The sequence below is a fragment of the Bubalus bubalis genome, chromosome 4 (genome assembly GCF_019923935.1).
Source record: "Bubalus bubalis isolate 160015118507 breed Murrah chromosome 4, NDDB_SH_1, whole genome shotgun sequence".
NCBI lineage: Eukaryota > Metazoa > Chordata > Mammalia > Artiodactyla > Bovidae > Bubalus > Bubalus bubalis.
In genome coordinates, this window is record NC_059160.1 from 126,731,538 (window position 1) to 126,803,626 (window position 72,089).

Consider the following 72,089-nt stretch of genomic DNA (forward strand, 5'->3'; position numbering starts at 1 on the left):
GCAGATGGAGCCAGGTTTCTGCCATGCGCCTGCCCCCGCCGATGCCAGGGGGGGATTTATGGGGCTGAGCGGGAACCAGGTACAATTCCATAGCCTCAGCAGAGCCATGTCCCAGGCACGGGCGGCCTGGGGTGACACCGCAGGCCAGGAGCCTCTGCAAATCACAGCTGCTGCAGTTTCTCTCCACTCCAGCTGCGGAGAGAGAGAAAAGGAGGGAATGATTTAGGAGGTGTGCATATTCATTTGCAAACAAAGTTATGGAAGTTGCTAGTGAGATTTATATTGGTAATTAAGTGATAATGGCTGTGTAAAGCTGCTTGAGTTGGATTCCTGGAAAATACTGGAGGGGCTGAGGCTCTTTTGAGAAATGTCTTATTGTTTAGCATTTTCAGAAACAATTTAGGTTTCTATGTACTTAAAAAAAAATTATTGAACCTTGCTTTACAATGTTGTGTTAGCTTCTGCTGTACAGCACAGTGAATTACGTGTACATATGCATATATCCCCTCTCTTTTGGACTTCCTTCCCATTCAGGTCATCACAGAGCATTCAGTAGAGTTGCCTGTGCTATACCGTAGATGCTCATTAGTTATCTATTCTATGCATGCATGCTTAGTCCCTCAGCCGTGTTCAACTCTTTGAGACCGCATGGACTATATCCTGCCAGGCTCCTCTGTCCGTGGGATTCTCCAGGCAAGAATACTGGAAGGGGTAGCCATTCCCCTCTCCAGGGGATCTTCCTCACCCAGATATCAAACCCAGGTCTCCTGCATTACAGGCGGATTCTTTACCACTGAACCACCAGGAAAGCCCATCTATCTTACACGTAGCATCAACTATGTGTATATGTCAATCCCAATCTCCTAATTCAACCCACCCTACCTCTTGCCCCTTGGTCTCCATATGTTTGTTTTTTATGTCTGTGTCTCTATTTCTGCTTTGTAAATAAGATCATCTATATCATTTTTACAGATTCCACATATATATATATATTAATATGCAGTATTTGTTTTTCTCTTTCTGACTTCTTCACTTTGTATGACAGTCTCCATCTGTGTCGCTACAAATGACCCAATTTCATTCCTTTTTATGGCTGAATAATGTTTCATTGTTTATTTGTACCATATCTTCTTCATCCCTTCCTCTGTTGATGGATGTTTAGGATGTTTCCGTGTCTTGGTTATTGTAAATAATTGTGCAGTAAACACTGGGGTGCAAGTGTAATCTCACTACTTGGGGGTATATTATACTCATATAGCATTTTATATCCACTAACGAGTAACTCCTCAAAACACCCTTGTGAGGCAGGCCACTGGGCCAGCCTATATTGGCAGATCCCAGGGATGGGCTATCTGTACATGAGGCCTGGATTAGTTCCACCTACTCCTGTCCCAGGCCAGGGAAGGAAGGTCAAGAAGATGTCCTTCAAGTGACGTGGCCAAGTAGGGAACATCTTGTTTTGGTTTAAACCACGAAGACCCTCCATACAACCAACTTGAAATTATCCAGTTTAATTGAGGGAATTAGGAGAACTCTGAAGAAACCAGGTTCCAAGACCATCCAGAGACCTTGCAAGAATTCAAGTTCAAACGACTATGGAAGACAGAAATGGTTCTCTTCCCTTCCTGGCTGTCAATGGTGGCCTGAATATCCATGAGGCTGGGGAAGGAGAGTAAAGGAAAGTATTCTCTAAATATTCTCCAAAATATTAAATATATTATCAAATATGTATAAACACATATGACATACACTTTTATATAATTATGTTTTAATTATATATTATGAGATATATGATATGCATTATAAATTTGTGTATATAATTTATGCCAATATAAATTATATGTAGAGAGATGTTCACTTGTGAGAACACATGTGTGCTCTGTAATGAGTTAGATCTCTTTCAGAAAACTAGACTGAGGTGTTCTTATTTTTCTCCTTTCCCTTAATGGTGGAAGTCTAAATAAATATTCAGTTCCAGGACTAAGAGTGGAAGAAACAGTCCCCTACTTATGCTGGTTTAACTTAGTGATTTTCCAACTTCGTGACAGTTCAAAAGCAACATGCAGGACTTCCTTGGTGGTCCAGTGGTTAAGACCCCACAGTTCTACTGCAGGGAGCACGGGTTCAATACGTGCTCGGGGAACTAAGATCCTGAAAGCTGAGCAGTGCAGAAAAAAAAAAACAACAACAACAACAAACCAATAGGCATTCAGTAGAAAAAGAAGTTCAGATTTTGAATTGTGATCTCTCCCCAGGCTAGCGATTTGGGTCGCGTCTCTCCATCCTCACTGGTGATGCTGGGCAACGAGCAGCAGCTCCCGATCAGCCTCGTTGTCATTCGTGTTCACAGTTAAGACATTTACAACCATTGAGTCCCCAGATAACTATTTTGTTTTTCGCTCTCAGTACAGTATCCAACCAATTGCATGAGCTATTCAACACTTTATCATGAAATAGGTTTCGTGTTAGATGATTTTGCTCAACTGCAGGCTCATGTAAGTGTTCTGAGCACCCTGAAGGTGGGCTGGGCTAAGATATGATGTTTGGCAGGTTAGGTGTGTAAATATAGTTTCTACTTAGAGCATTTTCAATTCCCGATGGGTTTAAAGGGGCGTGACCCCATCATGAGTCAAGGAGTACCTTTTGAATATTCAAGGTGAAGCTTGCTTATAGGAAATACTGAAAACCCCATCTTGTCACAGGTTTGTCCCCTTTCAGGGTTTTAAAATGCTCCTTCAATTCTTGCGGCCATACGAGCAGGCTTGCAGGTATATATGTTTGTAAGCTGAGGACAGGGACTTCCAAGGACTGGTTTTATTAGAGTGCACCTTAATTAAGTGAAGGAGGGTCAGTGTGACTCTTCCCATCCCATCTCTGGGGTATGTATCTCTTGCTAGCATCTCTGAACAAACCCCATAGTGCAAGACTGAAGAGGGACTTCTTTTGGAGGCTGCGACAATTGGAGGAACGTTCAGTGGAAAGAAGAGGTGGTCTTGCTGGATCCTGAGGCAAACCTAGAACTAAGGTCATGGGAGAGAGGGAAAGGAGTCCAAGAATCAGAACTCAAATGAGCAGGCTGATGCCCTATCGATTTGCCCATTCAACACTTGGTGAATGCCAACATGCTGAATTGACTCAAGATGATACTCATTGTTCTCAAAATATGAAGTGAAAATTATCTAAACTAATAACTGTTTCATCACACGTCTGAAAGTGTGACATGCTAATGTCCCAACCGTGACTGCCCTCAGCTCTTATGTCGTCATCCGTCAGGGTGGAAGGTGGGAGCTTTGAACATGCTTGATATAAGCTGGGGAGGGGGTCTGGGGTCCATGAGGGCACCATACAGCCCTGGGCTGGTAGAGAGGATGACTGAGAGGATAAAGACATTTGTGTCAAGGTGTTAGGAAGGATGACTGAGGTGATGAGCTGTAAAGAGAGAGAAAATTGGGGAACTGGGAAGTTATTTTGTTTTAAACAACTACTTCCTGAAGATTCATGCTCGGTTCAGAATGTTACTGCAGTACACCTTCTATTTTCGGGGCCCCCTAGATTCTGTCCTCTACAAATATAGGTCTCCTACACCCAGATGATTTAGTCCATGTTCTCATGGACTTTCCTCTGCCATTTCCTGGTTGTCCTATTGTTTTCTTGGGACTAAAGCTGGAGCCCCTGGTTCTATTCCTGAGTTGGAGAGATCCTCTGGAGAAGAAATAGGCTACCCACGCTAGTATTCTTGGGCTTCTCTGGTGGCTCTGTAAAGAATCTATAAAGAATCCGCCTGCAATGTGGGAGACCTGGGTTTGATCCCTAGGTTGGGAAGATCCCCTGGAGGAGGGCATGGCAATGCACTCCAGTATTCTTGCCTGGAGAAGCCCCACGGACAGAGGAGCCTGGCAGGCTGCAGTCCATAGGGTCACAAAGAGTCGGACACGACTAAAAGACAGGACTGAGCAACTAAGCACAGACCAGCACAGCAAAGACATTGGAAAGCTTGAGGGTGATGGAGATGTAACCAAGGCCCGTTGGTTAGGATGTGAAGCATAATTTGGACATGACTACTTCCTAGGAATTTCCAGAGGTGACCTGAATTATCATATTATGTTTAGTATAATTAGTTACATTTTTTCCTATACATTTTTCCTTCCCTTGATAACGTCCTGGTTCTTCCCAAAGGAGGTTAATCTGAAAAAATCGATGACCAATGTTCCAAAGAAACAGGTCAAATCTTGGTTTCTGAAAGACTGTACAGCAAAGTTATCTTTCAGGATTATCCAAAGACATATGACAGAAGACGGGAGACAAGGATGTCAACTGACCATATAAACTCACTCTGACAATGGCGGCCACTCAGTGGAAATTTACCAAGTGAGTGACCCTTCAACTATACTGACTGCACACGTGCCTGTGTTTAATAATAAATGAATAAATGAACAATCACCCAGGTGACTTGCAGTGATTTGATTGCTGGCTCCTTTTTTCTCCCTCACCCCTGGCCCCTACTGACTGCTTTATGCTTTATGTTAGCAAACATGTCAAAGAATCAGTATCAGGTTTTTCCCAACCCCTCCCAAATTTCATTATTGTCTATATGATTTCTCCTGTGTCTACAGGGTAGGTTTACCCAATCCATTCATAATGTGAAAAAAGAAAGAGCCCTTTTCCCGCCAGAGGGCTTGGTAGCCTGGGTACATCGCTGCATCTCCTGCCTTCGGTTCCCGGATCAGTTGGATTTCATTCTCAGGGTTACATTGTGTCCCCCACCAAAAGATACAGTGCAGTGCCAACCCCCTGTGAATGTGAACTTTTTTGGAGATAGGGTCCGAGCAGATGTGGTCAAGGTAAGATGAGGTCATGAGGTGGTAGGTGTGCCCTTGATCCAGTGTGACTGGTGTCCTCGTAAGGGCAAAAGAAACAGCCACCAAGACAGACACAGTGACTGAAGACCACGTGATGACAGAGAGCGATGAAACGTTGCAGCTACAAGGTGAAGACTGCCCCACCAGAATCTAGACGAGGCAGGCAAGAGTTCTCCATAAGCCTTGCCTGATCTTGACCTCAGACTTTGAGTTTCTAGCTATTCCTGTCGTCTAAGCCCCCCAGGGTGGGGTACTTTGTTAGGCCAACCCTTGCAGACTAATATGGGTGAGAGTGCTATGGGAAAGCAGTTGAAGACACTGTAGTTTGAAATCAACTCTGAACTTGAGTCAAGGTTCAGTTACTTACTAGGTGGTGGTTTGGGGCACATTTCTCATTAAGCCTAATCCTCTTCTGAGACCTAAGTGGCCCAAGAAAGGGGAATAATAAGACTAATCTTGCAGGATTGCTGGGACAATTAAATGAGATACATAAGTATGCCAGAAAAGTTGTTTTAAAATTTATTTTATTAAAATGTAGTTGAGTTGCAATGTTGTGCTAATTTCTGCTGTACAGCAAAGTGATTCAGTTTCAGTTCAGTTCAGTCACTCAGTCATGTCCAACTCTGTGACCCCATGAACTGCAGCACACCAGGCCTCCCTGTCCATCTCCAACTCCCGGAGTTTACCCAAACTCATGAGTCGGTGATGCCATCCAACCATCTCATCCTCTGTCGTCCCCTTCTCCTCCTGCTCTCAATCTTTCCAGTGAGGGTCTTGTCCAGTGAGTCAGCTCTTCGCATCAGGTGGCCAAAGTATTGGAATTTCAGCTTCAACATCAGTCCTTCCAATGAACACCCAGGACTGATCTCCTTTAGGATGGACTGGTTGGATCTCCTCACAGTCCAAGGGACTCTCAAGAGTCTTCTCCAACACCACAGTTCAAAAGCATCAATTCTTCTGTGCTCAGCTTTCTTCACAGTCCAACTCTCACATCCATACATGACCACTGGAAAAACCATAGCCTTGACTAAATGGACCTTTGTTGACAAAGTAGTGTTTCTGCTTTTTAATATGCTGTCTGCTGCTGCTGCTCCTGCTGCTAAGTCACTTCAGTCATGTCCGACTCTGTCCAACCCCATAGACGGCAGCCCACCAGGCTCCGCCGTCCCTGGGATTCTCCAGGCAAGAACACTGGAGTGGGTTGCCATTTCCTTCTCCAATGCATGAAAGTGAAAAGTGAAAGTGAAGTCATTCAGTCGTGTCCGACTCTTTTCGACCCCATGGACTGCAGCCTACCAGCTCCTCCATCCATGGGATTTTCCAGACAGGAGTACTGGAGTGTGTTGCCATTGCCTTCTCCATAATATGCTGTCTAGGTTGGTCATAACTTTCCTTCCAAGGAGTAAGTGTCTTTTAATTTCATGGCTGCAGTCACCATCTGCAGTGATTCAGTTTACTATATATATATATATACTTTTTCATATTATTTTCCACTATGGTTTATCACAGGGTATTGAATATAGTTCCCTGAGGTGGTGCCGGTGGTAAAGAACCTGAGACATGGGTTGGATTTTTGGGTCGGGAAGATCCCCCAGAGTAGGAAAAGGCAGGCAAACCATTCCTGTATTCTTGCCTAGAGAATCCCGTGGACAGAGGAGCCTGGTGGGCTACAGTCCATGGGGTCGCAAAGAGTTGGACATGACTGACATGACTTTGCACACATGCATGCAACCTTACAGTTACTTTCACATACCTTAGCCCTAAACTCTTCTGATTGGACCCAAGTCTAGACACTAAGCAACCTGAGGGCAGGAGGCCAGCCTTATTGGTCTCTTAGATTCCCTCTGTTATTTAGAATGCTTCCAAGTGTTAGGAACTGCTGGGCAGTGGCCCTGAACCTGTCCCATCCTTGTCAGCTCTTTGGGGGGTAGCAGGGTGCTGTCTGCAGGCTGCCCCTCCCTCCATCCACCTGGAACTTCAGAGAGGCTCATGATGAACAGAGCGATATTTCTATATAGCAAACAATGAAAATTATTAGGGAAAAATACGAATATACATAAAAACAGAGTAGTATAATGACTTTTTCCTTTTTTTTTAATTTAATTTTATTTTTAAACTTTACATAATTGTATTAGTTTTGCCAAACATCAAAATGAATCCGCCACAGGTACACATGTGTTCCCCATCCTGAACCCTCCTCCCTCCTCCCTCCCCATACCATCCCTCTGGGTCGTCCCAGTGCACCAGCCCCAAGCATCCAGTATCGTGCATCGAACCTGGACTGGCAACTCGTTTCATACATGATATTTTACATGTTTCAATGCCATTCTCCCAAATCTTCCCACCCTCTCCCTCTCCCACAGAGTCCATAAGACTGTTCTATACATCAATGTCTCTTTTGCTGTCTCGTACACAGGGTTATCGTTACCATCTTTCTAAATTCCATATATATGCGTTAGTATACTGTATTGGTGTTTTTCTTTCTGGCTTACTTCACTCTGTATTATAGGCTCCAGTTTCATCCACCTCATTAGAACTGATTCAAATGTATTCTTTTTAATGGCTGAGTAATATTCCATTGTGTATATGCACCGCAGCTTTCTTATCCATTCATCTGCTGATGGACATCTAGGTTGCTTCCATGTCCTGGCTATTATAAACAGTGCTGCGATGAACATTGGGGTACACGTGTCTCTTTCCCTTCTGGTTTCCTCAGTGTGTATGCCCAGCAGTGGGATTCCTGGATCATAAGGCAGTTCTATTTCCAGTTTTTTAAGGAATCTCCACACTGTTCTCCATAGTGGCTGTACTAGTTTGCATTCCCACCAACAGTGTAAGAGGGTTCCCTTTTCTCCACACCCTCTCCAGCATTTATTACTTGTAGACTTTTGGATCGCAGCCATTCTGACTGGTGTGAAATGGTACCTCATAGTGGTTTTGATTTGCATTTCTCTGATAATGAGTGATGTTGAGCATCTTTTCATGTGTTTGTTAGCCATCTGTATGTCTTCTTTGGAGAAATGTCTATTTAGTTCTTTGGCCCATTTTTTGACTGGGTCATTTATTTTTCTGGAGTTGAGCTGTAGGAGTTGCTTGTATATTCTCGAGATTAGTTGTTTGTCAGTTGCTTCATTTGCTATTATCTTCTCCCATTCTGAAGGCTGTCTTTTCACCTTGCTAATAGTTTCCTTTGATGTGCAGAAGCTTTTAAGGTTAATTAGGTCCCATTTGTTTATTTTTGCTTTTATTTCCAATATTCTGGGAGGTGGGTCATAGAGGAGACTTTTTCCTTTTATTTTTTTTCTTTTATGGATCATGCTAACAGTTCTCCTAAATGTTTTATAGTTTTACACTTTAACTTTAAGTCCATCTGTTTTTGAATTGGGTTTCCCAGGTGACTCAGTGGTAAAGAAACTGCCTGCCAAGCAGGAGACCAGGGTTCGATCCCTGAGTCTGACCCCTGGGTTGGAAAAATCCCCTGGAGAAGGAAGTGGCAACCCACTCCAGTATTCTTGCCTGGAGAATCCTAAAGACAGAGGAGCTTGTTGGGCTGCAGTCCATGGAGATGCAAGGAGTCAGATATGTCTTAGTGAGTAAACAGCAGCAGTGCTTTTGAGTTAATTTTTTGTGTAAGATATAAAGTTTAGAGCAAGATTATTTTTCTTTCTTTTTTGCCTATGGATAGTTGTAGAAACCAGGATATTTAGACAGAGTCATTACTCTTCTAGTTCTGAGAGTTGTCTCGCCCCAAATAACCTCAGGAAGTAACCAAAGTCACGTATGTGTGACCCGTTTCAACTCCAGTCTGTTGGAATTTCTGTCTTCCTGAGGTCTGGGAATCCATCAGCCCTTCCCTAAGCCGGTTGGGGGTGCCTGAAGCATGTTTTCTGCCATCTCCCTAGTTTAGTCTTGCTCAGGAAGCCTGGGCAGGCCAAATGGATGCCTCACCCCTGGGCTGATACTGATATGGATGGTTCAAATGGGGCATGCGATGGAGAAGCTTCATTATGAGGACGGCAAATTAGGACCTTTAACAAGAGGAAAAATAGATGCTTTTGAGCTGTGGTGTTGGGGAAGACTCTTGAGAGCCCCTTGGACTTCAAGGAGATCAAACCAGTCAATCCTGAAGGAAATCAATCTTGACTATTCATTAGAAGGACTGGTGCTGAAGCTGAAGCTCCAATCCTTTGGCCACCTGATGTGAAGAGTCAACTCATTAGTAAAAACTCTGGTGCTGGGAAAGATTGAAGGCAGAAAGAGAAGGGGATGACAGATGGTTGGATGGCATCACCGACTCAATGGACATGAGTTTGAGCAAGCTCTGGGAGATGATGAAGGCCAGGAGAGCCTGGTGTGCTGCAGTCCATGGTATCACAAAGTGTCAGACACGACTGAGTGGCTGAACAACAAGAGGAAGCAAAATCTCGCCTGGGAAAAAAAGAGCACATCTTTGAGGGCAGAGGCCAGGCCACAGCCTGGCAGACCAGGCCTTTGGAGACCTTCAACTGGAGAAGGCAGGTGGGCCCATCTCCAAATGTAACTTCATATAAGACAACATTAGGGACTTCTCTGGTGGTCCAGTGGCTAAGACTGTGCCCTCCCAATGCAGGGGGCCTGGGGTTCGATTCCTGGTCACTGAACTCGATCCCTCATGCTGCATCCCTGCATGCCATACCTAAGACCTGGAAGAAGAAGAACACTAAACCTAAAATACAAGGTGTTCAGGTACGCTGAAATTAAAGTAGCTTCTTGCTAGGTTTTCCTGTCAATTAAACGCTGAATACATTCATTGAAGTTAAACTTTTGTTTTCTCTCTGCCTCTTTTTCATTTATCCTTTCTTCCCTCTTCCCATCTTCTTTCTTTTTGTCTGTGTTTGTTATTTCCCTAAGTGAGAGCATGAGCAACTTATGGAGAATGTTAGAAAAGGATTTCTTGCATTTTTTTCAGAGGGTTCATCAACTTGACCTTCAAAGCCCTCGCAACTGGGAGATTCTATAAGTCTGTGAAATGCCTTGGTGGGGAAAACAAATCCCGGCTTTGAATCCAGACAGACCTGGGTTCATCTCCTAGCTCCCACCTGTGCTGGCTGTGTGACTTCAGGAAAGTGACTTAACCTCTCTGAGCCTCAGCTGCTCGTCTGAAAACCTGGGCCAATGTCAACCACCAAATCATGGCTTTAAGGATTAAATAAAAATTTGTTTATAAAACATACAGCAAGGATAGAAATGAAAGGATGAGTCAGAAACTGCTGGTGGCGATGCTGGGAAGCACCTACCTCAGGAGAAAAGCTGGGGGCGGCAGGGTGTGGCCCATATGTGGACAGAGAGAGAACAAGTTTCCTAGGCCGGTGCCCAGAGGGTTCAACACCACTGCTCAGAGGAGCTCCTGGGCTCCATTCATTTCCCAGGGCCTGGCTGCACTTCTGTCTTCCTGTCCGTCTGTCCCCTAGAACCCAGGATGGGAGCCGAGATGACTACAGTAAGTCCCCTGCGTGTGAACCCGCTTGTTGTGAACTTTCAAAGATGCGAACATGCGCTCCCATGCCACCATCGGGCTCTCCCTTTGAGGCTTCACACCCTGGCATGTGGCCATTTCTCCTGGGCTTTGCCACCTCTGACTTGACTGGATTTCTCTCTCCACTCCATTTGGACCTTCCTTCTTCTTCTTTTTTAATTCATTTATCCATCTATTCCATAAATATGTTGTGGCGTCTACAGGGTGCCAGGCTCTGTGCCAGGGCTCTGAGAATCCCCAGCACTTGTATCATCTATCTGCCCCGGGGATCCTGCTGCTTTCTGTCATCTTGGGAATAGCCCCCACCCTCGGAATTGCCCCTCGCTTTCCAGAGGCTGCCTGCTGCGCTGCAGGGGGCCGACCCCCTGCCAGGAGCAAACCCTGACATTCAGTTATTTGTTGATTAAATGAACACATAGACAAGAATTTTTTTTTTTTTAATTACCACCCCTTCCAGCTCCACAGCCCCCTTCCCAACTGATGTCACCCAAATTGATCTGCATCATGATGAGTTAAATGCTGGCGGCTTGGGGATGGTGAAGAAGCTGGTTCCCCAGCTCTCAGGCAGCCATTACCAGCAGCTCTGAGAGTATCTGATTTTCAAGTGTCCCCAGGGCTTAAAAATGCTAATGCAGGCTCTTCCTCTATTACTATAATAATACTTAGCAGTCATGTCCTGCTACAGATAATCAGTTCAAGGGTGCCCACAGTCCCTGAAGAGTTGGGTCCGCTTTTAGCACCATGTTGTAGATGGGCAGCTAGGGGGTGATGGGGTTTAGCTAAGGCACCTCGGCTCTTGTGTGAAATACATGAAGTCCCTTACGTATGGACTGGTTCCATTCCAAGAGCTCATTCTGAAGTCCAGTTTGTTCGTAGTTAGCCTAGGTACCCAACTAACACAATCGACTATATAGTAGTGTACTGTAATAGAGTTATAATACTTTTCACACACAAAAATACATTTAAAAAAGCATAAAAAATTAAGGGAACATTTTTCATCTTACAGTCCAGTACCTTGAAAAGTACAGTGGTATGGTACAATAGCTGGTGCTTCTTACCACTATCAGCCATATCACCGCTGCTTTTAAGCCTGCATTCGGACATCCTGGGCTTGAAATAAGGATACTACCCTACTGTACTCTACGCAGTACTGTAAAGTACCCAAAAGCACAACCACTTATAGACAATGCAAGTGCATGTACACCAGACATGTGAACTAACTTATGTGATTGGACATGGAAACACATGTTCGCATCTTTGAAAGTTCACAAAGAGAAGGTTCACGTGTAGGGGACTTACTTTAGTCATCTTGGCTCCTGCCCCGGAGGTATGCCCGGTGGAGGTTTGTCCCCTCAGAGAGCGAACATGCAGCATCTCCCCAGGGCCTTAGCCTACAGTGGTCTGGCAGGAGGTGACTTTCCAGAGGCAAAAACAAAATCCTGACAGTGATGAGATAGAACAATCCACTGTACGTGAAATTAACCAGGTAAATGGTGAAATACTCTGTTATGGTTTTATGGACTCAAAATAGTAAAATTTTCAACCACGTTGAAAAAAGTTGATGAACATTGCAAGGTTGGGGGGTGGGTCTCAGATTAGGAGAAGCAATCTGCTCTAAGCAGGGATGTGTCTAAATCACCAAGAATGGTCCAGAGCACCTGAAAAGCTACGTCTCTCACCTGGTGGCCCCAGGAGGGAATTGAGAAACCCCATGTGCCCCAAAGCATCCCCCATACTGTTCCCCTCCTTACGCATAGGCTGAAAGACAGATTAGTTTCAGAGAGAGAGGAGAGGCAGGAGGCACAGAGAGGCAGAGTGTCTGGAGTGACATCCAAGAAGCCCTTGGTTATGTTCTCATCAATCTGTGAATGGTTCTGCCCCAAGCCCACCTAGGTCCTTCAGAACTGTAGTGTGTAGACATTGAAACAACTAAAAATATTCTAACCTAATCCGGAAACTGATGTGCAAAGCATTTAAATGCCTTGTGGGAGGTTATCCACCTAATTAGTACCAGAGCTATATTTTTTGTATTAATATTATCAAGATTATTAATAAAGTTGCAGTGGATATCAGCATGGCTGCTGAATCAGCCAGTGTTCTTTGGCTAAAGAAATACAGATATGGGAGTATAGTGGCAAGAAAGGATAAAATTAGTGGAAAAGCAAAAACATGAGAAGTATAGGAAGGAAAAAGAGGGGGAGCATTCTGACCCAGAAAGCAAATATTTTTCTTGTCCCCACATGTGTTTGTAGGATTCTGGGCAATTCAACATAGTGTGAGCTCTGAGTGTGTTTTGACCAAATGGGACTTAGGATTCCTGTATAGTCCTTGAAAACTTTTGGCACCGTCTTATGTAAAAACAGCAAAAAGAAATCTTTATACCCCTTGAATTTGCACTGCCTGACTTATTTGCTTAGAAAGTGGAAACTTCATCTCATTGTAAAGTTGCTGGTCATGGCCACAAAATGCCAAAACCAGTGTGTGGATCAGGCGATGCTGGAGAGTCTCCTAGAGAATGGGGCAGGGCTCTCCCCAAAGCCAAGGCTGATTTCCGGGGGTCTTCAGGGTAAAAGGACGAAAGTGCTTCTCCAGGAATCCACATGCCCTGTTCTAACTGGGAGCTGCTCTGAAGATGCTCTATGGCTACCTCCGTGTCTGTCGAAAATCCTCAAATGGCAAAAACTAAGTGCTCAGTTTGAGAAAAATAAAAGTTCCCCCGCTGAAACTGCCTGTTAGTTTTTCCGGGGACATTCTTCCTGTCAATCTTTTATTAATTATTCAGGGGAAGTGATTCTGTAAAGCAACACACAGGGAAATGATTCATCTGACATAACTCCCTCCGTTTTCCATCCAACTGAAACAATTCCAAAAGCTTCAACTAACCATCAAGTTGGGAGAAAATGAAATTGAATGTCTTCCAAACACACCACCACTTCCTGAGTTGAGCTCCCCAGCAGGAGCACTGGCCTGAGTGCAGGCCCTGGGTATATTCTGTGTCCCTTCCCCTCCCCTGGTGTTTATAGTAAGCATGGATTCTATAAATACATTCTAATACATGACTGAATCCATTTTAATAACCAGTGACTCAGGTTATGAGTAAGAATATCCCAGAGTCTTAAGTATTTATTTGAAAGATTTAAAATGCTGTAAATTATAGATGTTTGAAGTGTAAACCATGATTACATAAAAAACTTAAAATATTAACAAAAATTGGCTATCATGAAATTACACAATTATTATAAATTCATGTCATCTTGCTACAATCTATGCCTACTATAGATTACCTATTACATGTTACCTTAACTATAGATATAGATTATCTTACTCTTTCTTTTTTTGTGTGACCATGCTGTGTGGCATGTGGGATCTTAGTTTCCGGACTGGGGATCGAATCCATACCCCCTGATGTGAATTCACACAGTCTTAACTACTGGACCGCCAGGGAAGTCCCCGTACTCATTTATACCTGAGGGGTTGTGCCCTGTTACTAACCTCTCCCCATTTCCCTCCCCCCAGTCCTGACAATCACCATTCTACTCTGTTTCTATATAATCAGTGTTTTTTTTTTTTTTTTTTCTCTCTTTAGGTCCCGTATATAAGTGATCTTATGCAGCATTTGTCTCCCTCTGTCTGACTTATTCCACTTACCATAACGCCCTCAAGATCCATCCATGCTGTTTCAAATGGCAGATTTTCTTTTTTGAAGCTGAATAATATTCCATGGTGTGTGTGTATACCACATTTTCTTTATCCATTCATCCAAGCACATAGGTTGTTTATATACTTTGGCTATTCTGAATAATGTTATTGGCTATTATGAAAATGGGTGTACAGATATCTCTTTGAAATAATGATTCTGCTTTCTTTGGATGTATATCCAGAAGTGGGATTGATGGATCAGATGGTAAGTCTATTTTTAATTTCTTGAGAAATCTCCATACTGTTTTTGATAGCAGCTGGTCCAGTCTCCACCAACTGTGTATGAGGGTCCCCTTTACTCCACATTCTCACCAGCATTTGTTATCACCTGTTTTTTTGCTAACAGAAAACAAATGTGAAGTGATACCTCTCTGTGGTTTTGATTTGTGACGATTAGTGATTTGAGCATCTTTTCATGCACCTGCTGGCCATGAGACTATCTTCTCTGGAAAGACGTCTAATCACGTCCCTTTCCCATTTTAAAAATTGGGTTATTTGGCTTCTTGCTATTGAGTTGTGTGAGTTCTTTGTATAATTTGGATGTTATTATTTTTTGGGTATATGGTTATTGGATATATGGTTTGCAAATATTTTCTTATTGGATATATGGTTTGCTAATAGTTTCTTCCATTCCACAGATGACTTTTCATTTTGTTGGTGGTTTCCTTTGCTGTGCAAGAGCTTTTTAGTTGGATATAGTCCCACTTGTTTATTTTTTCTTTTGTTGCCTTTACTTTCGGTGTAAAAAAAAAAAAAATCATACCCAAGACAAAGGTTAACAGCTTTTTCTATAAAATTTTATTCTATAAGTTTTATGGTTTTGCATCTGATACTTAAGTGTTTAATCCCTTTTGAGGTGATTTTTGTGTATGATGTAAGATAGGAGTTCAGTGACATTCTTTTGCATGAAGAAATCTAGTTTTTAGAGCACCATTTTTTGAAGAGGTTATCTTTTCCCTGGGTTTCCATGGTGGCTCAAATGGTACAGAATCTGCCTGCAACTCTGGAGACATGGGTTCGATCTCTGGGTTGGGAAGATCCCCTGGAGAAGGGAATGGTTACCCATTTCAGTATTCTTGAAAAGTCCATGGACAGGGGAGCCTGGCAGACTACAGTCCACGGGGTCGCAAAGAGTCAGACATGACTGAGCGACTCAGCACAGCACAGCATAGGTTTATTTCTGAGCTGTCTATGCTGTTTCTTTGATCTATATGTCTGTTCTTAATGCCAATACCATGCTGTTTTGATTCTAATAGCTTTGTAATATACTGGTGGCCCTTGAACAACAGGAGTCTGAATTACATGAGTCAACTTAAACACAGATGTTTTTCAATAGATATGAATTGCAGTAGAATGCAATCTGATCCCTGATTGGTAGACTCCAAAGCTACTGAACTCTGGATGAAGAGGAAGGCTGACTGTAAAGCGACATGCAGCTTTGCAATTGTGTAAAGGGCTGGCACCTTGTGTGTTGTTCAAGGTCAACTGTAGTTTGAAATCAGGATGGATGGTGCCTCCAGATTTGCTCTTCTTTCTCAAGATTGCTTTGGCTATTCAGGATCTTTTGTGGTTCCACAGAAATTTTCGGATTGTTTGTTCTAGTTCTGTGAAAAATGCCATCAGTATTTTGATAGGGATTGCACAGAATCTGTAGATTGCTAGGTTTAAAAATAAAGTTTAAATAAATTTTAAACAATATTAATTCTTCTAATTCATTTATTTGTTTCTCCCTTAATTTCTTTCATCAATGTTTTATAGTTTTCAGTAGACAGTTCTTTCACTTCCTTGGTATTTTATGTTTTCTGATGCTATTGTCAAGGTAATTGTTTTCTTAATTTCTCTGAAAGATTGTTGGTGTAGAGAAATTGAACTGATTTTTGTATATTGATTTTATATCCTGCAACTTTACTGAATTTGTTTATTGGTTCTAACAATTTTTGCTGGAGTCTTTAGGGTTTTCTATATATAATATAATTTCATCTGCAAACAGAGACAATTTTACTTCTTCCTCTTGGACAAAAGTATTCTTTAAATGCGCAGGCTGAATTCAAGGAAAGCACAGGGGTGAAAGAGCATGGCACCATACCCATGTTACAAGACTAAAAACTTACTGCCACTTCTTCCCAGTTGGTTGCTTGGCATACTGAGTTTTAGGAGCATTTGAAAGAGAAGATTTCATCAGTCATTCAAAGGCATGGATTTTAAATGCAATTACTGTATATAATTAGCTGTTTCATCTTCGGGTGCCAGTGAATTTGGAATTTAATCTCTGATTGCACAAAATAGAATACTAAGCAGCTTACTCTATCTAAGGGCTGGTAGAGTTGTTTATTGGCGTATGGACAATGCAGCCAAATTCCTTACAGCTACCATAGACAAACATCACAGAGAAAAGGACAGTGTGGGACTTCCCTGGTGGTCCAGTGGTTAAGACTCTGTGCTTTCAGTGGAGAGGGTGTGGGTTTAATCTCTGTTTGGGAGACTAAGACACCACATGCCATGCAGCAAACAAACTAACAAAAAAAGACAAGGATGCAGAAAAGGTACCAGATCTTAAAAGAAGCATCTTTAAACTTGTGCTGAAGACACTGTTCAGATGTCTTCTTTTGATGACCCTCCCACTGCCTTGCTCATGCAGGGGTGGACTCCATCCCCACTCTCACCTCAACATAGCACCTACTAGATTGCTTCCATGTCTGCTTTTCTTACAGGATTATAAGCTTCAGGAGGACAGAGACCATGTCTTATTATAAACTTCGTGTCTCTGTCATAAAGCACAGTGCCTTGGTATACAATAAATGAATACATGGATGAGCTGCCAATTAAAATCAGCAGATTTACAAAATCAGCAGTCTATTTAAATAGTTGTTTTCTATGTCTCTAAAGAAAAACGAAGTGTTTAAATGGTATTTACTTCTAAGTCCTTTTCCAAGATAAAGCTTCAGCAAAACCCATTTTTTCCCCCCACAGGTTGGGTGGTCCCTTTTCAACCTTGCACCTAAGCCTTTGTCATCACTGTAGGAGAATTCACAGAGTCCAAAATTTTCAGTGACACAGCCCCCTCTCCCCCCAACGTTCGGGGGATGCCTGTTGTATATCTATGTACACTAGTAGGTAGGTACCTTTAGTCCCTAAGTCGTGTCCAACTCTTTCCGACCCCATGGGCTGTATGCCGCCAAGCTCCTCTGTCCACGGGATTTCCCAGGCAAGAATACGTGAAGTGGGTTGCCATTTTCTTCTCCGGGGGATCTTCCCGACCCAGGCATGGAACTTGGTCTCTTGTATTGCCGGCAGACGCTTTGCCAACTGAGCCACCAGGTAAGCCCCTGTGTACACTAACAACGACTTGAGAACAATAGTTACATATATATTAATAAAGGTAGGCCATTAAGTTTAAGTGGGTCTTTATCTGGCCTTGATTCTAGTTTCAGTTCATAGCATATCTGTGAAGGTTTTTTAGTTATTACTGTGATGTAAGCTTCCTGAAACCAAGAAATGTATCAGTGTTGTTCAAAGCTATATACTCAGCAAATTCAGGCAATGCTCAAAAATACTTCCTGAGTGACTGAATTTGTATACGTGGCAGCCACTGGGATAGACGGTGGCTATTGAAAAATCGTGAGCTATTTTGTTTCAAAAAAAATTTCAGTGGACTAACGGCCAAAAGCGGAGAAGGCAATGGCACCCCACTCCAGTACTCTTGCTTGGAAAATCCCATGGATGGAGGAGCCTGGTAGGCTGCAGTCCATGGGGTCGCTCAGAGTCGGACACGACTGAGTGACTTCACTTCCACTTTTCACTTTCATGCATTGGAGAAGGAAATGGCAACCCACTCCAGTGTTCTTGCCCGGAGAGTTCCAGGGACGGGGGAGCCTGGTGGGCTGCCGTCTATGGGGTTGCACAGAGTTGGACACGACTGAAGTGACTTAGCAGCAGCAGCAGCAACAGCCAAAAGAGCACAAATACCACAGGCGTCAAAAGTTTTGTGGGTTTTTCTTGTAATGATTTTTATCCCCAAGGGGGTAAAAGAAACCCTTAAAATCTGTGTAGGGAACACAAAGCAAGAAAATTCCCCCTTAAAACATGCCCATAGTAAAAGCTTTCTCCTGGCCCCACAGGAAAGGCCCTTCAGAGGACCGTAGCAGCACCCACCCCCCATCTTGGGTGTGGCCTGGACAAATTAGTACAACAGAGACCCAAGAGGCAACACACAAAATAAACTGTAATGGCAGATGGAAGGGAACATCCGGGGTCCTCCAGGCCGAAGGCAGTGTATCCATCCGCAGGTGGGTGCATGTGCGCGGTCGGTGTGCGGTTTGTGATTCGCCTGTATCCCTGCCGCTGCGGAAGTGGGCTCAACAGCAAAACAAAACAAAACAAAACAAAACACCCAAAACAAACAGAAACCTTGCTGTGGTTTCTGAAGACTGGGGTTTCCATAGGTGACCCGAGAGGTTTTGTAACTTCCACATGAAGCTATTTGCCAAATGACTCATTTCAGAGCCGGAGAAAGATTGATCCACCCCCGTCAGCCCCCTCTCTGTTGTCATGACTGCCAGAGAGACACTGGGGAAGGAAAATGGGGACATTCCAGTTTTTCCTGTGTTCCAGTCTTTCCGCCCCAGTCCCTCTGCAGGGAAAGGAAAACTCTGGGTACCAGGTTCATTTAGCTGATCCTTGGTGCAGTGAGGCCAGTCCTCGCCTCTTCTGTCACTTCTCCAGGTACTAAGGACCCCAGGGAGCTCTGACCAGCATAGTATAGACCCACAAATGCTGGGTCCCCCTGCCCCTCGGTCAGGCACCCTGTATGCACGTCTGTGTCCGTGAGTGTGTGCACGAGAAATGTTCGAGGAAGTCCAGGCGTGACTCTAAACAGTTTCTCAGTCTTCAATTGGTAGACCAATCCTTTAGGGACTATTCTCCTGCCTGAGAATATGTTTGCATCTGGAATATAGTGATAGTGAAAAACACTAGGTCCTCTTCTCAGAGATCAGTCAAACCCTCTCTGCACCGCAGCCATGAGAATGCCACCATTCCTTTTTTTTTTTTTTTTGGCTGTGCTGGGTCTTAGTTGCGGCATGCAGGCTTTTCTCTAGTTGCAGCGCCTGAGGTTCTCTTCTTGTGGAGCATGGGCTCAGTGGTTGTGGCTCCGGGGCTTAGTTGCCTCCCGCCGTGAGGAATCTTAGTTCCCTGACCAGGGATGGAATCCACGTCCCCTGCATTGGAAGGTGGATTCGAACCATTGGATCACCAGGGAAGTCCCCCATTCTTTTGTGCTGCTTCTCTCTTTTCCCTGCAGTCATGTCCTATGGTTGGACTACTTGCTAGACCTAGGTACCCCCAGCTAGGGCTGTAGGTCACTGAAAGCAGAATTTGGGGTTCCCCAGCTAGGACAGCCTGGCTCCTACCCTCTATAAGGGATCAATGTTGATATGTAGCCCCATCAAGGTGTAGGTCCGGAGAAGGCAATGGCACCCCACTCCAGTACTCTTGCCTGGAAAGTCCCATGGACAGAGGAGCCCGGTAGGCTGCGGTCCATGGGGTGGCTAAGAGTCAGGCACGACTGAGCGACTACACTTTCACTTTTCACTTTCGTGCATTGGAGAAGGAAATGGTAACCCACTCCAGTGTTCTTGCCTGGAGAATCCCAGGGACAGAGGAGCCTGGTGGGCTGCCGTCTATGGGGTTGCACAGAGTCGGACACGACTGAAGCGACTTAGCAGCAGCAGCAGCAGCAAGGTGTAGGTCATCTATTGTTTCCACCAGTCGGTCTCCTTGTCTGCAGCTGCCCTTCCTTTTCACCAAGACCAGATGTTGATGACTGATGCAGTCTCACTTGCTAACTGCAAAGGTTTGTCCTTCTAAATTGTCTCCTGGGACTTCCCTGGTGATCTAGTGGTTAAGATTTCACCTCCCATTGCAGTGGGGGCAGGTTCAATTCCTAGTCGTGGAGCTGAGATCCCACATGCCTCTTGGCCAAGAAAACAAAACATAAAAACAGAAACAACATTGCAACAATTTCAATAAAGACTTTACAAATGGTCCACATTGAAGAAAACTCTTTAAAAAGCAATAAAGTAAATTCTCTTATGAATTCTGTCTGGTGAAGTTCTCTACATGCTAACAGCAACAGCAGTTAAGGTGTACCCATCACTTTCATGCCATGCACTTAGCCAAATCCACTGCAAACTTCCTCTTATTTAAGCCTTAGGGTATTTCTTAAACTATCTGGCATGGTGCCCATTTTCCAGATGAGGAAACTGAGGCTTCCAGAAAATAAAATCCTGCTCGAAATCACACAGCGCTCAAGTGGCAGAGGCTAGGTGGATACTCCGGAGGTTGGACCCCAAAATCCTTGCTCTGAATCGTAGCCACCAGGCTTGGCCAGCTTCACAGCATCTCGGCCCATGGGGGATGTATGGAGTTTGGCAAAAGGAAAGAAAAGGATGAGAAAACTGATTCTGGATGTACAAGCTCTGGGTAAGGGTTAACACATCCTTTTTCCACTGCCTTATACACAGTTATGCTATTTTCCCGCTTGGCTCCCAAGGGAAAGAGAGTGAGAGTCTAGTTCAAGGCGGTCTCAGCACCACCCAGGTTCTCTGTCTCTGGCCCTGTGGTGACTGCTGGGCTCCCTTGCTGCCTCTCCAGTCCTGCCAGGGGACAAGTGCAGTCTGGGGACCATGGGCTCCTGCTGATCCAAGTGGAGTGCAGACCAGAGAGCTCTTCTGTGGGCACCCAGTGAAGCAAGGAGAAGAGAGATGAGGGTCCAGTTGACCCCCGCCCTGACCCCACCTGGAGTTGAACTTCATCCTTACTGCTCACATCCACACTGCCCGTAGCCTCAATGGTCCTTGAGCTTCACATTCCACTGGACAGAGCACTGCACTTGGCAAAAAGGACCATGGTCTAACCCCTGGACTGACCCCGGAGGAGAGAAGGCAGCCATGCTGAGAAAGACACAGACCTGGACAGTGAGACCAGTTCTTAGCCCTGACACCAACTTGGCTGTACCAGCAAAGTCATTCAACTTCTCTGGATTTCGTATTTCTCATTCTCAAAATGAATGAGGAGCTTGGGTTTCACTCAGTCTCTAAAAATTCCTTTCAATGCTAAGACCCAGTGATTCTAAATGTCTCCCCTCCTGGGCAGACCCATTTCCATTCTCTTCCTGTGAACCAGTGGACCTTCTTCAGTGGGGATGATGGCTGGGTTCCCAGGAGGCTGTGCACCAAGGGCACAGGGATTACAGAACAGAAGGGGGATTGTTCCATCCACTGGCAGGAGGAAGTGGCATCCTCCACAGCCCTGCTCAGAGGCAGATTTCAGAGCCACAAAACTCTCAGGGTTCTCAGTGCATTTCCAGAGGATGAGACCTACGACCTCCCCCAGGAGCTGGTGATGAAAGGCGCCCCTCCACGGTGGAGACTGATGCTCACACAAGCAGCAGTGGCTTTTCCCCCAAATCCTCCATCATCGTCACTCATGATTAAGTGAACTTAATAACAATGCCCCCTCCCCACCAACCAAATGACTTCTGTCCAAATTTACGATGTTCCAACTATTGACCGTGATTAACTGCTATAGCCACTGCATAACAATCTGGAGGGCTATTGTGCAGGGGAAGCTCCTTGAACTTCAAGGAGCTCTGCTCACTTTTCAGAAAGAGAGAAGGCACGGGTGTTAGCTGGAGGCTCTCTTATCCACTTGGCTATTTGTTGTTGTTGTTCAGTCGCTCAGTTGTGTCTGACTCTTCGCAAACCCATGGACTGCAACATGCCAGGCTTCCCTGTCCTTCACTAGCTCCTGGAGCTTGCTCAAACTCATGTTCATTGAGTCGGTAATGACATCCAACTATCTCACCCTCTGTTGCCCCCTTTTCCTCTTGCCTTCAATCTTTCCCAGCACCAGGGTCTTGGCTATGGTATTCTTCAAAGTAAAATATTCCAGGATGAAAGTGGAGGTCAAGTTACCAGATCAGCAAATAATGACGTGGGGAAAATGAGGAAATAGGTATCACGTGGGCAGTGGTTGACACATCTTTCTTATCTGTGGCTCTCAGCATGCAGGGGCTGCTCAAGGTCACTGCCCACAAGGTCTGGCGGACTTTCTTAAAGCAAGATCAGAGAGCAAATCACAAATGGAGGCAAATTTCAGCTGGGTCTTTCAACCAGCCATTTTGCTCTATGAAAGGTCACAAGGTCACAGGGTAATTGGAGGGTTTGGATAAGCTGGTGAGGGAATAAAGGCTTTTCCCAGGGATGATAAAAGCAGAGAAACAGCTCTCTGCCCTAAACTGGCTGCCCTGTTCCTTCAAAAATAGGTTCTCTAACGTGGAGAAGCAGAAATCGAAACCTTCCTAAATCCGCCTCGAATGTTTGGAACGGAACAAAAACACCTATTTCATGAAAAAAAAATTACATTTTGAAAGATTCCAGCAACAGGAGGCACCAGCTGCTGGGTCATCTAAGTGTTTTTGGAAAAGGAAAAGAACTATTCGGCATGAAAGATTCAGGAATGTCTGTTGACATATTAAGGAAACAACCTCAGGGGACAGCTGACAAGGCTCCAAGAAGCATTACCAAGGGAACAGTGACGCAAACGCGTTCCGTTTTTACAGGCGGGCGGGCTGCCAGGCTCCCTCGCCTGGCGGCTGATGTAATGCTAATCCCTCTCTGGGTTAGCGTTGCTTGGATATCAACTCAAGCGGCTCAGTCAGCTGCAATCAATAGCAAGCTCCTTTTATAGAAGATAGTAAAGGAAAAAATATGTATACAGAGAGTGAGAGAGAACCCCAGATTCTGGTGTGCTGAAAACCTATACATTGTGTCGAAAACGAGGGAGGCAAAGGAAGGAAAGACCAACACAAAGCTAAGCAGCACCTAAAAATGCATTCAGGTGTCTTTCCATAGAATAAGGCCAGTTGTCGACAAAAGATACTATTATTTCATACTATTAGTTTTTTTAAAGCATAACTAAGAAATATGCCTAATTCCCAGTTGAGCTAAATGAAGATGGAAGAAAACAGAAGACATTAGGTGGGAATGTGAAAATAATTATTTTTTTCATTATCAAATAAATGGGCTGATTCCTTTTAAAACCTCTGCGTAAAATACTGCTTTTGAAAAATTCTATCTTCAAGACCACTGCTTTTCAATTATTTTAGAATAAATAATAAGATGAATTATGCAAATTTTAATCAGCCTTGGATTGAATGCTTATGTCAAGTGTCCTCTATAATGGGCTAAGGGGCCACTTTTGCATTTTCTCTTTCTCAGGCACGGCAATTTTAACTGTCCAAGAGTGATAAAGAAGAACCCATTTTAAAAGCTCAGTTCAATTATGCACATTCTTCTTTATTTTCTAGGTCATACTTAGATGGAAGGAACTGATGTGAAATCTTACACAGAAGACCAACAGCAAAAGCTTCCCTCATTCCAAGACTTCAGTCTAAATAATAATAAAAATGGGGGTGGGGTGAAAGGGAAGGATGAACACCAATGGAGATAGAGTTTTTTTTAATAATAATGAGATGAATATGATGATGATGCCACAGCACATTGGACGCAGGAATCAAGTCCACTAGGATGGCAGTGACGTGGTAGCAATGACATATGATTCACCTTTCACACATTTAAAACACTTTCCTTCTAAGAGAGTGAAGCTTTTTTTTTTTGTCCAACCCAAAGGAAATTTAAGCTTTGGGGAGTCAATAAGCCTCATGAATTTATATGAAAAGTTTATGGCTATATACGTATTTTTCTGGGAGGAAGTCTCCCACCTTTCATTAGATTTTCAGAAAAGTCCAAAAGCTCCTCCAGTGTGAAAACTGATGAATTCTAAGGAGTTAAAAATCCTTCAGGAATTTGATCTCAATTATCCTTTAGCTCCCAGGGAGATCATTTATTTACAGGTAAAGAAAGTGGGAAATTGAGAGGCTAAGTTGATTGCCCAAGGTCATGAAGTGGCCTGGTCTATTATTATCAGTGACACTAAGATCAGATGGTCCCCTTGTATGAGTTTCTGTGGCATGTCCATTAGTCAGGAATGTTCCTTTAGAGCACTGCTTACAAGGGAAGGACCAGAGGAAGCTTGGGATGCCTGCTGATGAGGTCAATTTCAACTCAACTGACACCGCCCCTTCCCCCCCCAACCTTTCCCATGCCCGCCCACTCTGCCCTCTCGGGCCCCCCACCTGCTACCCAAAATCTCCTTTCAGTGAGGCTAAGGCTAAGCAGAAGACTCAACTGCAGAATTTCAACATTTTAACAGTCTCACATAAGAATGTAATTTTAGCATCACCTTTCTTTGATAAAGCGATGTTTGCTTTGGAATCTTGAAACACTTCCTATCTGGCAGAAAGGATACAGAACAGGAAACTAGGGCACACAGATAGGAGGGAACTTCCCAGCATTGTAGAAAATAGGATGCAAATTTAGTTCTCCATACTCACAGGCTGGTCTGTTCTACATTGACTTACACCAGCTCAGCCTAGCAATCGAGACCTGCATTTTGAATCGAATTCTTCCTGCCTGTGGGGAGGTTCAGCCATGGATGGCACAGAAAGTCCTCAAGTAGGAACGCAAGAAAAGAGAGTGGACTGGAAAGCATGAGAGTAGGGATTTTAATATAAATATTTAAAAGTGTAACATTTAATGTCATTTTACCATTCTAAAATCATATTTGTTCATTGTAGGAAATTTGGGAAAAACAAAAGTAAAGAGAAGATGAAGGAAAAAAATATCTAACCCCATCTCTCCCAGGTATGATCCTAAAAGAATAAACATCCTCATTGTTAGGACTAGCTTCTCCTCTTTCTAACCATGACCTTGAAGTCAAAACTCTTGGTTTCTTTGGGAGGAAAAATGCAGATGATAAAACCTTTCTTGCTGGCCTCCCAGACTTGCTACACAGCTCAAATAAGATTATGGATTTGAAAACGAGAAAACTCATTTGATATCTGTATTATCAATATCTGTATTACCTGTATTATCAATAGAAATATCTGTATTATCTGTATTATCAAAATCTGTATTATCAATAGAAGGAATTCATACTATTACCCTTAGAGGTTGCTTTGTCACGATTATACTCAAAACTGCTAAAACTATTCCCTTAAAAACACTGCTTCTCGGGACTTCACCGGTGGTGAAGTGCTAACACTCCATGCTCTCAATGCAGGGGGCAAGGGTTCAATCCCTGGTCAGGGAACTGGATCCCACATGCTACAACGAAATATCCTGCTTGTGCTAAGACCTGGTGCAGCCACATAAATAAATATTAAAAATTACTGCTTCTCATGCTAATTCTCTGCTTTAGAACTTACCAGGATCCCTTTGACCTGTTATTCAAATCCAAGTGTCTGGTCAGACTTTTCTTAATTCACAACCCAATCTTGTCTTTGGTGCCAACCAACTATGCCTTCTGATGCCAATTTTACTCCATCCAAGGAAATCTTATCAGCATTGACCCACAAATTGTTTTATATCCTGAAACTTTCCATAGGCTTTCCCTCATGTCTCACATTTTAGGCCACCTTAAAATGCAGATCACTTTTAATGCTTTATTGAATATCATTTCCATCAAAAGATGGCATGCTGAGGAAAGTGGGTAACCTACTCCGAGCTAGTTTTATACATGATCATTACGTGACATGTCATTTAAATTTACATCCATCTTGTGATTTTTCTCCTGCAAACTTTTGTTTTCATTCCCTACATCCTTTTCTAAAATGCTTAAAAATAGATTTTTACAAAACATGGGATATGAATGTCATTTGTTGTGTATGAATTTGCTAAGAAATTGGGTATACCACAGCTGTTATTTTTTCCACATATCCTACTCAATCTGTCATGCATTTACTATGTTTTATAAATATGTGACATATTTGGAAATATATTGTTCACATATCTTTCATGTTTTCCATTCAAGGCATGCTAAAAATACAGTATCAGTTTGTCAACATGGCTTAAGACGACAAGATCTCCTCATTTGAAAATTCTAAGAGAGTCCAGAGTCCAGACCAGGCAGTTATTTCAAGAAGTTTAGCTTCCTGTTTCTTACTTTGCCATGTTCAGATATGGCCCTGTGTCATGTAGAAATTCTGTTTTAAGCATCTCAGATACAAAAATATCTGAAGTGAGGAAAGTTACTCAAATTGCTTCATGTCCTAGAATGCTGTTTAACTTGCTACAAGTACACGAGGAGTAATAATCTGGGTCCTCGCACTTTCTTTCTGAGGAGTCAGCAGCATCACACTGAGATAAAGCTGTTAGGACGGTTCCATGAACTGAATGCTCAGAGGTGTGCAAATCATAAACTGAGCTGGCTTCCAGATCATTAAAAATGCTTCTTTGCTTTTCCATGCTTGTTTTGTTTGGCTTGACCACAGCCCTGGATGGAGGTTAAGTCATGTCACTTCCCAGAGAGTTTAGGACTCAGGCATGGCTTTGTGTGTCTGTAATGTTGACTTCCTACTCCAGTACTCTCGCCTGGAAAATCCCATGGACAGAAGAGCCTGGTAGGCTGCAGTCCATGGGGTCGCTAAGAGTTGGACACGACTGAGCGACTTCACTTTCACTTTCCACTTTCATGCATTGGAGAAGGAAATGGCAACCCACTCCAGTGTTCTTGCCTGGAGAATCCCAGGGACAGGGGAGCCTGGTGGGCTGCCGTCTCTGGGGTCGCAGAGTCGGACACTACTGAAGTGACTTAGCAGCAGTAGCAGCAGCAATGTTGACTTGGGGGAACTTAGGGATGGAAGACATGAAAAATACTCTAAATGTGTGTGTGTGTGTGTGTGTGTGTGTGTGCATGCGCGTGCTCAGTCACGTCCGCCTCTTTGCAACCCCATGGACTGTAGCCCACCAGACTCCTCTGTCCATGGGATTTCCCAGGCAAGAATACTGGAGTGGATTGCCACTTCCTCCTCCAGGGAATCTTCTCAACCTAGATTTTGAGCCCATGTCTCCTGCATTGGCAGGTGGATTCTTTACCACTGAGCCACCTGGGAAGCCCTGGACTCTAAATATCAGTTCTTAAAAAACAAAAATAAACATCCTTTTTCAGTCAAAAGAACAAGGCAGTGGTTAAACTGGGAAAACGAGTCAGTATTCAACTCTTTCAAAATTTCCTTCCGTTTTATAAATTACATATGTCAGTTTCTTTTAAATAAGAGCAAGATAAGCCTAAGAAACCTATCCTCCAGATCTCATATTTTCAACTGATAGAAGATTGCAATGACAACCATGCTTATTACAGTGTTATTATTTATTACATGTTTATTTCCTGCATTAATCGAATCTTAACACATTAGTAGCCGACTCTTTCCTTGGAGGAGGGAAGCCTGCTCAGCGGGCCCTTGCTCTGCAAAGCTGTCTTCCCAGACGGGACTGTATGTGCATTGGTTCTGTGCAGCTGTACCACTCGGGCTGGCCTCCGACTCCCCAGTGTCTATCTCCCTTCATTAGTGTGCCAGGTCCAGATACACAGAGGACCAGGGGACCGTGCAATCTGGCTGCGGATGCTGTGAAAGAGAGTTTTTAAATTTAATTTTTATTTTATATTGGAGTATAGTTGATTTACAATGTTTTATTAGTTTCAGGTGTCCAACAATGTGATTCAGTTATACATATATCCATTCTTTTTCATATTCTTTCCCCATATAGGTTATTATTATTATTATAAAATATTGAGTAGAGTTACCTGTGCTATTCAGTAGGCTCTTGTTTGATTGTCTACTTTATACATAGTAATGTGTCTATGTTAATCCCAAACTCCTAATTTATCCCTCCTCCCCTACTCTCCCCTTTGGTAACCATTAGTTTGTTTTCCAAGTCTGTAGTTTTGTTTCTGTTTTATAGATAAGTTCATATGCATCTTAGTTTTTAGATTCCACTTATAAGTGACATCCGGAGAAGGCAATGGCACCCCACTCCAGTACTCTTCCCTGGAAAATCCCATGGATGGAGAAGTCTGGTGGGCTGCAGTCCATGGGGTCGCTAAGAGTCGGACATGACTGAGTGACTTCCCTTTCACTTTTCACTTTCATGCATTGGAGAAGGAAATGGCAGCCCACTCCAGTGTTCTTGCCTGGAGAATCCCAGGGACGGGGGAGCCTGGTGGGCTGCCGTCTCTGGGGTCACACAGAGTCAGACACGACTGAGCGACTTAGCAGCAGCAGCAGCAGTATAAGTGACATCATATGATATTTGTCTTTCTCTATCTGACTTACTTCACTTAGTATGATCATCTCTAGGTCTATCCAGGCAGAAGAGGTTATTGATTTAGAGCTCAACTTTGAGGTAAAATTTGTTTTTTTCACTTGGAGTATAATTGATTTACAATGTTGTGTTAGTTTCTGCTGTACATCAAAGGGAATCAGCTATATGCATACATTTATCCCTTCCCTCTTCAGCCTCCCTCTGCCCCCCGATCCCATCCCTCTAGGTCATCACAGAGCTCCCTGTGTTATATAGCAGCTTTGGGGTAAAACTTTGAAGGAAGTTCAGAAGGGGTTCTAATGTGTGCTCAGAGAGGGGATCCCCCAGTTTCTGGGAGACACTTGGGCTGTCTCTTGAGAGTGCCTCCCTGCTTATCATTAAAAACAAACAAACAAAAAAACCCTCTTGGTTATGTGATCACACATCCACCTTTTGAGATAACAGTGTATCACCAGTTCCATAGCAATCTGCGTCAGGACAATAAAACCTTTGTACCCACAGCTTGTTTTTTCAAAGCCCTCTCTGCCCAGCGTCATTTTGCCTGTTCAGCAACCCTGCCAGGGAAGGCGAGTACTATTTCCTCCACTTTCCAGGCTGAGGAAGCACTCACAGCTTTCAGAGGAGGAGCTGGAATGAAGCCTCACTTTCCCAGCTCATTTTCCCTTCCTTTCAACTACAGACGCTTTGGATCGGTAACTAGTCACACTTCCCTCCATCCCAACCCATGAAGACCTATGGAGGGAAAAAAGGACCTTTTCCAGAGTGTGCCCTGGAAGAAACTTCGTGTCTTAAAAATATGAACCTATTTTCAGGGCAGGAATAGAGACACAGCTGTAGGTACTTGTAGACATGGGGAAGGGGTTGGGGGTGGGTAAATTGGGGGATCAGGACTGACAAACTGTGGTGCTGGAGAAGACTTTTGAGAGTCCTGTGGACAGCAAGGAGATCAAACCTGTCGATCCTAAAGGAAATCAACCCCGAATATACATTGGAAGGACTGATGCTGAAGCTGAAGCTCCAATAATCTGGCCACCTCAAGTGAAGAGTTGACTCACAGGAAAAGACCTTGATACTGAGAAAGACTGAGGACAGGAGGAGAAGGGGATGACAGAGGATGAGATGGTTGGATGACATCGCCAAATCAATGGACATGAGTTTCAGCAAACTCCAGGAGATAGTGAAGGGCAGGGAAGCCTGGTGTGCTTCACAGTCCATGGTGTTGCAGAGTCGGACACGACTTAGCGACTGAATAACAACAAATATACACTACCATGTGTAAAATAGACAGCTAGTAGGAAGCTGCCGTATAGCACAGAGAGCTCAGTCTGGTGCTCTCTGATGACCTTGAGAGGTGGGATGATGGGGGTGTTGGAAGGGAGGTCCAGGAAGGAGGGGATATATGTATATATATAGCTGATTCATTTCATTGTACAGCAGAAACTAACACAACATTGTGAAGCAACCATATCCCAGTTTAAAAAATATGAATTTATTATATTCATATATTTACTATATGAATTTATTGTCAGTTGTTAAGTTTTCAGTGTCCATGAATTACTGTGTGCCTATCACTCTGCTAAATGTAATGACACATCAAAAAACATATCACAACCTTCCTATACTCCAGTAGCTTATTGTTGGAGGCAGATTCGAAGATGACCTCTAAGACCCCTTGCTCTTGTATAATCTCTCCCTCTTGAGAGTGAGAAGGACCTTAATTTGCTTCTAGCCAATAGGATCTGGCAAAGGTGATAGGATATCATTGCTGTGATTTCATTATGTTATGTGGCAAAGGTGAACGGATTTTTGCAGATGTAATTAAGATCTCTAATCAGTTACTGTAAGTTAATCGAAAGACAGATTAAGGTGGGTGGGTCTGACCTAATCAGACAAGCCGTTTAAAAGAAGGTCTAGAGGTCAGAGACTCTAAGCAGCATATTCTCTATCTCCCTGGCTGGCTTTGAAGATGTAAACTGCCAGGAGAGTTACAGCTTCATGGAATGAATTCTGCCCTGTGAACGTGGGTGAGCTTCCCTGGTGGCTCAGTGGTAAAGAATCCGTCTGCAAAGGAGGAGATGCAGTTTGATCCCTGGGTCAGGAGGATCCCCTGGAGAAGGAAATGGCAGCCCACTCCAGTATCCTTGCCTGGGAAACCCATGGACAGAGGAGCCTGCCGGGCTACAGTCCATAGGCTTGCAAAGAATCGACACGACTTAGCAACTAAACCACCACCTCTGTGAACTTGGCTGAGGACCCTGAGCCTGGCTGAGACCCCAGCTCCAGGTGACAGGCTGACGGCAGGCTCCTGAGACCCTGGGCAGAGGACACAGCGCACTTGTGGCAGCTGTGAGATCATAAATATGTGTGTCTTTAAGCTACTAGACTTGTAGTAATTTGTTACAGGGCAATAAAAAACAAATACACTCATGATCTAGGGAGGAGTTACTGGGAAACAGAATTCAGTATCTGTCAAACCTAAGGTTTGTAAAAAAAAAAAAAAAAAGATTAGCTTCTTGAGTATTATTGGGTAGGCCAAAAAGTTTGTTTGGGTTTTTCTGTAATGTCTCACAAACCCAAGGTATAAGTAAAAGAGCCACCTCATTGGAAAAGATCCTGATGCTGTGAAAGATTGAGGGCAGGAGGAAAAGAGGGCAACAGAAGATGAGATGATTGGATGGTATCATCAACTCAATGGACATGAATTTGAGCAAACTCTGAGAGCTAGTGAAGGACAGGGAAGCCTGGCGTGCTGCAGTCCATGGGGTCGAAAAGAATCAGACAACCCAGTGGCTGAACAACAACAAGACGTAAATAAGATGTAGAGGTGATATGTAATGCCAATAATTACACCATGAATATATAAAATCAGTCTTGTCATTTAGGAACAATAGAGACAGCTGTATCGCCTCCCTCTGTCTGTCCTTTTCTCATACACACAGTAGCTCAACCAGTTGCTTATAGGAAGGACTGATTAATGCCATTAGCAATCACATTTAGAAACATCAGATAACCATTCCAAGAAGGCATTTTAAATTTCTCTCAGGGTTAGAGCCGTCACCTTGGAGAGGAAGAGTTGGATTCTGCGCCAAGTCACAGGAAAAGATTTCTCTGGAATGCTGGGATTTCAAGGGGTATCTAATCCTATTCTAAGCATTGTAGACACTTCAAGGCAGTGCCTGAAACAATGCCTGGACTATTACGAACATAGTAAGCACACAGTAGGTACCCAGCGAATATTGAATACTCAAAAATGGCATCAGCTCTGGAAAACAGTCTTCACTTTAAAAATGTCAGATGGCATAGACAGCTGACTTGCGCTTGCCAAGGGGGAGAGGGGTGGGAGAGGGATAGACTGGAGTCTGGGATTAGCAGATGCAAACTTTTACCTATAGAATGAATTAGCAACAAGGTCCTGCTTATAGCACAGGGAACAATAGTTAATATCCTGTGATAAACCATAATTTGGAAAAGAATATGAAAAAGAATTGTATACATGTGTATAACTGAGTCACTTTGCTGTACAGCAGAAATTAACACAACACCATAGGTCAACTGTTACCTCAAGAACAAAATAAATGAAAAAACAAGTCAGATGGAATGGTTTGTGTATTCAACACTGACCCATGGATCTGACCCGAAAGGTGACATTTTAGTGATCCTTTCTACTGTTAACCTGATTAGGAGAAGAACAGACTTTTCTCATGGTGGTGATGATGCCTACTGAGTGGAATGAGGGAGGGAGGGAGACGAAGCCTGGCCAGGTAGAAGGTGTCTCAGACCCGCTCTGAGAAGTCACCATGCACCTGGGAGACAAGGCTGGTGACATGACACAGCACTCAGCTGACCTCACGTGTAGGAGGAATGAAGGATATGCATCTCTGCATGTATCCCTGGAGGGAGACCATTTTGACATCCAGTGCAAAAGCAGTATTAATGAAACAGGACAGGGGTGAGACATAAACAGCGCCAAGCCCCAGGCAGTGGTAACACAGTGACTTTCTAGGCTGCCCCACACAGCACCCCCGCAACTGACTACAGCTTGTGAGCTTGGCCAGGCCACTTCACCCACCCAAGCTTCGGTCCCCTCAGTTGAAAATGAGGGATAATTATGTTGCCTACCTCATTGCAGACTGGTGATAGGGCTCCCACGAGAATGAAGCTACTTTACGTTGACGGACCGAGAGAGGAGGGATGCTCCATGAATATTTATGATTATGATTCACAGAGGTGAACCTCAAAGGTAAACGAGAGGAGTGACTGGCTGGGTGTTACAATGTCAGGGGAATGCTTCACAGTCTGACTCTGGTTTCAGAAAACTCCATGCTCATCCTGGTGACCGTACCAACATTGGTGCCCGCTGGTTAGAACGGGGAGACGGTACCTGGCCTCTTGAGTGCTGGGAGGGCAAAGCCACCTTGGTGCTATAATGAGACGTGCGCCTGCATGGTGTCACTGTCCTTGCCCCGGGTGGAGCGGCTGGCATGGCTGTGCCTTCCTCCACGCCCCCTCCCCCAGCCCCAGCCTCCATCCTCTCCCTCTGCAGCGGCTGAACAGTGGCCTTCTGTGCTCCTTTCTGTCCACACTTCCGCTTTGACTGAACTCAGACTGATTCACAAGCTCTGGATCTTTGCTGGGCAGCCCCAGCGTACAGGGACCAGGCAGGCCTGGTTTCCGGGGGAGCTGTGTGTGTGTGTGTGTGTGGTGGTGGTGACTGGGGGGACTGTCTTCAGACTGAGAAAGGAAAAAGCCCTTGAACTAATCAGAATTTAAAAGCCCTGAATGATGGCCATCGAGAAGAAAACAACAACCATCGGCGGGGGGAGAGGAGGCCGGGGCCAAGGGGAGACAGGCGCTGTGCACACGTGGTGTCTGAGACGGGGCCCCAGACCTTCCCGGGAAGAAAGAGATCCTTTCTGGCTGACTCCCCTGACTCTGTGTTTCCTACAATTCTACAACAAAGATCCAGGAACATGAGAAAAGGAAACTGAGAAAAATGTGTCCTGTAATCCAAATTTAAGCAAGAACAGGACAGACAATGTGAGCCAAATAGAAATGAGGCCAAGACTGCTTTCTTGGGGCCCTGGCTCTTTCTTTTTTTTTCAAATGCCCAAACCTGTTTAACTGCTTCGTGTGAGCGATGGTTCTGGGATACAGTTCACGATGGGAAAGGAAATCTAATTAGCAACTGGCAGCCTCACCTTCAATCTCAGGTCAATCTAGTCCAATGGGACATTAAGAGTGATTGCTACCAATTGATTCCTGAAAAAAAAGAAAAAGAAAAGAGAGAGGACAGGAGGGAGAGGGAGAGGAAGGAGGGGCACACTTTAACGAAGAGTTATACCGAGAGAGGCCGTCCTGTAACAGCTGCAGAAAGCGAGCATCTCTTCTCACTGACAGCCCTGATAAAGACCCGGGTTCCATTGCTCATGTGCATGGACTGCTCGGACCCCATCCTCCACCATCACCCCACTACAAGTCTCTATGTCACTTTCCCAGTAACTTAAGTGATCACATTTCTACAATTAGGACTTGAAAGATACTATGAACAACTCACATTTGTATACTGTGCTACAGTTTACAAAGAAGTTGTGTAATTATGACCACACTTGGTCCCTCACTGTGGCGCTAAGAGAAAGCTGGTACTGGCCCCATTTTACAAGAGAAGATGCCACACTGAGACTTAAGAGATTGCGGCTCAAAGGAGGTCACAGAGTGACAAAAATATGAGGCAGAGACCGATGTCCAATCACATGACTTTTCCCCTGCCCTGGGAGAACGGCCACAGCACACAGAGAGAGGGAAACCGAGGCACGCTAGAGTAGCTAATTATTCATTCACTGGGTCAATGATATCGTGGGGACCATGGGCTTTTTGAAGCCCATAGAGTTTGGACTTAGTGAAATTGACACCATTCTCTAAGACAAAAAAAAAGACCTGCAGCGACCTTACAGTTCTCACGAAAAGGGCTGTGTATGGAGAAAGCGTCAGCCCCAGTGGGAGTCAGAAGGATTTAGCTGTACTCTCTGTCTCATTATGGGCTAATATGATTATCTCATAGTAGCTATTATGTGTGTCCTATGAAAAATGTCATCCCAGCGCTTCTGGAGAATAGGAGTGGAGCTCCAGGCCCTTGACAACAATCCCGGGCAGAGTCTGAGTAATCTAGTACCTCTGAATCACAAGCAAGAGGCAAGTCTCAATTTGGAAGCAGAAAAGAAATGATGCAAAGCTTTTTAAGTCTTGGGAGGGAGGGAAGCCCGGGCAGACCCAGGATCTGACTAGAAATGTTGGCTGTACCTCTCCTGCTTGCCTTCCCCCTGGCCAGCTGTGGCTTGTCCTCTGGGGCCCACCCTCTGCTTCAAATCCTGCCCGGATGATTGATAGGCCTGCCAGACCTCAAGGCGGACCCAGACATCTCCAGGCAGGGCCGCAGCCTCCATGCCGAAGAAACACATTCCGCTTAAAAGGTTTGCTCCCTGGTCTGATTCAAATCCCAATTAAAGTCCAAGCCCTGGTGACTGGACAGGCTGAGTAAAGGGTGTATATGTTTTTCTCCTTCCAAGTTCTTCTGTTACTCTGTGTTTCCCACCTAGACATTAGGCTGTCTCCATGATGCGAGACATCTTTCCTTTCTAGAATTTCCAGGAAGCCCAGTTGCCTCCCACGTGTTAGATTTAATGTAATTCAACCCGAAGTTTGAGGTTATTTCTCCTAATTCAGGAAAAGTTGTGAGCTTGGCAGCCCCAATGGAAAGAGATTTTTTTTTTAATGGTAGTGGATTTGGGGGAGGGTGTTTTTCTCATTTTGGTTGTGTGTGTATGTTTCATAAAGTGCATAGGAGAATTAAGCTCAAAAAGCAACTGCTCGGAGAGATAGAAAGTCTTGTAATTCATGTTGTGCATAATGGATTTGGCAGGCCCAAGCACAGAAATTTCCAGAAGTGTTTGCGTGGCAGCAGTTCTTAGCCAATTCACATTTTTTAGCTGTCCTGGCCAGCTGCCCGGCCTACAGAAAAAGTCTTGTATCTCCACAAGTTTGGCTGGCCTCTCTGACGAGTTTCCAAACTGCATGGCAACATTGGATGAGCTTATTTTCAAGTGCCAAAAAAACTCCTGCTACTTATATTGTTACTAAATACCAGATGTGCTTAATGCCGAGCAGGCAGAGCCAAACCTAGGGTAATCAAATAACCTATCATTAACATTTTCTAAAAACAAAAAATGCAATTGGAACACCAGATTACTGTTTTTCTTTGTTTGTTTTACGCCCTATTACTGGAACCCCTAGGGTGACGGGAACAGGACTGGGGTGGAGAGGCCGTTCTGGCAGCAAGGGAGACGCTGTTTACCATTACACCCCAGCACATCTGAAACATGGGTGAGAAAGTCAAGGCCCCAGCAGATTCCCTCCCGCCCCGCGCTGCTCACAGCCCCGCCCCTTCACCCCCCGCCCCCGCCCCCGCCCCCGGGACACTCAGGGCTGAGGCTCTCACTGAAAAGTTGAGGTGCACTGGGATTTGACCTTGAAGGAGAGAAACAGAAGGAGACGAGTGGGTAGGGTTGCTAGCCGGCAAATGAGAGGCTGGGCCAGGGTTGGCAGTGGCTGCTCCTACTGCTGGAAAAATGCAGAGAAATTCTGAAAGGCTTGAAGAGACAAGAGGATGCTGTGTGGCTTTGTCAGAGGCCCTGGCTGAGCTTCAATTGGTAGAACTGGAAACATTTCTTGATGCAAAAATATCCAGGCCTATCCAACATCCCCCTCCTCATGCCCCTCCCCCCCCAACCACAGCTATAATTTCTCTTCTTTCTCTTTCCTTCTTTCTCCCATCTCTCTTTCTTTCTCTTTTGTCTTCCTTTCTTCTCTCCCTTTCTTTGTCTTTCCTTCTTTCTTTTCTTTCCTTTTTTCTTTCTTTCCTTCTCTCTCTCCATCCCTCCCTCCCTTCTTCCCTCCCTTCTTTCATCCCTCCTTTCTCTCCTTTTTTTTTCTTTCTTTCTTTCTCTTTTGTACTCCTCTGGAATCCAGTGGGAAAGGCCAAGTACCAGGCTCCTCTCACTCTATCCCAGGCCATTCCTACCATTGGGCTCCCTCTTCACAACTTCCATGCCCTGGGCACTCAATTTTCCAAACCTCTATGCCTTCCACCTTTTAGCCCTCCCTCCCAACCTCACACTTCTGGAAGGATGAAAAGGGCATCCTTCTCATCCTGAGGTGCTGACCCCCACCAGATAGATGGCAAGCCTGAGTCATTAGAGGTGATTAGGGAGAAAGATGGAATATTGCAAAATAAAATTTTATGGATGGAAGTAGGATCACCACCATAAGAAATTTGATAGTTAATAACTATTCTGAAAATATTGGTTGTCTGCATTAAGCTGCTGCTGCTAAGTCACTTCAGTCGTGTCTGACTCTGTGCTACCCCATAGACGGCAGCCCACCAGGCTCCCCTGTCCCTGGGATTCTCCAGGCAAGAACACTGGAGTGGGCTGCCATTTCCTTCTCCAATGCATGAAAGTGGAAAGTGAAAGTGAAGTCGCTCAGTCGTGTCCGACCCTCAGCGACCCCATGGACTGCAGCCTTCCAGGCTCCTCCATCCATGGGATTTTCCAGGCAGGAGTACTTGAGTGGGGTGCCATTGCCTTCTCTGTGTCTGCATTAAGACAACTGTGTAAATAAAGGAATCAGTGACTCAGCCTAGGATGGTTGTTTTAGGAAACCTGTGACTAAAATTGTATTATAATCCAACTGTGCCTTGCATGCCGTTTTGCCAAGCCAAACTCAGCGAGAAGACTGCAGGGTTTCTCCACTGCATGGAGTCATTAGGAGGATAAACCATGAGTCTGGTCTAATAAGCGATGAAACGCTTTGCAAATATTTGTTTTAAGGGGATGCAAATAGCAAAATAATGTGGAGCTGATGTTTGCAATACCTTTTGAACTTTTCTCCTAACTCCAGTCACACATGTTTTACACATCAGCTGTGTTCCTGAAAAGTCAGGTGTGAATCCATATGCTAAGCAGAATTATGCTTCAGATGTTCTGGGGACACTCCTGACTTGGGGGAACCAGGAATGGGCGAAGAAGTTACAGAGAAAATCTAACACCTAGGACTGCTTCATCTCTGCTCAGTTTGGACACCCATTCTGCATCCAAGCTGATGAGCCTGCACCAGCGGGGAAAGAGGTGTCCAAACTGAGTAGAGACAAAGCAGGGGTGTATTAGACTTCCTCAGTAGCTTCTTCACCAATTCCTGGTGAATTTCCTTCCATCAGCAGTGGCTCATTCCATTGCTGAGTCTGGGGAGGAAAGGGCTGGTCCTAGGGGAGGGTCAAGGGAGGGGTGTTTTGTTTTCTAGCAAGGAAAACAGAGAAGGCAGGAGGAAACCACCCAAATGCCAAGCTCTGCAGAGGGCAAGTGAAGTCAGGGTTTAAAAACAAAACTGGAGGAGCTCGTCTCCTTGAAGCTGTTTATATTGCATAACTCAAAAAAACACAGCAGTGCAGGAATGGTTCCCTTGGTGAGGGCTAGGACCCGGGGCCCAGAGGACAAAGGGTGTTGCCTCCAGCCCCTGGTTAGAAATGGTTCCTTTAAAACAACAACAGTAATAACAGATAATAATAATACTCAGGGACACACCAGGACAATTCAGGAGGATAGCCTAAATAAATTAAGTAGAGGAATCATTCTAGTAACAATTTGGACTTGTAAGGTGACTTTCTTTTCTCTTGCTAAGGAAATAAAGAGGATCCTAGGTGGCGCTAATGGTAAAGAACCCACCTGCCAATGCAGAAGACATGAGATGGGGGTTCAATCTCTGAGTCGGGAAGATCCCCTGGAGGAGGGAATGGCAAGCCATTCCAGTGCTCTTGCCTGGAGAATCCTGGCATGCTACAGTCTGTGAGGTCACAAAGAGTCGGACGCGACTGAAGCGACTTAGCACGTAGAAGCACAAGGAAATGAATTCTAATCAGAGTAATGGGAAGACACAAAGTTGACCCCAAATGGCTATTTTCATTTTCTAAAAAAGGACATGAGGCCCTTGATCCTGCTGTGAAATTTATCAGGATCACAGCGGCTGCTTTCTTGAGCCCCAGAGGGGTAGCTGGCTTTCTAACGTAGTCCCTTCTCAGCCCAGGGTGATGCAGGGGGACAACAGCCTTCTGGGAAACATCAGGCAGTTTCATGGAATCTGCTGGAAGAATTAAAAAAATAATAGTTCCCACTTGGTAAACAGACACAGACCCACAGGCCCAGAGTCTGAACGAAATCAGAGAGTCTTGAAATTGAGAGCAGGCAAGAGTCGACTGCAACCTTTTTCTACAGTCGCCTGTAGTCTCCCAGGACAGCAACCCCTATCGTATGCCAGGGGACAAGAATAGAAAGAAAAATTGAGAACACAGCCCTGAGCACGGGCTGGTGGTGTTGGTTGCCAACCGTTGCCCCATTAGTAGGCTATGGGGACATGCAAGGGAACATTTTCTGTACGTGGCTTGTGTTTAAAAATACATCTTGCTTCAAAGCTGGCTCGGGAGTGGCTGGGGAGCGAGCGCCAGCTTTCTGTGCGCCCAGCAGTTGTTCATCCTTCTGTGATTTACTGCACAGCACATACCCCTCTGAGGCTCCCCCTCACCTGCCACATGACAGTGACAAAGACTTCAACCTGGCTTCTAGCAGGCTAACATGCAGGACGATTCCTGGATGAAAGCCAGGCTCCAGAAACATCCTCCCTGTTGGCTTACTGTATGCAGAGGGGGCTGAGAGTGGATGGAGGTGGAGCGGAACGCCTCCCCAGCAAGGTCTCTGACCCTTTTCACTCCATGGATGTGTCCCTGGGGACACGTCCCTCCCTATGTCCTTTTTCTCAAAAGGAGGACACCAGTTTCTACCCACCTCCTAAGGACATTCAAGAGTAACAGCTAACGGAAGTGACTTAAAAGCCCTTGGCAAATACAAAGTTCAAGATCAAGTGCTGAATGAAGGCTTCCCTCACCTACCCTATCTAATGCGTTACTTCCGTGCCCAGTGTAAACGCTTTGCTGACAGACTGCCCCACAGGGTGTGAGGCTGGTCTGTGCAGAAGAAATCTCAGGTTCCTCCAGAGGAGTTTGCCTTTGTAGGAGCCGCTGAAATCTTGACATGTCCAAACGCATATTCTGGGTAGAAAACAACAGGTGATGAGCTGCAGAAGCTGAGAGGCTGCCAGGATCTACCCATGGGCACCCAGGCTCTGGCACCCCTCTCCCAGGGGGACATGAAAGGGAATAGATCAACACTGCAGGGTTGAGTTCAAGTCTGCCTCGATGAAGCCCTGGGGACCTCCTTCTTGAAAAACAACCGGGACAGTGTGACAGCTGTTTAAGGATGCCAGAGATCAGGGTCCCCAGGGAAAGCTCCCCAGGGAATGTTATGTTTGCAGGAGGCACTTGTGAGTGACACAAAAGAGAGACAGCAGGAGTGAGGACAGCTGGGCCCCCGTGAACTCTCTAACGAGCCATCCATCAGGACCACCCTCCAGATGTGAAGCCTAGTAGTACCTAGGGTGATTTCTATGATAACCGTCATGATGATTGTTGTTCTTTGGGGCCTATTAGACAATACAATGCCCTGACACTCTGGCCCCTGGAGGAGTCCTTTCTGGGAAAAGATTACCACCCTGGACTCCTCATAGTTCCTGTGTTTATTTCCTTTGAGGGTCTTTATCAACCAAACACAAGTCAGGTTATATGTTGCCAGATATTTGAGGCTACTTTAAAATCTGGTCGGTGGTTCCACATGGCAAGTGGGTGACAGGACATCAAGACAAGAAGATGCGGACAAAGGGTTTGGAGATGCTACACCCTGCAGGTGAAGACAGACCCCACAGTGGTCCCCACTTTTGTGGGAGCTGCCTCCTCTGAAGCAGGCTTGGTGGATGCCTCTGATGGAAACCACTGGACCTGGCTCCCAAAGACTGGGATCTGACTCCTGGCTTACCCATTTCACAACAGTGTGAATGAACTGGGGCATGTTAGTGAACTTTTCTGAGATGCAGTGGACTCACCTATAAACTGGGACTGAGACCTGCCTGTCAGGGCACTTTGGGAGTTCCAAGGAGGCACCTCACTCTCAGAGGCACAATAAACATGAGCTGAAACAGTAAAATCTGATTCTGTCCATGGGTGTGACCTCTTACCTCTACGGGCGTTAGTCATTTGGCAGGCGTGGGTGTCCTTCTGTCTTACCCCCTCATGGCAGAGCCACACAGCCTGAAATCAGCCTGCCACCTCCCCACCGAAATCTGGTGACAGAGCCTGGGCTGAGCAGGTTCTGTTCGGCCTGGGATATCCAGAGTGCCTGCTGCCACGTGGCTATGGGCTTTTCCAAAGTTCACCGGTTGGCCCATTTGCCTGGGCTCCCATTGCTCACGGCTACTAAGAGGGGTATCTCTTTCTCTCAGGCCCCTAGGGTACCACTCCAGGGATCGAAGGCCCAGCAAAAGTACAAAGAGAAGGAAGCTCAGTGTTACAATCTTTCTAGGTGAATCTCCAGGCTGCAGCCACCCCAGGCAAGTTCCAGGCCTGCAGCAAACCTGTCTGCTGTGGGGCTGTCTCAACATGCTGTTTGGAAAGCCAAGATTTTCAATGTAAACTTTGTTCCCCCTCCCCTTTCTTCAGGGATTCACAGCTGGAGCTCTTTTCGGCCCTTCCTCTCCTTGGTGCTGAAATTGGAGGTCACACGACATCTCTGTCAGAACAGATCCTCAGAGCCACTGTCTTCCTGGGGAGGGCAGAGCTGGCACGGCGCTGGCTCCTGAGTTGGCCTGGGTGTTGGTTTCTCGGTGGCACTATTTTTGGCAGATTTTTTATCCTTGCTCTTTATCACAAGCCCATCGGGCAAATGACAGCGGAATTGCAAGCTTGAATGGGCTTGTCTGACAGGCCAACTTTTATCCTGAGCTCTGCTGCCTGACTTTTAAAAAGGAACTCCGAGGAGAGGATAGTAATTTCACACCGATTCCTTGCTGTAATTTGCTTTAGGGTTTAAAATGTCATTTTCCAATCACCCCTGGCTGCGCCGCCATGTAAGGGAGAAGATGGACCATGTGTGTGGTTAATGTCTTTGTAATGTGTGTGGGTGTGCTAAGTCGCCTCGGTCATGTCCGACTCTTTGTGACCCTATGGACTGTAGCCCGCCAGCCTCCTCTGTCCATGGGATTCTCCAGGCAAGAATACTGGAGTGGGTTGCCATGCCCTCCTCCAGGGGATCTTCCCAACCCAGGGATCGAACCTGAGTCTCTTAAGTCGCCTGCATTGGCAGGAGGGTTCTTTACCACCAGTGCTGCCTGGGAAGCCCAGTGTCTTTGTAATAGATACACACAAAGGCACTGCTTTGCTCTGGAGCAACAACCCCAGAAACAGTGATCAGTAGGCCAAGGAACTCTCTACCAGCTACAAACAAGTGCATTCAAAGGACACCATAATAGATGATCAGCTCGTGCAGAAATAGGGTTGCTTGTAACTGAAGCCTCACGTGCAAATCTCCACTAGTCAAGCATATATTGGAATATCTTTATGCTCTGGGCTGTATTAAGTGGAGGAGCTGGGTGGTTTTAGACGAAGCTGCAAAGTAGGAGGAGATCTGAAACCCAGATCTAAACACAGTGAGGGCCCGATGAGGTCTAGCTGAGGATATAAAATTCAGCTTAGACAAGGGTAAACTGACAGGTACAGGCCCCAGATGGAAAGGAGTCCTCATGCTGATGAGAGTTGGTGAGGCTGTGTTTGGAGAATCCTCTAAGGAAAAGGACAGAGGCCTGTGGAAAGGTCAGTGGACAGGGTTGTACCCAGTTTAGCAGCAGGAAAGGAGGGCTTTTCCTCATTTAAAACCCTCCTGTGGAAGCATCTCTCTTGTTCCTTCACCATCTCTCATCATGCTCACAATGGAGGTCACCCTGCCTGGTGTTTAATTATTCTTCCTGCTGATGGTCCATAATGTTTCTTGTTTCTTGCTCTTCATCTGGCCTATATATGCCTTGGGGTCAAGAGCCAGTATCTAACCTTCTCACATGCCCTGAGGATCCTTCCCAGGGCTGAGCACCAACCACGACTCAGTAAGTACCTGGAGTGTGTCAGAACCCTTCCCACTTGGCTTAGGAAGCTTCAGAAGCACCGGTGGGACTGCATGAGGGCCAAGCAGGCTATTTCTTCTTCTTCTTCTTTTTTTTTTTCTGGCTGCACTGGGTCTTGGTTGTGGTGCTCAGGCTTCTCTAATTACAGCACATGGATCTCAGTTCCCCAGTCAAGGATTGAACTCTCATCCCCTGCACTGGAAGGCAGATTCTTAACCCCCGGACCACCAGGGAAGTCCCCACACAGGCTATTCAGAGGGAAACAACCCCCCACTTATTCTAGGCGGGCCACCAGGCTGCGGACACTCTCTCCCGCCTTCCTCCTGTGTCTTCCTGGCTGTGGCCCCATGTGCTCTCCGTGTCAGCTGAGCAGAACTGAGCGCTCAAGCTTCTGGGCCTTTTCACACACTGTTCCCTCCACCTGGCTGTCCTTGCCTTCTTCTTCCACCCGTGGATTCGTCCATTCAGTTCCAGGCCAACCCTCCCCTCCCGACAGCTGCCAGCATCTGATGGGCAGAGCTGGTGTCGCCTCCTTCTGGGGGTCCGGGGTGCTCGGCCTGAGGCAGTGTCTGGGCCGACGGCACTGTCACCGAGTTGATGCTGCCTGCTGGGCAGCTCTGCCTCTTCCACTGGGCTCTGAGTGCCTTAAGGGCAGACCCACGTTCCTCCTCACCCCTCAGCTTTTGGTCCTCATCACAGTGCCTGGCACCTAGTACAGATTTATCAAAGGAGTGTGTTGCCCTCATTTGGCAAATCATGGGGAAGGTGGGACCAGGGCCCAATAAGTAATGCGGAAACAAGGCTAAGGGGACCCCACTGTGGGACAGGATGAAAGCTGCAGGGAGAAGCCAGGCCTTGGGGCCCCTTTTGATGTGCTGGGGCACCGAGGACCAATCCCGGATATGACGTTTTGAAAAGTGATGCTTGTGAAGTGATCATTCTGATATCTTTTTTCACTTTAGGGGTTTCTCTGTATTTTCCTTTCCAAACCTTTGTGCAACCTTCTCTTACAGCTTTCAGTTACTCTGCCTGACAAGATCATTGATCGTTATTAATCATCTCCAGGGGTAGACTGGGGGTGGCGAGTGCAGCAGTGTGCTGAGTGTACTGCCAGAGTACCGCCGGCTCTGGGTGGTGGGGAAGAGAAGGAGGGGATGCGGAGGATCATCAACAGCAGCCTGGCTTCAGACCCCAGCCCGCCGCCCGTGTGCGGTGGTGAGTGGGCCTCAGCCTCCCTGCCTGGGCCAATGGCGATGACTCTCTCACTGAGCTGTTCTGAATATTAAGCAAATTAATACATGGAAGCATCCAGAGTAGGGCCTGGCATATGGTAGTCGCTAGACTACACTAAACTAAGCCAGATCCTGTCACCTTGAACCAGAAGCTGGAGCCCAGCCTGGCTTTCTTCACTTGCGAGTTGTCTGACCTGGGTGGGTCAGGTCACCTCACTACTCCACTCACGTTCTCTGGTCTCTCATATGGAGAAGAAATGATGACCTTGTCAGCCGTTGTTAGAATCAGGGAGAGGGTGAGATGAACATGTTTTGTAAGCTAAGGTGCTTGAGTAGTTAGTTACCTGGGTGAAAGTTTAGGGAGGTGAGGACACCTCAGATGTCCTGTCTCTATGGAGTCAGTGACCGTGAATTAACTTTAAATACTTCACATTTCTGTAACGTGATGCTTTAATAGCCAACCAAGGGTCTATCAGGTACCCCTGAGCAAACTGTGACCTCATTGTGGTGGCCAGTTCTATGTGTCAACTTGCCTGGACCACAGTTCCCAGATATTCGGCCAGACATTATTCTGGATGTTTCAGTGAGGGTGTATATGGATGAGATGAACGTTTAAATCAATGGACTTTGAGTAAAGCAGATCGCCCTCTGTAATGTTGGCGGGCCTTTTCCAGTCAGTCAAAGGCCTAAATAGAACAAAAGACTGATGGTCCCCAGTGAAGAAATGAAGCTGCCTGCAGACCTGAATTGCAGCTTTGGCTCTTCCCTGCATCTTCAGCCTGCTGGCCTAGCGTGCAGAATTTGGACTTGTCAGGCTCCAAAGTTGCATGAACCAATACCTTAAAAATCAATTGCTCTCTCTCCTCCTTTCTCTCTCTGTCCACACACACATACACACCCTCTACTGGTTCTGTTTCTCTGGAACACACTGACTAATACACCCATCAATATTAGGACTCCTCAAACAGCTTTAAACTATATACCTCCCAATCACTGTGAACATGAATTTCACAGGTTCCTACTTTTACACATAGCTGGCCAAATCTAAACTTGGCTGTCCCACCTCACCCATTCCTCCCCAGGAAAAACATAAAGATTCTTACCTATAGGTCCCCCTAGCTCCCTCGGCCTCTTGACTGATCCTGGTGCTTCCCCATATGGCCCTGCAAGGTGACTTGTGCTCTGCCCAAGGACTGTAGGATAATCAAACCTTTAAACTTTCTCAGTCTTGATGTGCATCTATCTTACTGATCCCTATCTAAGGTACTATGATAAAACAGACCGTGGCAGCAGCCCAGTGCTAAGAAAACCCTGCCCAGTCTCCAGAGATGGGTGAGGGGGTTACTGCAGCTATTGTGTGTCATTCTGCTAGAGGCCATGGTACTATTCTGTGTGAGATCTGGGGCTGATAGAAACCATAGCCAGCTTCTCAAGCAGCTCGAACCAAAAGAAAAATTCCTTGCATAAAGCAGAAATCATCATCATTGTTATAAACATACTGTGACCCTGTGAAGAGCCCAAGTGAGCAGTGTTCTCAGTGAGCAGATGTTCACCCAGAGTAAGGCTTTTTATTGGTTCCTTCAGGGCCCAGAGAAGTGGCAGTCACCCTGGTAGGGTGTGTCCCAGAAGTATCTGTGTCTGAGACAGAGCTCATTCACCTTCCCTTGGGGGAGATGAGGCTGGCTACCTCTCAGAAAAGCATTAATTCACCTGTGACTCATAATATCACAGAATCACACAATTACAGAACCTTAACATTTCAGAGCCTGGAAAGGAGCTAACAGGTCATCTGGTCCCACACCCCTCATTTTGAGAATCAAAAAATAATCCCAATTAAAACAAAGGCTGTCACTTACTGTGGTTCCTAGGATGGAGCCCTCAGTGAATGCTAAATTTGAGGACTGAATGGAAAACAACTTTGACCTATAGCCAGTGTTCATTTTGTGGGCTTTCTTACTGATGGAGGAATAGATGCAGGTCCCTCATTCATCTGCCCATCTGTTTATCTGTCTGTTGTCCCTCCATCCAACAATTCCTCTGCCTAGTAAGACCTTCAGGCAGCTACACAAAGAGCACAGATTTCGCTGCTCTCACTTCCTCCTCTTTCCTTGCTTTTTCTCTCGCCTAGGATGGAGATGAGCGTCATACACATGTGTGGATGGAGATGAGCGCCATGCACATGTGTGGATGGAGATGAGCGCCATGCACATGTGTGGATGGAGATGAGCGCCATGCACATGTGTGGATGGAGATGAGCGCCATGCACATGTGTGGATGGAGATGAGCGCCATGCACATGTGTGGATGGAGATGAGCGCCATGCACATGTGTGGATGGAGGTGAGCGCCATGCACATGTGTGGATGGAGGTGAGCGCCATGCACATGTGTGGATGGAGGTGAGCGCCATGCACATGTGTGGATGGAGGTGAGCGCCATGCACGTGTGTGGATGGAGGTGAGCGCCATGCACGTGTGTGGATGGAGATGAGCGTCATGCACATGTGTGGATGGAGATGAGCGCCATGCACGTGTGTGGATGGAGATGAGCGTCATGCACATGTGTGGGGGTGGGAGAAAGACCAGTCACTGCTGGTGTCGCTGTGGGGTTTTTGAAACTCTCCAAGTCCCTCACACGCCCATGGTCAATATCACCCAGCCAGGATTGCTTGACAGAACATGCTACAGAGGGAAACTTAATGAAGGGGAACCTAAGATGCTGAAGGGCTGAAAACAAGCCCTTCTCTTGTCTTCAGAATACTTTCCAATAGGGTGTCACTGAATGGAGCTCAGGACAAAGAAACGTAAATAAATCTCCACTGAAGCTGCTGTTTCCTCACTTCCCAGGCCAGTTAGACTATCCACCTGGCTTCTGCTGGGGGTCCTGAGTTAAACCTCACAGCTGATTGTGGAAAGGGGCTAGGTGAATTCATGAACAATAGTGACGTTGGTTCTTACAGGAGCTAAGATAAGGGTAATTAAATCTTGTACTTCAGGCCATATAAATGGATCTCTGCAGGAGGGCGAGAATTAATTTAATTTCACGTGCACAGCCCTGCCCAACCCCTCCACTAGCTTTATGTGATAGACCCAGTGTATGGCAGAGAAGATAGAATGAAAGCAGAAAGATTTGTTCCGAGCACCAGGTATTAACCACCACACAAATCAGGAGCTTGAACTTGATGGGGCCCAAGGCTGATCTCATGTGGCAAATCCACAGCTTCTTCCAGCTTCTCCCTGCATTTGGTTTATTACACACAATCTGTACTGGGGCTGTTTTCTCACTTAATGGCAATCCTGAATCACTATCTATTTCCCATCTTCGCCTGCAAAACAGCAACCCGGAGCTAGTGCTCCGCCATAAATACTGGGCCCCATAAAGCCACGGCTGTATAGATTTGCCTTTTTGTGTGTGTGCGTCTGATTCACTGGCACTCTGGCAGCCTTCCAGGATCTAGGAGAGGAAAAAAAACCATCCTGAGCATCCCAACAGCCTCATTTTGCCCTGTGATACTGAGCAACTCATTTCCACTTCACAGGCTCTGCTGAGCTGTGCCACAGAAAGACGAATCCCAGACGAGGAAAGGAAAGGCAGGGGGGAGGACAGTGGAGGAGACGGAAGGAGGAGGGAAGGGGAGCAGAAAAGGGCTGCATCTATTAAGCTGTTTTTCTTTTGGTGAAAAGAAGCATTTATCAGTGATTTCATATATCATGTGAGAGGTGGCTTCCTGCCAATTTCCAAGAAATCAAACAACCCACTGACATCAGATGCTAAATATAGCACAGCCTTTGCTTTAGGTGAATAAATAATGCCGCTGGAAAGGAATAGGTTCTCTTCAGTTACATGTTTATTATGATCAGGCTGTCAGGCTTGTGTAATCAAAAGAATAATGTCCAGTTCCAAGGAGGAATGGTGGGCAAAGGATCTTCAAACAATTTCGGGAGGTCAGTGATGGAGACCCACGCTCCTTCCCTTCCATGATGGCCAGCTGAGCCTGGCTCTGGGAGGGAGGGGGGTGATGATGTTGTTGGGGGTTTTCAAAGCCCTGATTCATATGTGTGTGTGTGTGTGTGTGGTATTTGCACGTCTGCCTTCCTTTCCAAACTAATAAGGAAAGAAGGCTTGGAGACCCAAGGGAAATGCACAGAATGAAGACATTCAAGTGCACAGAGACGGTCATGAGATTTTCATGAGGCTGGGGTGGAGGTGATGGGAACTGGAGAGACGGCTGGGTGAGGTTTATATTCAAGATGGCCAAGACAGCCTCTGTGTATTCTGCCAACCTCTAAGTAAGGATGCTTGTCCAACAGCCATTGGAGCACCTAACCCCACTGTTCTCAGGCCTCGGCGCTTTTGATTCCACCCCCAAGGGCTTTTAGGTTTAGCATGTTGTGTCAAAGCCATGGGAAGAATTAAGATTTATAATAAGACCCAGAGATTTCTGCCTTGTCTTCTAGCATCACCCTTCTCCCTGCTCACCCCCAGGCTCACATGGAGGAGGAGAGCCATCCCCAAGGGCTTGTAGGTACTTGGAGGAAGGGGCAGCTGTCAGAAGAAGAAAGGCAAGAAAATTAGTGCGGGAAGATAAGGAGACAGTGCGTCAAAATATCTCCTGGAAGGTGTTGGATCCCTCCTAACATCTGCAAGATTTCTCTTCACAGTCAGGGATACAATAGAGGTGGTTACTATGGAAACGAGTGTAAAAGCAGCCCAGAGAAAGGAGAGAGCTGGATATAAAGAGGAAAGAGGAAAAGGCACATAACACTTTTAAATCATCAAAGGGAAATACTACAGCACTTTCCATCTCTGAGAGGAGAAAAATAGTCATTGAGCCCGGAGGCTGCTGAATGCCAGGAGCAGGGGAGGGGTCAGGGCTCACAGACTCTGTAATCCCTGTTCCCACCGCCTGGGTATTGAACCTGCCTTCCTGCAACTAAGATCATCAACCAGAAAAGCCTCTGCAGGCTGCTCAGGGAGGCAAACTCCAAAGTGGACCGCGTGCTCTTTTTGGCTTGGTCATGACCTTCAGTAATGACCTTGGTGAGATCAGATCATTTTTCTGGGTCATGGTTTCATCATCTACCTTCCTCCTGAAGAGGAATGACGAAGCACTTTGCTCAGGGAAGAAAGGATAGAAACATTCCAGAATGTCGAGAGCTGTGGATTCAGGGAACAAGGCATGGGCTGCCCCAGCCAGTACTCCGAGCATATCCCAGAGGGCCACGGAGGCAGGGGCCCAAGCTGTGTTCATCCCCAATCAGCCTCATTTTGTTTCAGTGTGAGTATTAATGGGGTAAAGCATTTTCTCTGGCCAAGGAGAATTTTAACAAGCCATCCGTCTTTTATCAGGACTTACAAACGCAGTGCTGAAGATTGGTGCTCTCCAATAGAGATAAGACACAAGCCACATAACGTAACGTTACATTTTCTACTAGCCCCATGAAAAAAGCAAAAAGAAACAGATGACATAAATGTTAATCCAATTTATTTATCCTGAGTATATCCAAACTATGATCATTTCAATAAAATCAATCTAGAAATTATTAATGAGACATTTTGTATTCCTTTTTTCATATTAAGTCTTGGAAATCTGGTGTCTCAAGGGCTCAGTAGCCACATGGGGCTGATGGCTACTGTATTAGACAGAGAGGCTCTAGAATTTTCCATTAAAAATAGGAGGAAAACAAAGAAAGAACACAAAGAAAAATGTAAAATAGGTCTGTTTGACTTGCACTGATTCTAACCACTGGCCTTGTCTTACTGGGAGAGCAATAATTACACACGCACAGAGAGAGAACAGAGAGTCAATCTCAGACACTTCTTTCTGTTGTTGAATAGTGGCCCTCCTGTGTTAAGATGAAGGAGAATTTCCATCTAACATCCTCAGCCTCTGTGCCAGTGAAATCAGACAAACCCAGTTCAAGACCTGTTTTTCTATTCCTTCCTGAGTGTCCCTTTCTGAGACAGTGTCTTAACCTTTCTGAGTTTGCCTCAGTTGTGAAATGGGAACGCTAGTACAGTAAGTCCCCTACACATGAATGAGTTCTATTCCGAGTGCAAGCTTGCAAGTCCTGTGTGTTTGTAAGCCCAACAAAGTTAGCCTAGATACCCAATGCACGCACACAATCAGCTATATAGTACTGTAATAGATTTCTAATACCCTTCACAAATAATGCATAAAAAACAAACAAACAAAAAATATAGAAAACATTTTAAATGTTACAGGATAGTATCTTGAAGAGCACAGTAGTACAGTACAAGACCTGGCATTCGGGGACTAGGGACTGGCATCGAGAGAACAGGCAAGAGAGCAACTGCCTGGACGAGGGAGCAGGGTGGGAGACAGTAGAGGTGAAGGACCGTCAGCAATAGGAGACGGAGGGCAAGCTGCAGTTTCACACACACCTGACCTGAATGGAACACACATTCAAATCTTTGAAATTTTGCAACTTGAAGATCAGTATGTAAGGGACTTACTGTAGTTAGGTCACACAGTTGCTTTTAGGCTTAAATAAAGTAAAGCCAGCAGCAGGTTTAGCATAGAACAGACATCCATGGGGGTATCTCACTTCCTGTTCCTTGCCCAGCTCTGGTCTATCAGTCTGTCCTTGAGTATCTCATCTTTTCAAGGCCCGTGTGAATGCAGAAACTAGAATCGTGCATTTCTTCACGTGGTGAGAAAACACTGGAGTAGAAACAGGACTTTAACGGCAAGGATCTGCCTTCTTTCACTGATACAATTCAACCTAATAGCTGGGTGTTTTCCCAGCACAGAAAAGTACTTAGACTTAGTGAATGAGGAAGAGCCCTTCTTCTGATGGTCATGGACAACATAGTGAGGTATTTAGAAAAGGTAATTTAAATGTGTCCTTTGTCACAATAGCCAAGACATGGAAGCAACCTAAATATATATGGACGGATGAATGGATAAAGAAGATGTGCTACATGTACACAATGGAATATTATTCAGCTACAAAAAAGAATGAAATAATGCCAGTTGCAGCAACATGGATGGACCTAGAGATTATCATGCTAAGTGAAGTAAACCAGACAAAGACAAATATCATATGATCACTTATATGTGGAATCTAAAATATGACACACATGAACTCATCTACAAGACAGAAACAGGCTCATTTAGTTCAGTTCAGTCACTCAGTCGTGTCCGACTCTTTGCGACCCTATGAACCGCAGCACACCAGGCCTTCCTGTCCATCACCAACTCCTGGAGTTTACCCAAAGTCATGTCTATTGAGTCAGTGATGCCATCCAACCATCTCATTCTCTGTCGTCCCTCCTGCCCTCAATTTTTCCCAGTATCAGAGTCTTTTCAAATGAGTCAAAGTATTGGAGTTTCAGCTTCAACATCAGTCCTTCCAATGAAAACCCAGGACTGATCTCCTTTAGGATGGACTGGTTGGATCTCCTTGCAGTCCAAGGGACTCTCAAGAGTCTTCTCCAACACCACAATTCAAAAGCATCAATTCTTCTGCACTCAGCTTCATTTATAGTCCAACTCTCACATCCATACATGACTGCTGGAAAAACCATAGCTTTGACTAGACAGACCTTTGTTGACAAAGTAATGTCTCTGCTTTTTAATATGCTGTCAAGGTTGGTCATAACTTTTCTTCCAAGGAGTAAGCATCTTTTAATTTCATGGCTGCCACACCATCTGCAGTGATTTTGGAGCCCCAAAAATAAAGGCAGCCACTGTTTCCGGTGTTTCCAGTGGCTGACCAGTTTCCACTGTTTCCCTGCCATGAAGTGATGGGACCAGATGCCATGATCTCAGTTTTCTGAATATTGAGCTTTAAGTCAACTTTTTCACTCTCCTCTTTCACTTTCATCAAGAGGCTCTTTAGTTTTTCTTCACTTTCTGCCATAAGGATGGTATCATCTGCATATCTGTGGTTATTGCTATTTCTCCCTGAAATCTTGATTCCAGCTTGTGTTTCTTCCAGCCCAGCGTTTCTCATGATGTACTCTGCATATAAGCAGGGTGACAATATGCAGCCTTGACGTACTCCTTTTCCTATTTGGAAACAGTCTGTTTTTCCATGTCCAGTTCTAACTGTTGCTTCCTGACCTGCATATAGGTTTCTCAAGAGGCAGGTCAGGTGGTCTGGTATTCCCATCTCTTTCAGAATTTTCCACAGTTTATTGTGATCCACACAGTCAAAGGCTTTGGCATAGTCAATGAAGCAGAAATAGATGTTTTTCTGGAACTCTCTTGCTTTTTCGACAGTCCAAAGAAAAAAAAGCTTATGATTACCAAAGAGGAAAGCAAGGGGGGGATAAATTAGGAGTTTGAGATGGACAGGTACTCATGACTATGTATAAAATAAACAATAGATATTGCATAGCACAGGGAATGACACTCAATTTCTTATAATAATCTATCATGGAAAAGAATCTGACAAAAAACAGATTCTGGGCCCTCTCTTTATGGGCAGAACCCCTTGGAAGTGAGCAGCACCCCTGGCACCACTGTTAAACCAGCAATCCCCAGGCTGTCTGACTCCCTACCTCCCTGCAGAGGCTAGAAAAGGGGCAATCACGTGAAGTGGCTCCATTCTAGGACAAATGTAACAGGAGGAGGCAGGGAGATTCGTCCCATTACTATTCTGGTCATTGTTTCTCCTGTGAAAGTGGCAAATTGATCATCTATCCTGCTGCTACTGCTGCTAAGTTGCTTCGGTCGTGTCCGACTCTGTGCGACCCCATAGACGGCAGCCTACCAGGCTCCCCCGTCCCTGGGATTCTCCAGGCAAGAACCCTGGAGTGGGTTGCCATTTCCTTCTCCAATGCATGAAAGTGAAAAGTGGAAGTGAAGTCGCGTGGTCATGTACGACTCTTCGCGACCCCATGGACTGCAGCCTATCAGGCTCCTCCGTCTATGGGATTTTCCAAGCAAGAGTACTGGAGTGGGGTGCCATTGCCTTCTCCGATCTATCCTGACCTCTCATCTAAAAAAAAGCCAGGACATCCTGGGGAAGGAAGTTAAGACCAGAGTAGCCGAGGGGGTAAGGATGGGCCTGTTCGTCTGGCATCCACAGGCTGACACACCAGCCGGCTGCCCCCCAGCCCCACCTCCTGCCCCATCCGTATGCAAGTCAGGCACTTCCAGCCAAGTAGGAAAGGAAAACCCAGAAGAGCGAGTTTCTGGTGACTGGGAAATGTGGAGAGCCCTGATAGGCATGAATAACGATGAGCCAGGCCTGGCAGTCAGGAGGGAGGAGGCCGTGTCCATATTTCCACAGGCCTCTCCCAGGGGCTGGGGGCTCAGGCCTCCCCAAAGCTCTGGAGGTTAGGTAATTGAGCTCCTAAATGGATCAGAGATGGAGCTCCAGACCCCTCATTTATGTCCGAGGATGGAAACAGTGGAGTCTCCTGAGGATTTCTGGTTTCTTCTCTGTTCCTATTCTTCCAAGTCACTGTCAGAGAAGGAATAGGCCTTTCCAAACAGACATCAGTCTTCTAGTGGATCTGCCTTTCTGGACCCCCGGGGAGATGGGGTAACAGAATAAGGCTAGAAGATGCCCCCATGGGGACCCACCATCCAGGGCTGCCTGGGACCATCTTGCATTTTAGCTTTGAATGTGCCTCCACCCCAGAAAGCTTTCATCCTGTCCTAACTGGGACAGTTGGTCACTTGCCCCCCCCCATCCAGCTTCCTTCTCAGCCCTGGAGTCCAGGTAGAGAGATTCCCTAGGCAGTGACTCCATCAGGAGACGTGCACAAGAGGGTGCCTTCCTCTCTCCCCACAGAGAGCTCTTTATCTTCTGGCAGCAAAGGAAAAACTGGGTGTGGGCCTCTACCCTGTTGCCTCAGCTGCGGGACCGGGAGTAGGAGCTGGTCAGGAGATGCAGACGCTAGGGGGAGAAAGCAACATTTGTCCTACTGCACAGAGATGTTTGAAGCCCAGGCGGGCACTTGGTACCCTGACCTGCTGGCAACTGCAGAGCATCTCTGCTCCTCTTGCTGGGCTATGGGTCAGGTAGTGAAGGGGAAGTGGGAGAGAAGTGGGGTGTCATGTCCTGATCCCTGTACATATACACAGGGGTGTGCTGCTCAGTGTTTAACGGTGGGCTCTCTAGGGCCGGGGGCGGAGGTGGCAGGCAGAGCCCTGATTTGTTTCATTTGTTTCAAACACAAGTGTGTTTGGTGTGGACGGTTCATAGCTGATTTCCAGCTACCGATGTGAATGGGGACAGATGCACACCCCTGGCTCTGCTGAGCCATGGATACCGTGTCCCCGCGTCCCTGTGCTGTGTGCACCTCTCTGGCTGTGTCCACTGAGTGATCTAGTCAGGCCTTGCACAGGGCGCTTGAGACGGAGGAGGCTCTCACTGTGGGCGAAGGTGAGGCTGAGAGTTTTTTTTGCTTGTTTGTTTTTTTCTTTTTTTAATGCTTTTATTTATGTATGTGTTTATTTTTATTAAAAGTTTTTTATTGGCCTATAGTTGATTTACAGTGTTGCATTAATTTCAAGTGTATAGCAAAGTGAGTCAGTTTTACATATATCTATATCCACTCTTTAGATTCTTTTCCTCTATAGGTTATTACAGAGTATTGAGTAGAGTTCCCTGTGCTAAACAGTAGGCCCTTGTAAGTTACCTATTTTATATGTAGTAGTGTGTATATGTCAGTCTCCCAATTTATCCCTCCCCCATCCTCGCCCCATGGTGAGCATAAGTTTGTTCTCTACACCTGTGATTCTACTTCTATTTTGAAATAAGTTCACGTGTACCCTTTTTGTTTAGATTCCATGTATAAGCAATACTACAAGATATTTGGAGCCCAAGAGTTTCGAGCGATATTCACCAATACCAGGAAACCAACTAACTTGCTGTGACCTTAAACCTGTGAAATAGGATTTATCTAGAGGCGGGAATTATAAGTGAAGGGATCAACTCTCAGGAAATGAATGATCTCATTATGAATGGTATCAGACCTATCCTATAGCAAGCTAAGGCAGAATCAGATCTACTTTATCTTATACAAACAGTGGGAAATGGGGGGCATTGTGAGATACTCACTTAAAAAAAACTGTGAAAGGAAAGAAATGATTTTTTTTGCCACCATTAGTATAACTTAGAATCAATTATTAAACCCCTTTTGGATAAGGCATAACATGTAGTAAGTTTCAAAGAAGGTCATTCATTTCATTTAATGATAAATAAAATGATATTTGACCAATTTGATGAAGACAGTAAGTCAAACTTCAGTGCTCTGGCATTTGACGTTGCACTAAACGACAAATCTTATTAAGGAGTTTTTACATTTAAAATATGCGAAATGCAAACAAAATTTAGTAGTGAAAGTAAAATTAAATATTTAATGACATAATTAAGTCTTATTAATGGCATGTTCTTTATTTTGCAGATTATATATTCACCACGATGATCATCTCTTTCATCTTTATTACTTAAGCAATGCGTTTTTCATAATTATTTGTTAGGTATTTTCATTAACATTTGATGAATATTAATAGTTAAAATAAAAAACAGTTTTTATTTCTGCTGTAATGACTTTACAGCAATAATAATATATAACTGTTTATAATGTATTCTACTTGTTAATATTTAGATCCCTGATTTTGTTGCCACAGAGTGGAAATGTGGATCTTTATGGGTGATAAATGACAATCGTCACCCTCTTCCATTATTCTTTCTTTATTTATTTAATCTACTATTCTTAATGTAGCTTCACTGTGGGAGAAATATGAATTGCAGACTCACAACTAAAACTAGTAAGTCGTGCTTTAGGTTTAATCCTATTCTTGTGTTAATAATGGCTTGCCTGTCTGTTTAGACGTCTTCATTCATGTCCCATTTTTAGTTCATTTACCTCCCTGTTTTGGTCCATCAGAGCTCATATGGCTCTGGGACATTATCTCTCCATGACGTTTAAGACTTAATATCTGATGGCCTCTGAGATATTTTTCTTCTGGGACAAAGGATAAGAATTTTCCATCCTGGACAATATGAAGCAAATGCCTGTGGATCTCCTGCTGCTGCTGCTGCTAAGTCGCTTCAGTTGTGTCCAACCCTGTGTGACCCCATAGACGGCAGCCCACCAGGCTCCCTCGTCCCTGGGGTTCTCAAGGCAAGAACACTGGAGTGGATTGCCATTTCCTTCTCCAATGCATGAAAGTGGAAAGTGAAAGTGAAGTCGCTCAGTCGTGTCTGACCCTCAGCGACCCCATGGACTGCAGCCCTCCAGGCTCCTCCGTCCATGGGATTTTCCAGGCAAGAGTACTGGAGTGGGTTGCCATTGCCTTCTCCAGTGGATCTCCTAATTTTCTCCATTTAGACAGTGATCTTGGAGAGCCAACAGGAATGGGTCCAATCAACATGAGGGCACGAAAGACATATGGTGACCGTCCCTTAGTGCATCCAGTATGCTGGCCACATTGCCATCAGCAGCATGGAAAGCTTGCCACCTCCGGGGCAGCTCAGGAGCTGCATCTTCTCCATCCCCCACCTCTGGCTCCCACTCCTCAGGCTGCTGCTTCTGAAACCTTCAGTGCATTTTCACTGAGGATGACCGGCGTAAAGATTGAGGACAACGGTGGTGCACCCCAGTCTCAGGGTCAGGCAGGATCGCAGTCACATTTCTGCACAGTTCTGATCCAGACTCCTGCTCAGCATTCTGTGACAGGCAAGAGCAGGCATTAGAGTGCAGACAGAGTTGTGCTAATCAGAACAGTTTGCCCTTTGGCTTTCCTCCGAAAGCTTTTTCTCTTCTGCAGAAGGCATCTGCATTTTTAAAGCCACAGCTTGTTGGAAAGAGCTCTGAACCACAAAAATGTACAGGAAGAAGGAGAGTTTCTAGCCATGAACAATCTATAGGTAATTTACAAGAACCCATATGCATTTCAATAGAAACTACAATTTACTGAGAATTTGAAAAGACCCTGATGCTGGGAAAGATTGAGGGCAGGAGGAGAAGGAGACGACAGAGGATGAGATGGTTGGATGGCATCACCGATTCAATGGACATGAGTTTGGGTAAACTCCTGGAGTTGGTGGACAGGGAGGCCTGGAGTGCTGTGTTTCTTGGGGTCGCAAAGAGTTGGACACAACTGAGCAACTGAACTGAACTACCTTCTGGAAGGCTATTTCTCATGAAAACTGCGAAGAGGGAGTGATCACTCCATTTTATGGACACCTGGAAACTTGGTGTGTTTGTTGGACGCTCAAAGGATTCACAGGTGCTGATGGGCACAGCTGGGATTCAAAACCAGGTCTTTCTGGCTCAAAATCCTGGGTACTTCTTACCATCATGTGATCTTACCTCCCTCATCAGCTATTCCTCTAGGCAGTCATATAAGACACAAGCCCCTGATAAATCTCATTGTTAAGAAAACCCAAATATATGTATAACTGCCTCATTTTGCTGTACACTGGAAACTAACGCAACCTTGTAAGTCAGCTATACTCCAATATAAAATAAAAATTAAAAACAAAAGCCAAACACACACAGGCATAGCAAAAGGGTGAGGTCTCCCTTTTTCATGAAGCCAATGCAGGAGCCAGGTATTCTTGAAGACACCACTGGAAGTGGCCCCGGCCCCACGGCCCTTAGAGACATGCCAACCAACTGGCCCTGGAGGGGAAACACCATGCTCTGCTCTCAGATTTTTATGTGGGGGAATTAGTCAGCAGGACCAGCCTTAGGTGTCTGTGGGTTCTCCAACCCCTAGAAACAGCTGTCCTAAAATCTCTAAAACTCAAAATTTGGGACTTCCCTGGTAGTCTAGTAGTTAAGATTGCTCTTTCAATGCAGAGGGCACAGTTTCGATCCCTGGTTGGAAAACTAAGATCCCACATCCCCAAGGGCAAAAAATAACAAGATAAAATAAAATAGCTAAGCAACAAGTCGGAGAAGGCAATGGCACCTCACTCCAGTATTCTTGCCTGGAGAATCCCATGGATGGAGGAGCCTGGTGGGCTGTAGTCCATGGGGTCTCGAAGAGTAGGACACGACTGAGTGACTTCACTTTCACTTTTCACTTTCATGCATCAGAGAAGGAAATGGCAACCCACTCCAGTGTTTTTGCCTGGAGAATCCCAGGGACGGGGGAATGGGCTGCCGTCTATGGGGTCGCACAGAGTCGGACACGACTGAAGCGACTTAGCACCTGTTGCTTGCTACTGCTAAGTTGCTTCAGTCGTGTCCGACTCCTTGTGACCCTATGGGCTGTAGGCTCTGTCCATGGGATTCTCCAGGCAAGAATACTGGAGTGGGTTGCCATTTCCTCCTCCAGAGAATCTTTCCAACCTAGGGATCTAATCCACATCTCTTACGTCTACCTACAATGGCAGGGGGGTTCTTTACCACTAGCGCCACCTGGGAAGCCCCAGCAACAAGTGTTTACACTTGTTGTATAATAAAATAAAATTCAAATTTGTATAATGTGTGCTCACACCATTCATGCGGAACAGTTCTGGCTATTTCCAACAATGACATCTGCTCCCTCCTCACTAAGAGCCCAGCTGTGAGTGGATGGAGCTGCCAAAAGCAAGCAGAGACTGTGACAGAGGGGCTCAACCCACACCACGCTTTTTCGGAAAGCCTACCGGCCCAGGGGGCAGTGCCAAGAACACATTTCCACATGATCCACGGCCTTAGTTTCCCCCTTCTGGCTTCGGGCACATCCATCAAGAACAAAGCCCACAGGGCCTCCGCAAGGACAAATATGGGATTCCTGCTCCCTGGGGTGAGCCGGGTAGCTCAGCCGGGACCGCACACGCTGACGTCAGGCCGGCCCCTCGCTCTCCGCTGTCATGTCTCTCCTTGGGAGCCCGCAGTGTGACCATGTTGTTTATTACCTCTCGAGCCCCAGCGCCATATTTGGCGCTGCACGCAAGATTGATGGATTCTTCGTGTCACCGGCCTCACTGGGCGGCAGCTCTCCAGGCCTCCTCCCCGCGGCCCGCCCCGCCTCCCTCCACCTTCCAACCACCCCAGCGGCTGCAAGCAGGCCTGGCCACTGGCGGCCGCAGACCCTTTTGAAGAAGCCGTTTCCGAGAGAGGAGAGAGCCGATGACAGATGCCCAGTTGGCCTCCGTGATGCAGAATGGGCCGGCCCCGTGAATCATCTGCATTGGAAGCTGCTGACAGCCGCGGAGCCTTTCTGGAGTCATCTCTCCTTCCCCAACTGCCCTCGGCTCTCTCGTCTTCAGAGGGAGCGGGGCTTCCAGACAGAGAGGCCTATTCGATGGGTGGGGAAAAGCTGAGATGCTGTCTTCAGCTATCCTGCCTGATGGAGAAAAGTCCAGTTTAGAGAGTGGAAACCATTTTCATTGTGTCCTAAAGCTTCACGGTGACTTGATTTTTGCACTGGTCCTACAGAATTGTTGTGGCGGCGAATAAGGAAGCAAACTTCGGGAAGTTGAAAGACAGTGAGGCCAAGGGTTGATGTCTGACTCAAGAGGGCTGATATGCCCCGTCCTTGCTCTGTCACTGAGCGTCAATGTGACCTTAGTCATTGAGTCCTCACGCTTAACTAACACCTCTCATCTGAAGGCCAAGCTCACTGAGCCCAACCCAATGAACACCAGTTTCACTAACTAACTGAAGATAAAGAGAGGTTTCGGGAGCTACACCTGGAGGTTTTAGAGCCTGAAGTTGCAGATGAAGGGGTGAAATGCGGTGAGTACCTGGGACATGCCAGGCTCTATGCTGTCTAGCCCTTCCCCAGGTCTAGAAGCTCATGGGTCAACACAGTGGTTCTGTGGTTTTTCCAACACCAATCAACTGGTTCTTCAAGTCTCTGACACCAACGGGGTGTCCTACAGTTCGATCCAGTTCTGACACTAACTGCCTGGAGTTAGCGCAGGAACCACCACCACCCGCCCCCACACACACACACCACCACCCCAGGTCAAGGGCTCAGTGCCATGAGACTGCTTCCACTTCAGGCACCAGCTGCAAATGGGGTCCCCAGCCCACTTGCTCTTCTGGGCAGCTGGCTACAAATTCAGTGGTTCCCATGCCCTGCCTTCAGGTTCTATAATATACTACAAGGACTCACTGAAGTCAAGACTTATGATTACTGTTTATTGTAAAGGAGAGAAATGAACAGTCAAATGAAGAAGTATTTACACTGGACAAGGTCTGGAAGGGTCCCCAGCACAGGAGCCTCTGTTGGGTTGAGGTGCACCACTCTCCCAGCATGTGAATGTGGTTTCCATATTGGAAGCTCCTAGATTTTAGGAATTTTTGCGGAGGTTTCATTAAGTAGGCATGATTGATGAAAGCATTGGTCATTGGAGATTGAACTCAATCCCCAACCCCTCTCACCTCCATGGAGGTGATGCTGAGGTGGGGTAGGGCTGAAATTTCCAACCCTCTCACTACATGTTTGGTTTCCCTGGGAACCCCCATGAGCCATCTCATCAGCATAAACTCAGGTGTGGTCAAAGTATTATGAATAACACTCCTATCACTAGGAAATTCCAAAGGTTTTAAGAACTCTGTGCCAGGAAATGAGGACAAAGGCCAAATACATCTATGTGTTTTTTTAATCATACCACAGGTAGACAAGAAATCAACCCTAAATTCATTGGAAGGACTGTTGCTAAAGCTGAAGCCCCAATACTTTGGCCACCTGATTCAAAGAACTGACTCGTTGGCAAAGACCCTGATGCTGGGAAAGCTTGAAGGTGGGAGGAGAAGGGGACAACAGAGGCTGAGATAGTTGGATGGCATCACCGACTCAATGGACATGAGTTTGAGCAAGCTCTGGGAGATGGTGAAGTACAAGGAAGCCTGGTGTGCTACAGTCTGTGGGGTTGCAAAGAGTCAGATACGACTGAGAGACTGAACAACAACAGGTAGAAATGTGAATGCATGTGGTGGTTGCTCTGAAGGGCTAAGGAAAGATGATCCTGAGCATCCCTCCTACTGACCAGGGAGGCCATATAAAGGAAGTGATCCAAGAGGGAACTATATATGCAAAGGTTCACTATGGCCGCAGTGCAATGTACATTTGAATCCTACTATCTGTATGACCTTGAACAGGCGACCTGCACCTATGAGCCTCCATCATCCCATCCATAAATGGGGCCAATAATGGCAATATTCAGGGTTGATATGGGACATAATGAGACTCTAAGGACAACATTCACACCATGCCTCACACATGTGAATCATTTGGCGAATTTAAGCTGTTGATACTGGGTGATGATGTTGATGATAGAGGAAAATTTCAGAGGAATAGTGAGAAATTGTATGTGGCTGAAGCACTTGACAGAGAAGTGGCCCCAGTTACCTTGTGATTCACGGGACCTCTGCTTACTCAGGCAACCACAGTCAGGCCACGGGATAACTGGATCATAGACAATTACTAAGTGGTCCATCGGGGGACCTTGCCTCTTTCTGCCGTGGACACTGCAGGCTCCCCTTTCTGTAACAGCCTCCTCAAGACCTCGAAATTTTGCCTAGTTTAGCTGGCAATGGACCCAAATTTGATGATGCTCCTAATTAGAAAGAGCTACTGTTTAAAACAACAGCCATAAAAGAAACCAAAAATATTTTTTTAAACAAAGCAAAAACAGTCTGTATCTAATCAAAACAGGAGAGAGAGGGCCAAGTTTTTGTGAGGCAGTCTTCCTGCTTGGAGTAGATACGCCTGAAATAGGACCATGGGAGCCTAGGGCTTGGGGTGCCCCAGACTCCATGAGTGAGGGTAATGGGGAGACCCTGAGAGTGGAGATGGTCTGCTTGTTGAGGGGGGCTTGTTGATCTGGGTGGGCCCTGGGCTGGTCTTGGGAATGTGGCCAGCTGAGCCAAGGGTGTGCCCAGCATGGAGGATACGGGTGCCCCCTGGGCTGTACCTGCAGCTCCTCCATCTTGCAGAGAAGACAGGAGTGAACAGCAGTAGAAGATTTCAGGCTGGTTGCCTTCCTCTGGGGCTTCCCAGGTAGCCCTAGTGGTAAAGAACCCACCTGCCAATGCAGTTCGATCCCTGGGTTGGGAAGATCCCCTGGAGAAGGAAATGACAACCCACTCCAGTACTCTTGCCTGGAGAATCCCATGGACAGAGTAGCCTGGCAGGCTACAGTCCATAAGGTCCCAAAGAGTCGGACACGACTGAAGCGATTTAGCACAGCACAGCCCTTCTTCTGCACACCCACCACCCAAGGTAGCATCTTCCCCTCCCTGCAAAGAAATGCCCTGTTTGGGGCCTGAGGCTGGAGTGGGTCCACCACCCACATCTTTTTAGCATCCTGGGTGCTGCTCTGCGAGCCCAGGGCTGGGAGTGCGGGAAGGGGGCTGTCAGGCCTTGGGTGCAGGTCCCTGGGCTTCTGTGATCGATATACCCCATGCCGGTACCAGAACTGGGGTAAATTCAGCCATGGCCAAGTTCACTGCTGCCTTTTGCTCTGGGCCAGATGCAAGCCAGTGGCAGGGTCCTGGGTTTTTAGCTTGTTTCTGGATGGATGTCACCTTTCGATTCAAGAACAAGGAGACCAGGGAGGAAATGCTGGCAGGTGGGGGCCTTGCACGCTCCTTGGCCTGCAACCTGCCTGGCGCCTCCCAGGAGGGCCCCCAACCAGAGAAAACAGGACTTCCCCCACTTGTGGAGCTCCTCTGGAGGCCAGGGCACACATGGTGGTGCCGGGCACTGTGCCAGATATTAAGGAAGCAGAGACCCCGAAAAGGAGACCAGACCAGGAGCGTTCATCCTCAGACCTCAGTATGGGGCACATTGAACTGCTTATGAGCTTTGCAGGTACCCAGGCCTCGCCCCTGTGGTTCAGATTCATTGTCAAAACCACCCTAGGAGCTCATACATAGATGGTCGAGGCCCATCTTTGGGGAATCACTGACTAAAATGAGCTCAGAGGACGAAGACACACCACAACTTGGGAGTCCTGGGTTGTAGGAAGAAAGTCTGGAGGGATTTCTTGGTGTGGTACCCAAGCCAAGTGAATCCTAAAGAACGAGGAGGAGGAGAGGATGATGGAAGTGGAGAATGGGCAGGATGTTCCAGGCTAAGTGCCACAGGAGTGAGGGAACTGTGGTGTAAACACCCCATGGGGCAGGGCTGGCCTCATGGGCAGGTGACCCGAACATAGTAAGTCCCCAACATTCAAAGGAGTTTTTTTTCTGAGAACATGTTTGTAAGTACAATATGTTCATAAGTCCAACAACATTAGCCTAGGTACCCAACTAACATAATCAGCTGTATATAGTATACTGTATATGTACTATAGCACAATATTGTAATAGATTTATAGTACTTTTCACACAAAGACACTGTACCACTCTACCCTATACAGTACTGTACAGTGAAGTACACAAAAGCATGACCACTTGTAAAGGATGCACTCCCATGGCAATGTAAGTCAGACACGTGAACTAACGTATGCGACTGGACGTGCGAACACTTGTTTGCATCTTTGAAAGTTTACAACTTGAAGGTTCGTAGATGATTTACTGTAGTCACACAGGCCCTGTGCTTGGAGTTTAAGGCTCTGCTGACAGCATTTTAAAAATCCTCAATTTTAAAAAATGGCTTATTTCTGTATTTATGTTTGGCTGCGCTGAGTCTTAGTTGCTGTGCACAGGCTTTTCTCTAGTTGCGGTGAGTGGGGGCCACTCTCTAGCTGCAGTGTGTGGTTTTCTCGTTGTGGAGGCTTCTCTTGTGCACATGGGCTCTAGGGCACACAGGCACGGGGAGTTATGCTGCATAGGCTTAGTTGCTCTGTGGCATACGGGATCTTCCAGACCTGCATTGGCAGGCAGATTCTTAACCACTGGACGAGACGAGGGAAGTCCTAAAATCCTCAATTTTATCTTTGAGTTTGTGGTTTGAAGGAAGGACTCTTGCCCTGCGGGGGTCGGGAAATGGCAGGAAGCCCAGGTTTGAGCTGGAAGGAGTAGAGGTGGCTAAAGAGAGAAGGCCCCCAAATGCCAGGTCAAAGAGCTCGGATTTTGACCCAGAAGGAGCAAATTTTAAGAGGGAATGAAGTAGTTAGGTTTGCATGCTGCCATGACCACTCTGGGACCTGGGTGAGTCTACCCACAGGTCCAGGGGCCTCGAGAAGGCCACCAGGACAGGGCCAGAATGCCAGTGGCAGCTGGAGAAGGGGTGGTTGGGAGAAACAATAGGTGGGGGTTTGGAATTGGAGAAGCGGGTACAAGAGAGAAAATAATTCCCAGAGGATAATTCCCAGATTTCTAGCTGAGCCACTGCATGACTTGGTTTTGTTCAGTCACTCAGTTATGTCAGACTCTTTGTGACCCCATGGACTGCAGCATGCCAGGCTTCCCTATCCTTCACCATCTCCCTGAGTTTGTTCAAACTCATGTCCATTGAGTCAGTGATTTGCTCCTTCTGGGTCAAAATCCGAGCTCTTTGACCTCTGTCGCCCCCTTCTCCTCCTGCTTGGGATGTCACTAACAGAAAGAAATGCACCGCTGTTTGCTTCCTTGTTCATTTTCTCCTCTGCAGTGGTATTTATGCTAAGAAGTCAACATTGTTCACCTTTGTCAATAAGAGCTGTTTTCCAACATACAAATAACTCATCCTTTAAGAGAAAAACACAGATGAAGAAACTGTAATCTGGTCCCAAATTGACCCACTTCTAGACATCCCTAAAATTATTTTTGGACAGAGAGCTTCAATAACAGACCTAGAATTTCATTTGTTCCCCCCCCACCCCTGTTTTCTATCCTGAATATCAGTTATTTTTTTTTCTTTTGCTAGAAGCCCAGCACTGACCTTGAAAATATCACTCATGTTTAAACACACTCTGGTTGTTTGACCAGACATGGAGAGCTGCTTAGATGTGACCTCAAGACACCCTTGCTCCGAAAGTAGCTGCCTACAGGGCTCAGCCCAGATGGGCAAGCATCCAGTGGATCTGAGGCTCGGGAAAAAGAAATCTAAAGTTAATGCATTTATCCAAGCCCCCTTTGATCTGGAATCAGGCTGACAATCCTGTGAGGCCAGAGTTGCCCACAAGATTTTCAGGCTTTCCTCCTATTCAGCCGTCTTCCCTCTGGTGTCTTATAACTTGAGCCTTGAATAACTTGATATATACAAATTAAAATCACCCTGAACTATGAATGAAAGATTTTTAAACGAAAAAATAGATTTTGTTCAAATTAGACATCCTGAAACTGAGAATCACGAGCTTCCTTTGAGCCAGTTTATTTACAGCAAGAAAATTCAGCTACGAAAAAAGTTTACATCAACCACACTGCTCTCACAGGAGGTAGCAAGAAAACATTACTTTTAATAAATAATAATGATTCAACAGATATTTTAATAGCATTTTTCCTACTTCTGAAAGTAATACATACAGATTGTAGATATTATGAGAATACAGAAAAATGCAGGATGAAAAACAAAATCACTCATAAACCATCACACAGAGATAATATTGTTCATGTTTCGATGTGTTTCTTCTCAGTTTTCTTCCTGTGCACACATTTATAAATTCTTTTCTAAGTCATTTTAAAACATTCTAAAGGTGGAGATTGTGGATTAAATTATAACACTCATTTGAAAACCACATTGGTTTCATAGCCATATTTTTTTCTAATCAAAGAAATAAAGTATCATCAGAAAAGAAAACTTGTAGAACAGAGAAAAATCACAAAGGAAGACAACAAAAATCACTTGGATTCCCACCGAAGAAAACTATGATTAATGTTTTGCTGGGTACCTTCCAGTATTTTTTCCATGTGTGTATGTGCCTTTCTTATTTATTAAAAAAGATCAAACCGTGTATCCTCTTTTACTGTTTGCATATTTCACAGAGTGATACAGAATGAATAGTTCCCATAAGAATAAATGTTTTTCTACAATGTGATGTTTAATGGCTGCCTAGATGGTATTCCTCCTTATAGATTTATCATAATTTACCTACCCAATGTACTTTGTGGGACTAGTAAGTTGTTTGTAATTTTTATTTTTGATAGAAATGCTAAGTTGCCTCTGGAATAGTGGTACTAATTTATATTTTACTAATTCAAGCTTTTGAGAACATGAGTTTATGGTAAACATAATCATCTCTGTGTTGTCATTTGGGACAATTAAGGCAGAAACCTGTATTGTTGTAACGGCTACACAGAAAGTCCATGGGCAGAATCACCTTCGTCTAGGTCAAGGGTGTATTTTTGGATGCGCTTTATGCTTGGGCTTCCCTGGTAGCTCAGACATGAAAGAATCCGCCCGCAATGCAGGAGACCTGGGTTTGATCCCTAGGTGGGGAAGATCCCCTGGAGAAGGGAATGGCTACCCACTCCAGTGTTCTTGCCTGGAGAATTCCATGGACAGAGGAGCCTGGCGGGCTACAGTTCATGGGGTCATAAAGAGTTGGACACAACACAGCAACTAACACTTTATGTATATTCTCACTTAATTCTCACAAAAAAGAGTTCTTTTTAATCCTTATTTCCAGATAAAGAAAATGGGGCCCAGAAACGTCAAACTGCTGCCTTTCCCAGTCATTGTATTGTGGTGTCTTCGTGACCACAGACTTCCATATCTGCACAGACAATCCAGCTGTGCTGCAGTCTGAGAATCCTAAAGAGTAACCCAGTTTTACAAATATCAAACGCATCAAACCCTTGCAGAAACCAATACTTGATTTTAAATTAGTCAATAACATAAACCCCCTCTTTTTTGATAAATGCAACATGAAAGATCCTGCCCCTGGATTTATTTTTTAGGCAAAAATAGCTCCCAGGTTATGGCCTCTTTTGGGGGGATGGCTAGGGGTGAGGGGTGTAGAGCGAGCTTGAGAAAGAGAAGAACAACGTCTTTATTTATTTATTTATATATTTTGAACAACGTCTTTAGACAATAAGCAAGGTGTAAGAGCTTGTCTCCTAGGTCTAGATTGGCAGACCTCCAGTCTTGACTCAGAAGGAGGGAATTTGCTTTGGTTTCCTAACTGGGTTGCCTTGTTTATCAGCCACAGGGCAAGAGACATGCCACAGCAATGAAATAAAGTTGACATGTCATACTGGGGAAAAGGGGGTTATTCAACAGGCTGAGTCACTCACTGTTGGACTGCAGGTATGGGTGAGACACCCTGCAAAGACTCAGAGCGAATGCAGACAAACTGTGAGTGAGTAACAAAGTGAAACAGGTCTGAGGATGACCTAACACTCCCAAAGTATTTTGAGACTCCTGGATTGTACAAATGAGAATGAAAAACTTTCCAGCACATGTATGCTCACTTTTGCTTTGTAACAACTCCTGGGCATATGTCTGGAGACTTAATAGACACAGAGGACAGACTTGTGGTTGCCATGGGGATTGGGGGTGGGGAGAGGGATGGATTTGGGGTTTGGGCTTAACAGATGTAAACTATTATATACAGGATGGATAAACAACAAGGTCCTACTGTATAGCACAGGGAACTGTATTATTCAATATCTTATAATAAATCACAATGAAAAAGAATGTATATGTGTGTATATATGTAAAACTGAACCAGTTTTCTATAGAGCAGAAATTAACACAACATTCTATATCAGCTATACTTTAATAAAATAAATTTCAACATTTCCTCACTGATGTCCACATGTAGCCCATTTAATTATCACAACAGTCCTGCAAAATTAGTTTTATTATTCCCCTTTTTTGGACCACTTAGGTCTCAGGAAAGGTTGAGGCTTAGTGAGGAATTTGCCCCAATAGAACTTGCACACATGTGAAGTCAATTACCTCTTAGTGAATAAAACTATTAAATGAGACTATACTTTGAAAATCAAGTTAGTAGGATATCATATTAGAATCAAGACACACTTGAAAAAGCGTTTAGTCCAAACCCCTCATTTTATAGATATAGAAACTGCATTGCAAAGAGGTGAAGTAACTTGCTTGATGTTAGGCAATTGGCTGGAAAAGAACTTGGGAACTGGCTGAAGGCAGGTAGCCTCAGATCTTCCCCAATACTCTTCCCATCATCCACTCTACCTATCCAGATCATCAGCAGATTGGCAGATGTGTAATAAGTGGCATTAGAAAATTGAGGTTAAGAGATGGATAGATGAAATACACCAGATTAACAGAAAATTTTAGATTCTACTTCAGGCCCTGGGATAACTAGCTGTATTCTCTCCAAGTGCCTGAGCCTCTGTGAATCTCAATTACATGTATAAAAGGGAGTCATAAATACTCATGGACTACTACCTGCATGTATAGAGTACAGCTGATTCTCTGTATCTGCAGATGTGGGATCTGTCCTTACAGGTGGACCCACAATGGAACTTGAGCCCCCTTGATTTGGGTACCCACAAGAGGTCCTGAAGCCACTCTTTCATGGATACCAAAGGACGACTGTACTTTGTTAACTGTTACGGTTTAATGAATGTTAGGCATTCACGTCCATTCATGAAACCACACTGAAGATCACACTGGGGTTTCATCCAGATGAGCTCCTTGAGGATGGGAAATATCACTTCCTCATTTTTGTATATCAATAGGTATTTTTAAGGTAATTTTAGGTATTTTTAAGGTAAGTGAACAAATTAATAGTATAGCTTTTATGTAAGTGCTCTTCCTCATCACCATGACCCAACCGAGCTCAGGGACTCAGTCGGTCAGTATGTTACCCACCAGGGTTCTTGGCCTTCCCCAATCAATAGAAATTGACTGCAGGCTAGATAAGAAATTGAGGCAAGGCTGTATTGGGGTCCCTGCTGCAGCAGAGGGGAGCGAGAACAAGCAACAGAATCCCTTGCTTGCTTACTCCCTAAGGAACGACACATTGTTCCTTATATGGGGTGAAGCTGGGGGTGTGTCCAGGGGTCAGGCAGGAGGGAAGGCTTCGGTGGTTTGCCTACGCCTTAGGTGGTGGTGTGTGTAGGGGGCATGTGTAGTACCCTGCTTTTGCTCCAGGCTTCTCAAAGGTGGCAGTTGGGTTTTTAGTCTCTTTGTATCTTTTGGGTCCAAAATTTGCCCCCGCAGTTATTTTTAGTCCTATATAGTTTCTTTGTATTTTGTTGCTCCAGGAGAGGTGTGTCTGGTTGCGAGCTTTGCAGCAGGACAGCAAAGAGTCCGAGGTCCCAAGCCTGTCTCAAGTATAGAGGCTGAATTAAACCAAAAGTGATACATTTCAAAGGGACAGGGGAGCAGAGTAAATGCCCATGATTACCACTTGGACTGAAGGGCTTCATCTTAATAAACTCTGAGGACTAGTTGTTTCTTAACCTCCTGGAATCCAGTCCTGTTTGCTTGTTTTTTTCCTTTTTCTTAACATTCACATTTCCCATTATCTTGAAAATGTCCTCTGCTTTAGAAAAAGAAGTAGGTATATGAAGATAAAAGACATTTGATCCTTAAGTCACACAATGCATAGAAATTAACTCTAGTTACATTTCAGATTTAATGTCAAAAGAAAACTTCAAAATTTCTGACCATAGAGCAGGGAAAGATTTTTAAAAATTAGACCAGAAAACTCTAAGTTGAAAAGATACATACACCTCAATCTTCATAGCAGCACTATTCACAACAGCCAAGACATGGAAGGAACATATAAGTGTCTACTAACAGATGAATGGATAAGGAAGATGTAGTTGCTGCTGCCAAGTCACTTCAGTCGTGTCTGACTCTGTGCAACCCCAGAGACGGCAGCCCACCAGGCTCCCCCGTCCCTGGGATTCTCCAGGCAAGAACACTGGAGTGGGTTGCCATTTCCTTCTCCAATGCATGAAAGTGAAAAGTGAAAGTGAAGTCGCTCAGTCATGTCCGACTCCTAGCGACCTCATGCACCACAAGCCCACCAGGTTCCTCCGTCCATGGGATTTTCCAGGCAAGAGTACTGGAGTGGGGTGCCATTGCCTTAGTACATACATACAATGGAATAGTCCTCAGCCATAAGAAGCATGAAATAATGCCATTTGCAGCAACATGGATGGACCTAGAAATTATCATACTAACTGATACATGTCAGAAAAAGAAAGACATATACTATACAATATCACTTACATGTGGAATATTAACTATGATACAAATACAATATTCACTTTTCTACAAAACAGACTCAGAAACACAGAAAACAAGAAGGAAAGGGAGTGGGGAAGGGCTAAATTAGGAATTTGGGATTAGCAGATACACACTATTATATATAAAATAGATAAGCAACAAGGTCCTAGTGTATAGCGCTGGGACTACATTCAATCTCCTATAGTAAACCACAATAGAAAAGACAATGATACAGAAAATACATATGTATAACTGAATCATCTAGAAACTAGATTGATAAATTAATTCATTAAACATTCAAATTCCTGTTTATCAGAAGACCCTATTCCCCAACTCTGTTTGAATTAAGACGTTAAACATATGTTGGTGTGTGTCACACTTGGGTATCACCACCCCAGAAATGAGATGTTCAGCCAAAGTTTGCTGCCACACCCAACACGACAGTAATTCAGGAAGACATCCACCTGGCAGGATCTTCATGTTCCCGTGAGAGCTTTATCTAGATGATTTAGGGACTGGAGGATGGAGTGTGGGAGGAGTGTGCAAATCCTTTGTTACCAATGGAAAAAGAATGCAATACACATGACCAAACAGATGTCATGAACACCTTGAAGGAATGCAGCAGATCTTATATCTTCCTAGATCGAAAGACCCTGGACACTGGCACAAACACAAAGGCTCTTAATACATGCAGGTGTGGAAAACAGTATCATCCTCACTCAGATCAGATCAGATCAGATCCGTCGCTCAGTCGTGTCCGATTCTTTGCGACCCCATGAATTGCAGCACGCCAGGCCTCCCTGTCCATCACCAACTCCCGGAGTTCACTCAGACTCACGTCCATCAAGTCAGTGATGCCATCCAGCCATCTCTCCTCTGTCGTCCCCTTCTCCTCCTGCCCCCAATCCCAAAAGCTATTACTTAGATCACTATTTTCACCAGAGATTCCTCACTCTTTCATATTCATCAACCAGGGGCTGTCCTCTCCAGCCTCTATTGCCTATAACTAACATATCAAACAAACAAACAAAAAAATCCACACACAAATAAACCCCCAAAACAACAACAAAAAAAGGTTGTCCGCAGAACAAATAAATTCCCCCAGTAGTGACAACAATATTTTGTTTTGGGCTTCCCGAGGGGCACTAGTGGAATCTGCCTGCCAATGCAGGAGATGTAAGAGACGTGGGTTTGATCCCTGGATTGGGAAGATTCCCTGGAGGAGGGCATGGCAACCCACTGATATTCTTGCCTGGAGAATCCCATGGACAGAGGAGCCTGGCGGGCTACAGTCCATAGGGTCACAAACAGTTGGACACGATTGAAGCGACTTAGCATGCACACAGGCATTCTGTGTTTTACAATTTGCAAACGACACCAAATATAATATCTCACCTGAATCTCACAACAACAAGTAAAATCAGATACTATTCATCTTATATCATAGATGAAGAAACTGAAGGTTAGAGAGGTTGTGTGACTTTTGCAAGGCTACACAGGCAGGAGGTGGCAAAGCCAGGACTTGAAATTCCAGGTGAAGGGAACACAGTGGGAAGCCTTGGTTTGCAATTAAATGTAACTAAAGGAATAGTGTGAAATGAAGACGGTATCAACTTTCTCCCCAGAAATGTGTTTAATTTTACTCTTGGCTTTTTAATAGGGTTGGTTTGGCCATACATCTTATAGTTGAGAACACATAGAGACAAGGGGCCGTCATACAGAGTGAAGCAAGTCAGAAAGAGAAAAACAAATATCACATATTAAGGCATATATGTGAAATACAGAAAAATGATACAGATAAACCTATTTGCAGGGCAGGAATAGCGATGCAGACATAGAGAGCAAACACATGGATGCCAAGGAGAGAAAGGTGAGGTGGGATGAATTGGGGGGATGGTATGAACTGGGAGATTGGGATTGACATATATACTATGTACAAAATAGCCGACTAATGAGAACCTACCGTGTAGCACAGGAAACTCTACTCAGGGCTCGGTGGTGACCTAAATGGGATGGAAGTCCAGAAAAGAGGGGATAAATGTATACATATAGCTGATTCACTTTGCTGGGCAGCAGAAACGGACACAATACTGTAAAGTAACTATATTCCAAAAAATTAATTAATAAATACATAAAATCACTAACACCAATCTCTCCTCACAAAAAGGCAAGGGACAATACCCTCTCTTGGGTGTTTGTTGAGACTTCCCATCCTTCACGAACGCATCCTTCTAACTTCCATGTTTGATCCGATTTTCTTCACTCTTTGACCTCTTGCACTGGGACTCTGGCAAGCAATATTTGTCTAAGGCCTTTCTCTGAGTTTGGTGAAATTGTTAACATCAGTAATGACATAAGCAGTCACCCGCTAAAGGGTCCTGCTTATTATGGGCCAGCACCAAGTGCTCTGCATGCATTATCTCATTTAGCCTCCCAACAACTCAATGAGGTAAGTACTATTTTGGTCCCTATTTGACGAACACACTGAGGGGCAAA